At 39.6% G+C, this 55,527-nt stretch overlaps 4 protein-coding genes across 4 annotated transcripts; all 4 read left to right on the top strand.

Moving 5' to 3' along the window:
- The first annotated feature begins 3,538 nt into the window (after nt 1-3,538).
- Nucleotides 3,539-17,284, top strand: LOC141807288 (leukocyte elastase inhibitor-like). Its single transcript, XM_074693182.1, has 8 exons — nt 3,539-3,712; nt 8,032-8,175; nt 9,307-9,424; nt 12,267-12,409; nt 12,788-12,865; nt 16,575-16,664; nt 16,797-16,974; nt 17,061-17,284. Exons 1-8 carry the CDS (start codon nt 3,539-3,541, stop codon nt 17,282-17,284), a joined length of 1,149 nt encoding a protein of 382 aa, XP_074549283.1.
- Nucleotides 17,285-28,914: 11,630 nt separating this feature from the next.
- On the top strand, nt 28,915-35,292 carry LOC141807286 (leukocyte elastase inhibitor-like). The gene is made up of 8 exons (XM_074693178.1): nt 28,915-29,107; nt 30,657-30,803; nt 32,044-32,161; nt 32,750-32,892; nt 33,524-33,601; nt 34,440-34,529; nt 34,622-34,802; nt 34,885-35,292. The coding sequence occupies exons 1-8, from the start codon at nt 28,976-28,978 to the stop codon at nt 35,109-35,111; spliced, it is 1,116 nt and encodes a 371-aa protein (XP_074549279.1). The 5' UTR covers nt 28,915-28,975; the 3' UTR covers nt 35,112-35,292.
- A 1,290-nt stretch (nt 35,293-36,582) lies between these two features.
- On the top strand, nt 36,583-44,849 carry LOC141807285 (leukocyte elastase inhibitor-like). The gene is made up of 9 exons (XM_074693177.1): nt 36,583-36,722; nt 38,259-38,440; nt 41,757-41,897; nt 42,133-42,250; nt 42,354-42,496; nt 42,785-42,862; nt 43,421-43,510; nt 43,605-43,785; nt 43,940-44,849. Exons 2-9 carry the CDS (start codon nt 38,264-38,266, stop codon nt 44,164-44,166), a joined length of 1,155 nt encoding a protein of 384 aa, XP_074549278.1. The 5' UTR covers nt 36,583-36,722; nt 38,259-38,263; the 3' UTR covers nt 44,167-44,849.
- Nucleotides 44,850-45,977: 1,128 nt separating this feature from the next.
- Nucleotides 45,978-49,986, top strand: pigm (phosphatidylinositol glycan anchor biosynthesis, class M). The gene is made up of 8 exons (XM_074693644.1): nt 45,978-46,412; nt 46,675-46,848; nt 46,946-47,066; nt 47,144-47,387; nt 47,955-48,058; nt 48,240-48,394; nt 48,739-48,840; nt 49,129-49,986. The coding sequence occupies exons 1-8, from the start codon at nt 46,242-46,244 to the stop codon at nt 49,297-49,299; spliced, it is 1,242 nt and encodes a 413-aa protein (XP_074549745.1). The 5' UTR covers nt 45,978-46,241; the 3' UTR covers nt 49,300-49,986.
- Nucleotides 49,987-55,527: the final 5,541 nt, after the last annotated feature.

Raw genomic sequence — 55,527 nt, 5'->3', positions numbered from 1 at the left:
GAAGGAATTCTAGCTCATATTTTGTCACTAAAATGTTCACACAGCAGTACATATCACCACTTTTTTGGGGACATTTTAGAGGAAGCTGAGCTTCCCTTGCAGTCTTAGAGCAATCGCCACTGGTAGAAGCGTTGGCACCAATGGATGATGGATGCATCTTGGGCTGTAGAGTCTGGAGCCTGTAATGAGTTCAGAGCTGAAAGGTGCGGTGCAGGTTGCAAAGACGTGCTGAGAGCATAATTTTTAACATAAAAGTGAAGATCAAAGAGCAGAGAGAAGATCGTTGTATTGCCAACTTTGTTTTTGCACCTGGACAGAAAACCGCCTCTCGTCTCATGTGGATCAAACTATCCCAGTGACCACTAACCAACTATTACATTGTACAACATGTAATAGTCAAAGTCACATTTTTTAGGATGCAAGCTTCGCATTAAGACTAAATATGACAAGTTTTTCTCTTTAAGGACCCAGTATAATTAAAATCCAGATATTGCAATGGAATATGTTTCCAAAACAGCAGTTTTCACACACACATTTTCAGTGATTTTCATTACACAGTTCATATTTACAAAGGTGAAGATGTTCATGAGAGTTTCAATGTAATAAAAATATTTCTGTAGTGTTCTTAATTGTGAATAGTCTTCTATCAGAGTTCAGGCTCAGATTCAGACACACAGGGAGGGGGAACAGATCCCCCCCCGACATCTCTCTAGCTTGTTCCCAGAGAGAAAGGTCAAGAGTCATGAGATGCAAGATGCAGGATGTCAGGGACCACAGACTCTCCCACAATGAAGGATGTCTGCAGAGTTTCACATGTCCACTAAGTGTCAACTAAACATCTTCAGATATACAATGGCATCTCAATGTTTTATTGTTGAGGAAGGGATGAAGCAAATTTCGGGGAAACCACTTAAGCAGAGACCTGATGTTTGGACAACTTGCTTTTAATTATCTCTCCTCCCTTAGGAGTGAAGTTAAGAAGAAGGCCGGGCCAGAGTGCCTGACCTTCATTACATAAGAGTGTACAGGAAATCTCAAAGCAGACCACTTATAGTTTGGCCAGAGCCAAACTATCCCCATAGCGATGAGGTGGCCATAACCGATGCATGGTGACATCACTGGAACTCCATAAAAAGATATGTGTTTGAGCTTAGGGGAGTCAGTCCGTCCGTCTACCAGGATGTGTGCTGTAATGTGAGCTGTGTCATCCAATAAACCTGTGAAGGCTGCCAAGTTGATTGTGTCATCTCATCATTCATAAATCTGTGTTTGCATCTGGGAAATCCTCAACAGAATTGGCATAACTCAAACACAGGTCAGAGCAAGAGCTGAGGACGCTGGTCTCTCCACGCATGTGAAATCTGTGCCGGCACAAAAGGTAGGAGAAATTTCATCCTCGTTTTTAAGAGTGATTTCAATGTGTGGTGAGACTAGCATGTGCTTGGGCTCTCTCTCAAAAGAACCTGTGTGCACAGAAACAGCTTCAGTCTGTCATTCATGTGCACATGAAGGCTGCTTAAAAAGGCGTGTCAGTAGGGCATCTAAATTGTGAGATTGCCAAATCAAGTCTTGGGGGGCAGCTGAAAGCTTGGCCAAGAATTTAGCGTAAGGTTGTAAAAAAAACGCTGGGCCTCAGTGGTATGACTGTCTGCATCCACCAGAGGCTAGCTTGTGAGAGAGGTTACAGAAAAGTAGTTTCGGAGAGGCACTGACCACTGTGTGTGTGAGGCCGGCAGCCTGGCCCGGGCTTTCAAATACACGTTGACTGAAATCAGAGATACTGCTCGAGAGGAGCTGAGTCAGTGTCTAAACGGTGTTGAACCCAGTAGAACATGCTAATGTTAAATGTCATGATCAGGGGCCGACCTTTACAGCTAGAAAGGCACCCACCTTACCAGTTACGGACTTTTCTAATATAATTTTAATATAATATAATATAATGTAATTTTCTAATATAAATTACTCATGGAGAAATTCACTATTTCAGGAGCAGTGAGATGCTGTTGGACTGTACCGTAATTACAGGAACAATGAAGCAGCACTGGCTGTTTAAGTCCTAGGAAATTTATTTCAGTCCAGAGGAGGGGCTTTTTATTGCACATTACAAACCTAGACAAAAAGCCAGCCACGAGGGGGTGGCGGCAAACATTAAGAATGTGAAATACTATTTGGAAAAGGATAATAGGATACTGGAGAGATCAAATTTATAAGGAAGGAGTTGTCAGATCTGCAACTCCTCTCCCAATTGTCACCGACCAAAACATGTCTGATCAACGTGTTAAAGGGCAACTCCGTTTTTTTTTTTGGACACCTGGACCTTATTTATAGGTGTGTGCATGCTCATATACTCACTCAGACAAAACTGGTGCAGCTCGGAGTCCTTCAGAAGTTATTTAGATCCATCTTGATCTTACGTATCCAGTAACGATGGATTGAAGAACAGGTCAATGTCGTCACTTCTTAGCTCTCACCTGAGAACCAGCACATCATCCTCACCTCCTTCTCCACACCAGTTTGGTGTCCATGATCAATACATAAGCCATAAAAAGTAATGATGCACTCCAAATACTAAGATGGCGAAAAAGAGATGAAAAATAACAAGAAACAGACAAAAAAGAGAGAGCTACTGCAACATTGAGCCACAACCAACAGGGCGGCGCCATATATTAAAAAAAACACCCCCCTGAACTGCAGACTTTAGCACTTCCTCATGGGCTTCATTTATCAGAGCAGGACACTGCCCTTTGTTCTGTACTGATTAATTTTACAGTGTTAAAATCTCCAAGTCCGTCTGTCACTGATTCAGGATCGATCTCTGTCCACAGGAACAATCTGACTGTAAGTACAGAACATGAATTAAGAGCTGAGTTTGAAACTAGATAAACATGAAGACTCCAAGAGGACACTGCTGGGTTTCAAAATCGAACACTGTTTCAATGTTTGTGAAAGATGGTTTGAAAATAGAACCGAGATGTATGATTCATTGCTCTATTTACAATATACTTTTTTGTGTATAACTTGATTACATTATAATGCAAGAATGTTTTCTTTCTTTAATCATTTACATCTTTGTTAAAAAACAACTTTAATCTGTTAAGCTTACCTCCTTGTTCAATTATACACACCTGTTCATAAACCCAGTGGTGTGTCGCATCCTGCCTCCTGCAGTTTCTCTCTGCCTTGGTTAGCATTAGTTCTTTCACTACAACAGCCAATTAACACAGCTCCTGTTTCAAAATATTTCACTCAATATTCGGTTTTAACATCAGGTAATCTCTAACCGTGAGGACGGCTTGATAGCCAGTATAACTGCTGAATGTGGATTGAAACAGACATTATCACAAACAGTTTAGCCATTGACACGCCTCAGCCCTTTTGGAAAGAATGAATCACTTCCACCTCCCATTAGGCTGGAAAAAAGAATGATTCTTTCTGAATATATCTTTTCCAAAGTTGTTATTCTTTTCAACAGAAATCTGTAACCTTTCAGAAAACAACAAATACTACAGGTAATATTTCTCTTTCTTCTACAGACACCATGGCTGCACCGTTTCTGGCCAAGGCCAACTCTGTCTTCAACCTGGCTCTGTTCAAGACACTGAGTGAAAAGAATAAGACGGACAATATCTTCTACTCTCCTTTCAGCATCTCCTCAGCTCTGGCCATGGTGTTACTGGGAGCCCGAGGAAACACAGCAGAGGAGATGTCCAGGGTACACTGGGTTCACACAGAAATTTAGTTCCTTGACCACCCTTTCCACTACTTAGACAATATTTTTTACTTCCAACACCACATACAGCAACTGAATTTTTGTGTGTGTGTGTGTGTGTGTGTGTGTGTGTGTGTGTGTGTGTGTGTGGGGGGGGGGGGGGGGGGGGGGGGGGGGGGGGGGCATTGAAGGTACAAGTGTGACACTGACTTGACTAAGACATCACACCCATCATAACCATTCAAATCCCTTTTTCAGAAGACTTGGGACACTTATTATTGTAGGAAATAAAAATAATTCAATGACTTTCAAACTTCAAAAGTGAATAGTGGATACTCACTGTGGTACTTGGTGTGACAATGTTCAAGGTCACATTTAGGCGGGGGGCTGTTGCACACCTCAGAAAAAACTTCCCAGTCATTTCCCATTGTGAGGTCAGTCAGAGAGGTGGCAAGTGGCTTGCTATTATCCACAAACTTGATCTGTTGCAACACCATATAATATTATATATATATATATATATATATATATATATATATATATATATATATATATATATATATATATATATATATATAATACAATGAAATACATTGAAGGTGTAGTTGGTGCTTCCTCCGGCCCAGAAAAGAGTTGGTGCTTGTTAAGCACCAGCTCAGAGCACTCAGAGTCATTGCTTTGTCTGTGGAAAACATAAACAACCAGTGCTAAGTCAAGCACCGGCCAAAAACTAGCGCTAGTACCAGTTTGGTCGAAAAGGACACCGACACAAACACACAGACCAGCAAGTGCAGCACCACCTCTCCCAACAAAAGAACAACAACAAAAACAACAACAGCAAAATTTGTACAGGATTTTGATTTTCTTTAGAATTTTCTGTGCTGACTTTTGCTTTGAATTTGTAACAATACTTAGCCCTTATGGATAAAATATGATGGTATTGTTAAACTTTACTCAGGCTGTGCATCAGTCTTCCTTAGTGAATGAACACACGCACACACACACACATACTAACAAACACACACACACACTAAAACACACATTGCTAACTAAAGAATCATACTGATAACAAACCACCTCTGCTCTCAGGTCCTAGGCTTCAGTGAAGGAGACCAACAAGATGAGTTGAGACCACGGATGCTAAGCAGATTGTCAGACCGTCTGCGCCAGGTGAAGACACAGACAGCAAAGACAAAATGAAAGGAATGATAAGCTGTAAGAAGCAGGAAACCTAACATTTCTTTTTCAAAAATTTACAGAATCCTGCAGGATATTTTGTAGTCTGAAATCTGGATGTATGAAGTGAAATGAGCAGCCTAAAGCCTCTTATCTTAAATTTCATGAGGTACATCATGTCTTCAGCCCATTTCCTCCAAGCAGTCCAGTTTAGACCAGTACAATATGGTACTGGTTGGTCAGTAAAGCCTGATCCTGTTTGCATTTCCACAGCCAACTGTGCCCTCTCACGGTTGGCGGCAAGTATGCTGGATGCTGATAGCCATGTCAGTTTTGCAGGTAGGTCTCCCGCCAAAGACCTGTTTTCTTGCAGCAGTCTGGTTTGGATCAGTGCAGTTTTGTACAGGTTGGAAAGCCTGATCCTGTTTGCATTTCCACAGCCGACTATGTCCCCCACAGTAGACAGCTTGTAAACTGGATGCCGATAGCCTCATTAGACACCTAATAGCCTGATGCCATAGCAACAGGTCACAGTGTACCCATTGTACCTAATAAATGCAGTGAGGAAGAAAAACACTAAGAGCAATGATGGAAGACTTCCAGCAATTCTTTTCTTTGGGATTGCCACATGGCTCTTTGTTACAAATCACAATTAAGCTTTGCTTCAGAGAAGACTGGAAGGAAAATACAGCTGCTGTCGCATGGTAGTGGACGATTTTTTTTAAACCAGGACTGCAGTGTCAAAGCTCCACCTTCTGGGGTCGGATGGGTTGACTTTGACACCACAATAGCAGGGTCTCAAAAAGTGGGGCTGTAAGGTTTGCTTATTTGGGGATCTGTCCTAGGATTAGTCAGTGGAGATGACACAAATAGCGAGACGAACGTAACTGCACTGCTTGGTGAGCTTTTGTGTTGGTTCAATGTGCCTGAAGGCTTTTATTAAACTCCTTGGACCTTTTTGTGTTATTGTAAAGCATTTGAAGGCTTCTTTTTGTCCTGTTCTTTGTCTACGTATTGTTTAAGTTGCAGATGATTCACGATTTAAAACTACCACAAACAAGAGGTACCAACCTTTGGAGCTATATAACATTAACCTTACGTTGACTGTTACTCAGCAACCTGCTCACTGGCCCTCATTTATCAATCTTGCGTGGGAATTGGTGCAGATCTGGGTGTAAAAATGAGCTTACAGTAAAATTCACGTGTGATTTATGAAAAGTGCGTACCAGGGCCGATCACGACATACACCTGATCAGGTGTTGATAAATGTGACAGCTAAAAACAATCAGCTGGCTGAACCCACGGAATTTACAACATGGAGGGACGCATTACGGGAAAAAGGGAACTCCTCTGTGCTGGACATTCACAACGCCATAGCAACAGGGGCAGAGAGAAATGACGTTGTTTGGCAGCCAGAAAAATGGGGTTAGAGCAAGTCAGAAAAAACTTGTCTGCAAGGAAATCACTGCAGTGATTCAGCAGCGTGGATTTGACAAAATAAAATACAGCAGAGTTTAAAACATTTGAGTTACACAGCCTTTGGTTATACCTTAATTATTTCATCTGTGATATTTGACAATAAGAAGCCACAATATTATCAAATGTTTCATTCAGGTCTGTAAACGTGGAAAGTTGGCTTTTAAAAAAATGTTTGAGCTCTGAATGAAGCTGCAGACTCCAGCCTGAACCTGTCACAGACTGAGGAGAGAGTAGAGCTGAAGTGTGTCAATCGTGCACAATCACACACGGGTAGACCTGAGTTTTATAATTATTTGTACCACGAGAAGAGCAGGTTGTTTGTGAGCCCATGTCTTTTGTTACGAAATAGTCACTTTTTCACACACAGTTCACGTTAATATGATAATACTGTGAGGAGTGAAATAATTTTCTTCACAGTAAATCCTGTGATCAATACAGCGTCCTTAAAAAATCCAGGCCAAAGCCCTGTTAACACGACGTTTCATCTGAAAACCCTAAAACACAGTGAAAAAAAATCTGTATTTACACGGAAATGCAGAGGGACTGAAAACAATGTAGTAAGCATGCCAGGCCTGTAGTTGGCACTATAACTTTCTTGTCCAGATGCCGCTGGGAGATCTCCACCGAAGTGGAGTTGAGCCGATCATCTGGTGTATTAGTGAATGCTAAGTGCAGAAGTGGAGCAAAAGATGCACATTTTGTTGAAAGAAAGTCAGCAGATTCAGCAGATTGAGCAGCACAAGCACAACATGGTAGTCCGCAGCGATCGTTACAAGGGTGCTGTTGTCCTGTTGTATGCACGCTCGCAAAGCGGAGTGTGACGTCAGCATTTCCACTGAAAATGCGGGCTTACTGTTTGCACGGCAGCGGTGTCTCCAGCGTTTGAGAAAAATCCCACTCTGGAAGCTGTTTTCAAAAATTTCGTCTGAAACGGCGTTTTGATGTAAACGCGAGGCTGAAAAGCAACAAAACTTTTGCGTTTCACCCTAAAACCATTGTTGTATATACGGCCCCTAAAACTTTGATCAAGGCCTTTGAATGTCCTCTGAAGAGACTTTATCATGGACATGGGACTGAATTAAAAACTGTTAATGGCATTTCTATTTTTTTTTTAAGTAAACCAATACAGAAAGCACATTTTCCATACGGAGAAATCAGCTGACAGCTCGCGCTGCTCTTTCATAGCGAAGTATTTTATAGATTGGCGGAAGAAGTTTGAAATGCTAGAAACATTCCTGGTGTCATATCTAACTCAATGATCTAATTGTTAATCCAAGAACATTAGTTTTTCTGTCTGAAAATGTTTTGCGCTCATATGATCTTATAATTCTCCTCTACAGACAGATTTACCTCAATACACCGCACTGCCCACAGAGACCTGACGTGGGATTTGGCATTGACGTGGCTTTTTTCAGATTGATAAATGCCGACCTGTGCGTGGAAAGGAGTGCACACCCTTTTTTTGGGTGTAGGCACGTTTGACAAATGAGGGCCAGTGTCTTTTAACCAGCACGTTAGCATTAGCAGTACCTAAAATAATAAAGGAATCACTATAGTACTTTTTTCTGAAGTTCTGTCAGGTTTATTTATCATTTTGGAGTCTCTTCTCATCATTTAAAGTAGTAGTGGTAACAGTATAATGTATGTCCTCCCTAATCTCATTGCAGTGGCTGCCGTCACTTTCCCCTACTGCTGATGATGTTCACGCCAAGTTTGGCGAGCTGCTGAGCAACCTTAACAAGGAAGATGCCCCATATGCCCTTAGTGTAGCCAACAGGCTGTACGGGGAGCAGAGCATCCAGTTTCTTCAGGTGTGTTCAGGTTACCTGGGTTATCATTGAGGGAGAAGGAACGGGAGCCCTGTGAGTTAATCTGGGGACAAATAAAACATGTCTGTGAGCTTTATCAGTTTAGCCTGAGACAGACCCTGTTTCTTTGACCACAAATAAATGTCATATTTTGGAAACACAGTACACAGCAATGAATTAAAGGCATTTAGAAAAAATATTACAATGAAAGGAAGATGTGATATCCTCTAAGGAACAATGTGATTCATTAAAAGCTTTAAACATGCCTAAAAAGAATATGTGTAGCATGAAGCTTTTTAAAAACCAAGAAAAAAAAATTAATACACATAGACACACATGCACCCTGCACCCACTTCTCTCTTTCTCTCACACACACACCGTTTGTTTAACATGGAGTCAGAGCAGTTTCAAAATTTACAAATAAAAATTTGTGTGTGTCAATTCATGCACAAATGCGTAAATGATCCACAAATGTCTTAACAAATTTGAAGATGTCTAAAATATTAGTCAATGCGAGCACAAATCCCCAAATGCACTCGAAAGGATTCATGCTGCAACAGTGATCACTTTAAAACATGTCCTCAAAATCTAAGGGACTGTGATTGGCTGAAAAAAAGGGAGAGATGATTGGCTACAGACTTTCCCTGATGAAAAAAATGCATTTGTGGATCTAAGCACATCAGGGGAGTCCCAAAAATCCACACGCAAATGTAGAGAGGTTTACAAAAAAACAACATTTTTTATTTTTTATTTTTTTGTTACATTAGTGAATCCTTCTGTGTGCATTTGTGGATTGTGCAAAACAGTTTTGTGTAGAACATTGGGAAATTGCCTTGCACAGTCCTTAGCTGCTGTGTTGTTAATATGTAAGGTAATTTTGTTTTATATGTCTGCAACTTTATAAACAAGGAAGCAAGTTTCATAGGGGACTGACCGCTACGATTGCGGAAACTCAAGGGGGCAGGTGAAATTACTGTGAATGGTCAAGATTGCAAATATGTTGAGGCAATTGGACAAAACTGCAGGGTCTCCCTGAATTCACGGGGATTGGTTGAATTTGCCTTAATTGTTGCAATTGTGTATTCGCATCATCCTGGAGGGACTGGTATTCAAGCAAACTTTGTTGGATTTCAGGAGTTTCTCGCAGACCTTGAAAAGTACTACAGGGCTGAGCTGGAGTCTGTGGACTTCAAGAACAATGCAGAGGAAGCCCGGGTCAAGATCAACACCTGGATGGAAAAGGCGACACAAGGTACACTTTGAAAATAATTAATTGACTGAATGTGGTTTCATGGTGGTGACTATTTCCATCCAAACAACAAGTACAATTTTCATATCTCCACTGTGTTATTTAAACATCCTGACATTCAACCTGACTGCTTGAATTAGTTTAGGTTTTAACCAAGGGCGTAGGTTTGGTCTCAACATTGGTAGGGACAATATAACAGCATAACCTGCATGTACACTTTTTGCTGGGGACGGGACATTAATAAGACCAAACAGATTGGGTGAACGGGGGTCAGGGCTACATTTCTCACAAATATGAACCTAATTAATTGATAGGCTAAATGATCAATGCAAAATAAATCTGTATTGACTTATACTAACTTTCATGTGTATTGGTTCACCTGATACACCTTTCAATTCAAACCTTTATTTTCAAAAACTACTAAAGAAACATTTTTGAAAACTTCCAGAATAAATGTCTGGATTTTATTAGCAAATTTAAATTGCAATTTTTGAACATAACTTAAAATTATATTAACATACACAATACAAACTTGTTAATAATCTCTTAACTGAATGCAAAAAAAAACAAAAAAAAAAAAAACATTTGTCTTAAGACCACTCAACGTTGTCTGTCTTATAAATAAATTAAATATAAATGAAAAAACGTCTTAGTCAGAGAATAACAAAAATAAATAAAAATGGAGCCTTCCTTCAGGTAAAACACTACTGCTTTTGTCCACAAGCACATCCAAACTCATAGACAGCACCGCTCCTAAAACTGCATTAATCGTCCAAAAACTCGTGTTTTTACCAATATTCCATCATAGTCCGCTCCGGGTTAGATATCGATGATCTGCTGAAGTCTGTATCACTCCAGACAGCGCTGTGTGGCTGTAATGACCTCTGAACTGACGAAGACTTTGTTTAAGCTTGCCTCTCAAAGAAAGGAGTCAGCTCTACAGAGAGTACTGCGCGTGCGCAGTATGCTAACTCTGATGCAGGTCGGACTTTCAGTAGCAAATTTAGTGGTGCGTGTTCCCCACCTCCACAACATGGACGTCTTTTCACATTGCTTACAGTGGCTGCTGCTGGCCGAAAAAAACTTCTAATATCCCTCCTCTGCAAAGGAGGCGGCATGTTGTCAAGTCGACACGTCTTTCTGTCGGGACTGAGTGAGTGTGCGTGTGCGTGTGTGTGTGCGTGTGTGTGTGCACGTGTGTTTGTGTGTGTGTGTGTGTGTGTGTGTGTGTGTGTGTGTGTGTGTGTGTGTGTGTGTGTGTGTGTCGGGGGCGGAGTCATTAGCCAATCTAAGGTGCGTTTGAGGAAAAAAAAATGGACCGGCTCATTCAGCGAGTGAAAAGGGGTAAATTTAAGTCTGAACATTATGAAAATGATTCACTCAATAACGGTAGGGTCAATTCTATCCTTACAACATATGGGAAGACAATCTAAATTCCCTATATAACTGAACTCATTATATTATGCAAAAAGTTGCTTAAAATTTGGTGGGGACAATTTGTGCCTCCTGAAAAGTTGGTAGTGTTATGTCCCTACCGTCCCTATGCAAACCTACGCCCTTGGTTTTAACTGTTATACCAATGTCACTGTCATTGCTCCAACTAGTCTTGTATTTATTGATAAAATTACCAAATTAAAATAATAATACGCATAAAAAAGTTGACACCCATCCATTAATGATCTTTTACTTCTCTTCTCTTTTGTGGACATTGGGGGCTGGAGTCTATTCCAGTTTTATTGAGCACAAACCAGGGTACACCCTGGACAGATCTCCAGGTCACCAGCCGATCACAGGGCCAACATGTAGAGACAGACAACCATTCAAACACATCTTTACCATCTGTTTCACATCTGTGGAGGCTTCATTAATGCTGAACAGAATCTGATGATTTTGAAATAAGACAAATTTTCCTTTCAGAGCCTTTCACTGTAGTCTAATGCCACGGCCGCACCAGATGCAAATTCGTGAGTTTTAACGCGTGTTGCGCCCCGTGAATGGACACTGGACTATTTTGACAAGCTGAGGGGCTGACGCATGTGACTGTGCTGGCAGAGTAGATAGCCCACTCGTTTAAAGTCAGAAAGCCCAAAAGAGCATCTGAAAAACAGTGAGCTGTGGTTTCAAAAGCATGGCAGGAGAGTTTGTGAAAGCCTTGGAGATCACAATCAAGGCCTGCTGCCTCTCCCAGGTAATCCACCTCCACTGGCCCTGCCTGGCTGTTCCCTGTGACCTCATCCTCAACCCACCGACCCATGCTCCTAGGGGTCTCCCTGGCTGCCCCACTCCTTCCTCCTCTCTATCAGGCTCTTCTCTCCTTTACGACACAACTTCCCTGAGGAAAACAAAGTCAGGCTCAGTGATAGCCCGTGCAGGCAAATCCAGCTGGAAAGGAATATTTACAGAACTCACCTTCAAAACCTGTCTCCTTAGAGACTTTTACCCAAGCCTGCTCCTTTTTTTCCAGTCTCTGTGGAGTACACACGCTGTATCGTATTACTCTGGATGATGACACACCACAGAGACTATTCTGTCTTCCATCTTCCAGCGAGGATGGAGTCGGAGTGGGTGGCGGTTCCCCCCAAAGTCATGAAATCAATTACCTTGTTGGGATAATGTCATCGCTGATTGGCTGCCGCGGCACAGCCTCACGCAAATTTGCGTCAAAAGTTCAATATTTTCGACTGGAGGGTAGAGGTGTCTGACATCCCAAACGCACTGACCCCCCAAACGCGTCCAACGCGCCATCTGGGAATCGGCGTCTAAACTTGTCTTTGCATTGACTTTGTATGTAATCTCGACGCAAATTACGGTGTGGCTATACCATAATGCTATCACTGCTTACCAGGTACAATTAAGGACCTGCTGGCCCTGGGTGACCTGGACAATGAGGCCAAGCTTGTGCTGGTCAACGCCATCTACTTCAATGCAAAGTGGGAAAGACCATTTGCTAGTTCTAAATCTTTTGATGGCTCGTTCAGAATAAATGCGGTAAGAATGCACACCAACAGCAACTGAAAGACAAAGACTAATGAACAGAAGCAGAAGCATCAAGGTTGAATGAGTTTAGTTTGTTAAATCGTTTCCATGAGGTCTAAGAAATTCAGAATGAGCAATACAACTGTTTACCTTAAGCTGAGAGGAAGTGTGGTTCAAAGCCACGCTTTCATCATGTTTGAAATTTTACAGCTCACAGCCTCAGGTAGATCTGGTAAGAATGAAAAAGTTGGCAGCAGGCAGACTTTGGGATGCATGAACACAAGTTTTAGTTTGGTTTTGCAAATTCAGATTGGTAAAATAGTCTATCAACATTGTGCTGGAAACATCTCAACTTACTGGTTTGTGCTTTCTTTGTTTGCTCCCTTATAGGACACAGATAAACCAGTAAGGATGATGCGCCAGGAGAGTGAATTCTTTTACCGCCACATTCCTAAAGACAACCTCAAGGTAACACCCATTTAAAAAAAATTAAATAAAAAAAAAATCACTATCTTTCTATTAGTTTAAAGAACACTTCTAAGAAAAAGTGCAGGAACCCTTAACTGTGGTGCAAATTTAAACACAGGAGCCATTTGACCATTTATTGAATGTTCTGGAAGGAAGAGTTGATTACTGTAAATGAATAACAATTGGATTATTTGTTTATTTAAAATAAATGAAATTTACTTGTTTGAATTGAACAATAATCCAGTTGTCTATTTGAAATGAAAAGTATATATTTATTTCAATGACATTTAATGAAATTTATATAACAAAGAAAATGTTATTAAAATGCATCCCATTTATGTAATTCTTTTCCATTGACCACAAACAAAACCTAAATGACGCATATAAATAATAGGGCCACCTTGTTGATTCAACAGATTCATTTATGTTAAAGTGTCTATACGATACGGTAAATGTGAAAAGCTTCTCCATACACGGAAATTGTTAAAATTCCAAAAGCAAGCACAAGAATACTGCACAGCAAGTTGCCCTGGTGTTAAACTTCCAGTGTCAGGCCAGTTCAGAGTGAAGTGTTAAAATCTTGGCTGATATTAGACTGAAATGATACTGAGAGCATTTATTTTCTCCCCCACTTAAACAATTCCATGAGACGAAACGTCAAGGAACAGACCCTGTCATCATAGACAGCCAGTCCATGCAACACAGATACAGACAATCTGGGCCATGCTGAGGACACTGGTCTATCCTGAGAGCACAGACAGCCAGTCCTTGATGTGTAGCGCATAGACAGCCAACCTGTATCATGGGAAACAAGAGTAAACAAGCAGTTCGATGCATTGAACATACACAGCCTGTGCTCCCATGTACAGCAGGGTCTCATATCCACTGAGTTACCCCCTCATCAGACATTGCCTTAAATGTTTTAATTGTTTATTATGATGACAGACAGGGTTGCAAAAAGTCTGTCATAATGAACAATAATCTGTCAGTTTAAAAAAGCCATGATGAGACCGGTTAGTTATAGATTATATATTTTAGCATCACAAAAGTGACTCAAATGCAGCTTGTCACATTTATTATGCAGTGCACTTACCCTGCTGTCGAGCTTTGTAAAGTATGAAAAACAATCACTCTTACAGCAGGCGGAACATGCTTTTTTAATATAAAAAAGCAAAATTCCCAGTCAATTTTTTTTGCCACAGTTTTTTTTATTCTGATTTTGCCTGAGTTTAAACTTTTCTCCTGGGCTACATGGATTTAAAGTGGATGCTTCTTTAGGCGTAATCAAGGTCATGAGGCGAGAGAGCTGCAAATGAGATCAGCATCAGGTTATGTGTCTTTGACTCAGACAGCTGTCTTCTTGCGCCCATTTGGATCTTATGGAGGCTGAAGCCCCATTATGTTGCTATACTATTGAAATGACCACTGCTGCTTATGTGGGTGTTTTTAAAGTCTGGAAACATTTCACCTAGCGGAGTAATGAAAAGTCGGCGCGACTCTTCCCATCAGAGGCTGCTTCAAGTTTTTGACATTTACTGTATCATATACAGTTAAAGACAAAGTTATTAGCCCCCTATAAAAATGTCTGTTTTAAAAGTACTTTCCAAGTGCTTTTAACAAGACTAACTAATTTGTAACACAGCTTTTTCAGACATCCAAGGTTTATTTTGGGTACTTATATTATTCTATTTTGCATACAGAAATGAAAGTATTCTACAAAACACAAAAAATTCCAGGGTCAAAATTATTAGCCCCCCACATTCAAATTGTCTATTGTGTATCCTTTTTGCTGGGTAACTGCCTGCAGTCGTTTGTTGTAGTTTTCAACAAAGCTCTGACAAATCTTCTGAGGAATCCTGGCCCATTCTTCTTTGGATAATCTCTCAAGTTCCTCCAGGTTTGATGGTCTTCTGGTATGGACATTTTTCTCAAGGTCACCTCATATATTGATGAAGCAACGACTTAGACCTAGTTTTACTGCTGACTGCTTAGGGTTTTCTTTCAAGATCTCCACATATTTTTTTTCATTCATGATTCCTTCCACCTTGACAAGATTTACAGTTCCAGATGCACTGAGGGATCCATCCATCCATCTTCTGCCGCTTATCCGGGGTCGGGTCGCGGGGCCAGCAGTCTAAGCAGGGGAGCCCAGACTTCCCTCTCCCTAGCCACTTCGTCCAGCTCTTCCGGGAGGATCCCGAGACGTTCCCAGGCCAGCCGAGAGATGTAGTCTCCCCAGCTTGTCCTGGGTCTGTCCCGGGGTCTCCTCCCGGTGGGACGTGCCCTGAACACCTCACCAGGGAGGCGTCTGGGAGGCATCCTCAGCAGATGTCCATGCCACCTCATCTGGCTCCTCTCATCGTGGAGGAGCAGCGGCTCTACTCCGAGCTCCTCCCGGATAGCCGAGCTTCTCACCCTATCTCTAAGGGAGAGCATGGCTGACCTACGGAGAAAGCTCTTTCAGCCGCTTGTGCCCGCGAAACTTAAAATTTCATGGGGGGCTAATAATTTTGTCCTTAACTGCAGAGGCTTTAACATTAATAAATTTGTTAAATCAACAAGGTGGCCTGATTATTCTTATGCATCATGTAGGTTTTGTTTGTGGTCAGTGGAAAATAATTACATAAATCTAATGCATTTTGTTCATTGCACAAGTTTGTACAACAAATAAATATATGGTATTTTTTAACATAGATAAACAAACAAGTATATTTATTTTTTATACATAAATCTAACACATTTCAAATGAAATGGGAATTTGTTATTTAATTAAATTACATAAATCTCTAAAGTTGGGTTAAAAATTTCGGTGAGTGTACGAGCTGTCCTGCAGACAGTCAACAGGGGGGGCTCTAAATGTTTACTGTTCATCCTTTGAAATGGCCAGTACATTTACATGTACACAGCAGTCTGACTAATGTCATAGCTCGATCCTAAAGTCACAGTTGGGGATTAAGTCTTGTCTCCTCGAAAGAGAAGTGGACTTCTGGCCCAGAATGTCTCACTCCTGTACAGTAGGTGGCACTGTGTCCATTTATGATAAGCAAAGCTGTGTTCTTATTAAACTACTTAAATGGATCACCGTTCCATAGTTTTCTCCCGTTCATGAATTTAAGAATATTCAGTTCCTTGAGCTATATTAAAAGGGAGATTGTGTCCTTCTTGTGAGAGCAACTGCATTATCTCTGTGTCGATCAAGCTTTGCCCAGACGATACTCAGTCTGACGAAGCTCATAGTCTGTTTCTTAAGGAGCATGTAAACATACTGACTCTGTCAAGGCAAAAGCTGCAGTCTGTCAAGTCCTTGAAGCTGGCTGTGGAAAAACAGGGAAAATGCACACTTAGCTAAAAAAAAAAAAAAAGGACTTTCACAGCATAAAGAGAAAACTAATTACATCCTGGTTCAAAAAGCAGCTTGGGTCTGAACCAGTAACTTCACTATGGACACACACTGTATGTGGGGTGTTTTTTTTCTTTCTCAACAGTTCAGAAGATATTAAGATCACAAGTTTAACCAACCAGAAACACAGTTCATGAAACTGACTGGTCAGGCACCTTACAGCTGTTTGTGAGGAGGCTTCAATACTCTGCATCAAGAACAGACAGTGACAGCACAGAGACTACATCCATATTACACTGTCTATGGTCTGTGTTTAGGATAAAGAAATCAGATTATATCTTTGTTTGGAGTAAAAATGTTTTTGGACAGGTTCTTGAAATGGCCTACAAAAACAGAGACCTCAGCATGATCATCCTCCTGCCTGAATACTTTGAAGACCGTACCACAGGCCTGGAAAAGGTACAGGACCACACACACACACACACACACACACACACACACACACACACACACACACACACACACACCCCAGAGTAAACATATTTCTCATTAACTGACTGTGAACAACAACTGTTGTTTAATCCACGTCAGCTGGAGAGTAGACTGACCCATCAGAACTTTGTTGAATGGACTCGACCCGACAAGATGAAGCATGGTATGGTGGATGTGACGATTCCTAAATTCAAGCTGGCACAAATGTATGACTTGAATAACGTCCTGCAGGAGATGGGCATGTCAGATGCTTTCACTTCCAAGAGTGACTTGTCTGGTAAGAAATAAAGTTATAAATCATATTTTACTTTTTTGAATGAACTGTAATATTTATCATGTTGACTGCTCCCTCCTCTGGTGCAGGTATGTCTCCAGTCAAGGACCTGGTTTTGTCTAAAGTGGTCCACAAGGCGTTTGTGGAGGTGAACGAAAAAGGGACAGTGGCTGCTGCTATGAGTACTGACATTGTGTGGTACGGTCTTTCAGAACCCTTCCACTTCATCGCTGACCACCCGTTCCTCTTCTTCATCAGACACAACCCCAGCAGCTCTGTCCTCTTCGCTGGTCGATTCTGCTCCCCGGAATAAACTCTGCACTCCTGCAGAAGTGATCTTAGGCGACAGACATAAAGAGTGCACCCTGTGAGAGTCACTTTATTTGTTTGGTCTCCTTGTGTTCACTCTGCTCTTTTTATGGCCCGAGCCAAAAACAGCAAAGGCCCTCTTGAAGGATTTTTTTATTTTTATGTTAGTTTGCTCTTTCTTTGGTTCTTTTTTATCATTATATTTAATTTTCTGTCTTTTTGCACATTTTGTGTGTTAATTTCTTTCTCCGACCATTCTCTGTAAACCCCAGAGATGGTTGTGTTTAAAAATCTCAGTAGATCAGGGATTTCTAAAAGACCACACAATCTGGCACCAACAACTGTGCCAAGTTCAAAGTGACTTAGATCACCTCTATTCTCCATTCTGATGCTCAGTTCAAAGTTCACCAGGTCGTCCTGCTCTGGGTCCTGTCTCCAGACAGCCAGATTGGCATTGGGAACTTAATCCTCCAAATGCTCCTGTGTTGTGGTCCGGTTCAGTCTGAACTCATGTTTTCAATCAGACTAAGGCCATGTCCACTCGTAGCCTGGTATCTGGGAAACTGCACATGTTTTTATACAATTAGACTTGTTCTCCACACGTAACTGCAGCTTTACGCCACTAAAAACAAAGTTTTGTGAAACTCTGGACAACGTGAAGATATTGGAAAACTCTGGTTTCATGGTTTTGTGTAAATGCTCGAAAATTGAGTTTTCGGTTCTCAAACATCACAGCTGAAAGACGGGGGCTCATTGTGATTGGCTGACACTGGTTTTACATCTGAAAAACACTGACAAATATGGGTTTAACATGGCTCAAGCCACACTGATCAGCAGATTGGTCCACCGCGTGTTGATGAAAGTATTTTTTTTTCTACGGTGAGCTGCATGTCAGCAAGTAAACATTAATTCAGCATCAATAGAGCTTACAGAGCCTCAGCTGTTGGAGAGACATATCTGCACATAATTCAGCTTATCTGCAGTGTAATATTTGAATGATTGTAAACTTGTGAGCCTTGTGTGTCAGCTGACTATTACCCCTTTTCCACCAGTGCTCAGTCGGTGCTGGTGCTAGTTCTAGTGCTTAGTTTGTTCAAATCACGTTCTTTTTAAGGACCAGGTTTGGTTTTCCATCAGTAAGGAGCCAAATTGGTGCAAAGTTGGTGTCGCGTCATTGAGTCACTGTAAAACGTCAGTACGTCACTTTATACGTAGCCACTGCAGCATAAAGTTGGCACTGGGAGCGCTTACAACTAGGTAGAGATTAGTTTTACATTATTTGTTTTCAATTGTGTGCTACACAGAGTGTGCTCGCCTTTCTCTATTTTCTTCTGTGTGTGTGTAAGAATGCATCTGTTTGTGTGTCGATAAACTGAGCGGATCTCTGCCATGTGCAACACAGAGCAGGGGAGAAATGTGAACGCACCACACAAGGAACAAGTGACACCTTGTCATGTAAATAAGAGCATCAGGCTGTTTAGTCTGCTAAATAAAATGATAAGGTATAGACCTGATCTATAAGAGACAATGCACTGTCTCAGTTTCTCCTCCAGTTAAAGTTATGAATGAGTAACGCCAACAAAACAACAGACTACTCATAAAGCAGCTTTTCTTTTTAAGAATGAGAAATAACATGAGGCTGTTTAGTCTGTTAAAAAAACAATAAGGAATAGACCTGACCTGTGTGACAGGAAAGGCATTAGTGCTTTAATTTTGCCTCCTTCTCAAATAATGAATAAAGAAACTCCAACAAAACAATGGACTCACCCAGCAGCTTTCCTTTTTACAATGACTGTTTTTCACACTGATCATTGGTCACTGAACCAGCACCAATTAAGTGGGAAAGGGGTGAGGTTACTGCTTTCGAAAATAAAAGGAAGAAATGTTTTGTTTGTGTTGTGATTGATTAAAGCTTTCTTTCCATTGGTAGTTAGTCCTGATTTTATGTAGTACTGTTTGTAATCATTGACACTTTTAAACTGTTGTATAGGAGCATCCATCCAATCTGTAGATTAACACCTGTTTTATCACATAACAACCACAGAGCCATTTGACCTATGGCTCAGCCGCGCCCCCTCCACTCACTCGGACAAACAATGAAGATTCAGTGCCAGGTGCTATGGCATGCAAAACACTATGGTAGGAACATGGTAGGAGATATTTCACAGAATGCTATTGATGATTTTGGAGATAGAAAGATCGAACATCATTTAGAATTCATCAAAAGGGTCTAAACTACACATTGGATAGATTATTTAATCATTTTATTGTTTAGAGGGTCAATATAAACTAGGGCTGAACAATTTATTGAATTTAAACCAACATCGCAATGTGATAGAGTGCAATTTTCAAATCGCAAAGACTGCAATTAAAAAAAAGAAATTTAAAATGTATTTTCTGAAGTTTGGTTTTGTTACTGATGAGATATTAGTAAGATTTTAACACAATTAATATTAATATTTATGTTCACAGACTGTTCCTCTTTTATTTTATAAAAAAGTACACTCCACATGTTGACATATTTCAGTAGTTGAGCCAGAGATTTGGTCTTATTTACATTTCTGCTCTTTATTTAGTGTGATATTCCTAGAAGAGAGGATTCTTATTTATTTTTCACATTATTGTTCATACCAGGCCTCTTGTTCTGCAGTGCTTTGTTCCTTTCCCTGATTTCATTTAAGGTAATTAATGATAATTTTATTACATGTCTACAAGGCTAGAATTTTAATCAATTAGTCAATATTCTACTGTGATTTTAATAGTTAAAGATATGTTATTCATATCAATTCATGCAACAGTTCATCTCATTTCATTATAACATATAGGCCTGGCCTACAGGGAAAAAAAATGTTTGTAGGTTGACAGCATCCTTTGTTGTGTTGGTCAAACTATAGAATGGTTTATTGCTTGTGTTCAGTGAAAAATGTATAAGATAAACACTCCCCAAAAAATGTATATAAATAAATAAATAAATAAATAAATAAATAAATAAATAAATAAAATAAAATAAAAAATCGCATGCCTAATTGCAATTGCTTAATTGGTCCCAAAAAAAATGCAGTTAGATTATTTTCCAAAATCATTCAGCCCTAATATAAACCTTATGTTATAAGCCAAAATTTACAGATACGGATTTTATCAAACATGGGGAAAAAAAGTATCTTGTTGCCCTCACCATCTTCGACTATAAGGCAGAGGATCAGCACTGGTCATGAGAAAAATGTAACAGCCGTTTTCCATCTTTACCATGAATGTGTCTCTGTTAGTTTGGTGCTACGGTATTTACACTGAATTATTTACCAACACAAAATTTACCAATCTTTGTTGTTTTGGCCATTACAGATAAACTAATGAAGCTAAGCTCCAGAACCTAATGTTAGTTTAACCGGAGCCTGTTGGACAACCGCTCACAATGATGTACAGTCAGCAAAGAAACAAAACTAGAACAAAACAGGCCAATGAACTCTTAACACACAAAGAGACATGGTGTGCAAAGCAGCCAGGAGCAAACAGTAGGCTAACTGCAAGCTAACAGCAAGCTAACTTTAGCTAACGTTAGAAAATCCCAAAGAGTCCGTCAGACTGCAGTGGTGGTCTTTAGGGTTAAAGATAACTTTATATTCCTTTCCATCAAAGTGACAAATGTTACCTCAAATAAAGTTTCAGCTTACCTAAGAACAGATGGAGAAATCTTTGTTCATTTTATTTACGTTGAGTTGATGTTGTGGTCTATTGCACAACTTTATCCACAGGAGACACTTTTCTCTGTTGAGATGTGGCTTATAAGAGGGTAAAAATGTATATCCCGTCGCCCAGCCCCTTAGGATATTTTGAGTCAGAGTTGCACGTAACTCAAGAACATTTTTGAACTCAAAATCTCAAAAAAACTTCAGACAAAATAAAGACCGACCTTATGCAATGTATTTCAATGGAGAATGTCCAAGTGTCTTGGTAGGCCATATGCACTGTTATTGGCTCATTGCATTTGTGGGCGGGACTTAGCCATAGGTCATTATTATTATTACCCACTGTCCATCTGATACCTTCAAGAAATCTCCAGTTCAGACTTTACTATTAATTAGTAAACGAGATGTTGCAGCTAACTGACGCAAGATTAGGCCACTGGCCCAGATGACCTAAAAGCCGGTCTCCTTAACTAAAAAGTGTTTTCACACAGCTATTTCAACTCCATCTGCTCCAGGCTGTCTGTAATAGCTTTGGGTTTTGTAAGAAAGGAACTGAGTCAAAACTGTGCTGCAGTACCTCTTATTGTGAACAGCTGAGTGCATTTTGCACAAGTGATTCCTACAAAAAAAATAAAGAAAGAAAAAAATAGGAAGAAAGAAAGAAAGAAAGTAAGAACAAAACCTGTTCTCATGCTTTAGCTACTTTGATTACTATGAAACAGTGCAAGAACCAAGCTTTCAAGGATTTCAGGAGGTTATTTTTGTGTCCATTAAGTTGTCAGCTTGCAGCAGCGTCTTCAGATTCAGCTTTTTTTCTCTGCACACACAAACAAATCTTTCATTTGAAGCTGATGCACGCCCAACATCTTATAATTCTTCAGCAGTCATGCAGTTAGAGCTGCAAAACATTTTATGACACAAGTTTATTTATTTTTGTTGCTAAATACCTCGCTTGTCTCACTGGTCATTTTGCAGCTGAAGAATTATCTGCTTTTGATGTCAAATACCTTCTCAGATCCAAGTTTTCAGACAAAGGTGTCAAAGATGAGTTTAATATCTAGGAGGTGCCTGGTCCCAAACATCTGCAATGATGACTTAAACTGTCTTCTCTTATTTTAACTATGTCTGTGTCTGACCTTGTCGACCACACCCTTTGGCAGAAGACAGGACCTGTAATGTTGCTGGGTGTGACTCTCATTGATGGGTGTGATTTTTAGATAGTTTCTCAAGCTGTGGCAAGACGTGATCCTGGGAGTGTTACTGTGAAGAAACACGGGCCAAATCAGACTTTCACTGAATCACTCTGGATCCTTCCTCTGTCTTCAGGAGAAAACTGACAGTAAGTGCAGGATGTAACGCTTGTGAACTTTTGTTTTTAAAACCTGAAAACAGAGATCAGTCAGGTCTAAGAGGAAATGCTGTGATGTTTCATTGTGATAGTATTGTGTGTTTTCAGTGTGTCTAAAGAAGTTAAGATGAGTTTAGAGAGTATGTAGCTCAGAAGAACTGAATTTGAATGATTTTTGCAAGCTACTTGACAAATCAAGGTAGCATGATCTCAGACATGAAGCTTAAAAAACGTGATGCATTGTGTTTTCTATCATTGTTAATTTAACGAGAGCTTCTGGATACTGGGGAGAGTGAACTTCAGACACTCAAAAAATGGTTTGACGGCAACAAATTGTCACTTCACCTTGGGAAAACTAAATGCATGATTTTTGGAAACAGGGCAATAGATCATAACCACAATTTGAAATAAACAATGTCAAAATTGAAACTGTGAAGACAAAATTTTAGGTGTTATTATTGATAACAAATTCAATTGGGCATATCACATAAATCATGTCTCAGCTAAAATTTCCAGATCAATCTCAATCCTGTATAAAGCTCAAGATATTCTAAACCAGAACTCTTTGTATATGCTGAATTATTCACTCATTGCCCCTTATATGACATGCTGTGTAGAGGTTTGGGGAAATACTTATAAAACAAATACGCACACTATTTTTCTGTTTCAAAAAAAAGCCATATGAATCATAAGTAAAAAACCATACTGTGAACCAACGAGTCCCCATTTCTTGTAATTCAGTATACTAAAATTTACAGACCTGGTTGACTATATCACAATACAAACAATGTATAAAGCAAAAACTGGCCAATTGCCACAAAGTATTCAGAAGCTGTTCATAGTGAGATACAGTCAATAAAGTCTGAGGGGGACATTCATTTTTCAGAAACCAACGATACGAACAAATGCTGAATTGCATTGTCTGTCGATTAAAGAAGTTAATTTATGGAATTCCTCATCCAAAGAAATAAAAACTTGTAGTACATTAAAATACTGAAAAAACTTTACAAAAGTCATATCATTTAAAAATACACATTGGAATTTACTAATTAATAGGTTTGAAAATTTCCCACTGCCAATTCTACTAGCAATTATATGCACTGATATTGTTTTTCTACGGAATAACTTTGTGATTTTTTTTTGCTGTTTATCTAGTGAGATGAGAGGGGTAGGTTTCAATAAGCTTAAGCTTCAACCCACACCCTTTCAGGTTCTCTTGGGAATTCAGAAATTTCAAAACTATATTTGGAACTTGTAAATTGTTTTATGTTTTGCAAGAGGACCAAAATAAGTTTCTTTCATCATCATCATCATCATCAACGATCCAGCATCTAGATTCTGGGTGTGCACAGACTTTGCATTACAACAGATAAAAAAGGGTGAATAACATGAACAAAAATAGTGGTAACAATGCTTTAGTTTAACTGCAAGGGAACATTTAGACACCTGACAGGAAGAAAGATTGATAGTGCAGTGAAAATAAGGAGAGTGAGTGTTGTTGAGCTCTTTTTAGCACAGACAGGGAAAGAACAGTGTGATGGCGATCTGTGAAGTTTAACATATAAACCTCAGTATGATCACCCCACTGAGTAATCCCTGATAGGAGACTTCTAATCTGCAAACTTTTGTTTGATCCTGGTTTTGTGTGTGCAAGCTGAATGAGGAAGATTTACAGCCATTATTCACATACATCTCCAGGATGATGAAATATTTTATTCTCTTTACAATGGGGAAAAGTGGGATTTGTCTGCACACGTCTGGGAAGTGATGGCATTGTTAGAGTACGTTGCTTGGCTACAGAATCAAACAGTCTCATAAGGAGAACAGTTTGCGCAGCTTGATTTGGATTTGCAAACTAGTCCAATGAGCTGAAGTTAGATGCAGATATTCAACCACAAAATCTTGATTTGCTCTGTTTTCCTTCTCAGTTTTAGTGAGTTCTTGCTCGACATCATGCAATCATCATTTATATCCTTGAGGTTTTAAAGCACAAAGGCAGAAATATATGCAGTCTTAACTTAACTGATCCTTCCAAAACAGAAAAGTGTCTGATAATCCTTACTTTCATTTACAGACACCATGGATTCATCATCGACACCTCTTTGTGAAGCCACCCTCACCTTCACTCTGGCTCTGCTCAACAAGCTGAGCCTAGAAGACGTGACAAAGAATGTTTTCGTCTCTCCTTTCAGCGTCTTCTCAACTCTGACCCAGCTGTTACGGGGGGCCAGCGGGAGTACTCATGAGCAGATTTTCAAGGTACAGGACACATTTTAGCATGCTCAAACCCTCATAGGGAACTCAGAGCACTGAAGCCCCAGCCCCAGTGTTAACACACCCATCTGGAGCAGAGTCAAGCATTCAGGCGGCATTAAATCATTGGATTAGGTTCATCATAGTGTTGAAATTAGACCATTGTTTTCACTGCAGGGAAAGGCGTGGATCCAGGTTTCGTGTCCCGTCATGTGCACAGAGAGTGTTCTGGAGGCGCTGATGAGACAAGTTCTGGTCATGGTGTTTAATAGAGACAAAGTGTGACTGGATGAGTTCATTGCAGGCACAGCTTTTATCACTCACTCTGTGCTGTGAAAATAGAGCTCAGGTCTGTCTGACTCAGGTCACAGCAGGGAGAGGACTTTAAATTCCTCTGGGTTATCAACATGAGAGAAATGATCAGACAGATTATCAGACTAAACAATCAAAAAGTGGTCTGACAGGTGTGGCAGCTGTACAGCCCTTCATTACATCACTTTTTGTTGACACTAGTGAAAAGGAGGCAAGTTTGACTCCTCCACCCATGGGCGTCACCTCAATATAATAAGGGTTGGGGTCACGCCCCCTCATCTGTATTCAAAAAAAGTTGTTTGGACCCCCCACTTACATTTTCCGTCAAAAGCTTGAGTGCATGAGTGGCTCTAACCATAATCCAAAATTCTTATCACTGCTCAAATTTCAATGTTTTTCATAATGGAAAATACCCATGTGAATATAAATCGAATCCACAGTTTTTCCAGTTTGAATCGGCAGAAGGAAGTTCACTTGTACATCTTAACATACTGAAGGTCTCTTCCTGTTCACTTTTTTCTCTCTTGTTACTTGATTCCTCTCCCTGACAGCGCCCATTAAAAAAAGAGAACTCCAGGTCTGAATAAACAAAACTGCTCAGTCATGTTTAGGAAGGTTTTCTGTTAGCTTCTGTCTTTTCCTCTTGCTGGGAGGAGGTAGGGCAAGAGGATGGGATCCTGGATAGGAGTGAGGAGGCCCTTTAATAAAGTCAGCCTCTCTTCTAATGGCATCTGCTGACACTGCTGTTGCAGCTATTTACCCCCAAGTATCAATCAGGGCTAAAACGAGTGTTTAAACCCGATCCAAAAAAAAAGATAAGACTCTGTTTCCAATAGATGACAAGTCAGGACTGCAGGTCAGTTTAGCACTCAAACTCCTCCACTACGGAGCCATGCTGTTGTAACCTGAGCAGAATATGGTTTTTCATTGTCTTTATTGCTGAAGTATGTAAGGTCCTCCCAGAATAAGTCATTGTCTTGTTGGCAGCACATGTTGCTCCTAAACCTGTGCTCAGCATTGATGGAGCCTTCTCAGGTGTGTACTCCATGCCATTAACTCTTATGATCCCCAGACCACCTGGGATACTGGTTTTGGACTGTAAGCTGACAACAAGCCAAGTGCTCCTTCTCCTCTTTAGAGTGGAGGACACAGTGTCCATGATTTCCAAAATGAATGTCAGATCATCATCAGACCACAGGACAGTTTTCATCTCCACTCAGTCCATTTTAACTGGGCTCAGATCCAAAGAAGTTTATATTTATGTCTGGTTCCCTCTTTGCATGGTATAGTCTCAACTTACATTTGTGGAAGTGATGTAACAGACTGTGTTCACACACACACACACAAAAAAAAAGGGTTTATGAAGGAATCTTGAGTCCATGCAGTGATTTCCACTACAGAGTCGTGTCTGTTTTAGATGCAGTGCTGCCTGAAGGCCTGAAGATCATGCAGCTCCACACAGTGGGGTGAACCTCTTAAAAAATGCTTTCATGTTTCAAGTTGTGAGTCCAGCCTTTGGATAATGGGCTTAATACAATTGGGAGAAAAAAGCATTACTTAAATTTTTCTTATAACTTTTTTTCCCCCATCCTTCACCCATCCCTTTTTGAAATGTCTTGCAAAATCAAATTGAAAATGATCCTGAGTTGTTCCACAAACAGCATCTAATATTTCATCTTTGCACTGTTTCCAATGAAACAGAGGCTTTGTATGATGTGCAAACCATCTAAATTTGTTTTATTAACATTGTACATTGTACACAGAGTTCCAACATGTTTTCAGTTCTATATATTTAAAAGATAAATGGTAGGATCCTCCTGTCAACTCTGTAAACTGTGCAGTATGACTACAACTCACACCCTGTTCAGCCTAAAGAAAAAGAGTAGTGGTAGTTGTAGATACAATAACCAGGTTTGGATAAATGTTCCTTCATGCTAGAATCGATTGTGAACATGTTTAGTTAAGGGTGAAACATTTGCCTTTAAGCTGTATGTGAAAGTGATGGGTGTAGCTGAATGCATAGAACTGGAGCCAAACCAAACGCAGCTTGTTCTTGTAAATGATTCATACCCTCATGGTGAACAGTGGGCAGTAATCCTGCATGAGAGTCATCGGTTATAGGGCGAGGTGACTTTGTGTGTACATGCATGCCTGGGTGTGTGTTTGTGTCTGTTGCCAAGTCAACAAAGAGTGCGATGCTTTAGTTTTAAACTGGAAAGCAGGTTTAGGAGAGGGCGTCTGAAAATGCTATTGAAGACTTTATAAAACTTTTTACAAATGTGCTGATAGAGAAGGTTCTCTTTATCACAAGTCAAGTCAAACTTTATTTGTATAGCACATTTAAAACAACCACAGTTGACCAAAGTGCTGTACAATCTAGAATAGAATAGAATAGAATAGAATAGAATAGAATAGAATAGAATAGAATAGAATAGAAAATACTTTATTTATCCCCGAGGGAAAATTCAGGAGTCACAGCAGCGGTCAAGAAAACAAAAGTAAGAAAGTGTATAGAAAGTGCAAAAAGGTCTACAAGAAAATAGATGAAGACATCACGTCCACCACTCTCCAGCCCAGCCAGTCTCCACCTCCACAGGGTCCAGGACTGAGCCTCCCCAGCAGTCTGTTCAGAATAGAATAGAATAGAAAATAGAATAGAAAATACTTTATTTATCCCCGAGGGGAAATTCAGGAGTCACCGCAGCATTTAAGAAAACAAAAGTAAGAAAGAGTATAGAAAGTGCAAAAAAAGTCCATAAGAAATTAGATGACGACATCCCGTCCACCACTCGTCCACCACTCTCCAGCCCAGCCAGTCTCCACCTCCACAGGGTCCAGGACTGAGCCTCCCCAGCAGTCTGTTCAGTCTCTGTCTCCTGGATCCTGTCTGCCCACAGCAGGCGAAGCTCTTCCAATGTGGCGCCAATGTCAGCTCCGTCAGCCACGTCCGTGAACAGCAGGATGCCACTCTGCCCTCCAGCAGCCCCTCTGCCGCGGGCCAGCACGGCTAGAGCAGCATAGTGTTGTAGTTTACGGAGAGGTTCCTGGTATATCTGGATAGACTGATGCTTTTATGTTTGCGGCTTGAATGCACAAACTTTCCCACAGTCTTAAGACATGCTTAGCCGATTAATTGGTGACTCTAAATTGCCCTAAGATGTTTCTGAGAGTGTGTTTGATTGTCTTGATGTGTCAGTGCTGAGGGTTGACAGCTAAACCTGTTGAGGGTGTAACCTTCCCTGTTACTCAACAGGAGCTTAGATAACTGGATCTATATTCAGTTCTTAAAACTACCACCTAATCATCTAAAACATCCATGCTGTTGTCTGGTTCCCAAAGTAGCGGCCGTTAAAAACGCTAATGAATTAAAGCTTTTAAATATTGTTACACTACATAAAGACATAATTGAGTAACATCAGCCTATAGCCATGGTTGTCCTGAATCTATAGCGGTGCTGCACTTCACTTTATGGAGAAAAATGAGACCATAGTGAGTAAAAATATGACAGAAGCAAAAAATACTTTGGATTCTGAGGGTTAAAGGAGGCTGAATTCATGTTCTGTGGACGGGTAGTGAGTGCAAGTGGAGTTACGAAGTGGTAACCACCCCTGGCTCCTGAACTATCTGAACTTTTGATTTCACACAGGTGTTTTTAATTATCCTGTCAGACACACTGTTTGTTCAGGATGACTCATCATTTCAGTCACAGATTATTATTTTTACCAGCTGCACAGTAAAAAGAAATATTCATCTGAACTCCAAGACAAGCTTAGAGTGACGCAGGGTGACCTCTTCTGTCAATGTGAGAACTAAGTTGGAAGTTAAATTTTTTTTCTTTGTTCAAATGCATTTGAAGATGATTCAACTCTTGCTTTACATTTCAGAAGATAGGGATGAAATTGTGCAAATATGTGAATTTTTAGCATCAGTTAAGTATCAGTCCGTCCCTCAGAACAGACACACAATATAAAGTCGAAAAACTGAACTTAATGATCCTTATGGTGACACAAACTACTTTGACTCGCAGGTCCTGGGCTTGAAGGCGCCAGAATCACAGCCGGAGCAGCCAGAGCAGCCGGAGCAGCCGGAGGAGCCCATGCAAATGGAACAAGAGCTAACGCAGATGAGGACAGGGTTGCAGTCTGCGTATCGGTCACAGATGCAGACGAGAATGCAGCTGAGGATGCAGACGCGGCAGGCCACCAAAATACCACCGTACCTGCGCAAGGTGATACAAACAGAAAAAGGAATGATGAAAGATGAGTAGGGTGGTGCTGCTTGGTGAGAAAATGTGACACTTTGCTTTGTTTTCTTGCAAATTTCAAGAAGTCTGCTGCATATGTCAAAGCAGAATACGAGATTCTGATTACTTAAACAGTAAAACCATCTGATTTATGCAGCAGATGAAAACCTCTGAGTCCAACTCTATATGTTTTTTTATTTGTTTGGGTTTTTTGTGTTTCACATTGCTCAGGGGAGTATAACGTGTGAAAATGTCTCTGTGGGTTATTTATGTATCAAGGCTTTACCTTGGTCTGTTTTTCCACCTCATCTTCAGAAGGTGCCGGGTCCTACATCGAAAAATTTAACCCCCTGAAAACATCAAGGAAGATTCAGAGGAGTAAATGATGAAAACACAGACACCAAAATCATCTGCTACTATTGGCCTAGATCCTGAGTAATAGTGGCATGCAAGCATGCTAACATTAGCACATTAATGTTACCATTGTCAAAAAAGAAATAAAAAACAACTCTGTGAAAACATTTAATGCTTTTCTCAGAACTCACATCTTTAGTGTGACATTTTTAAAGAAAAACAAAAAGACCTTGAAAAACTTGGTGGATTCTTTCAAACTCTAACAAAGCCCAGAAAAAATTCTGTGAGTTCCTCCTGCAAAAAAAGTGTGCTGTATCCAGAGAAACTTTGCAAATCACTTCTGAGGTCCTTAAAAAATCCTGGAAGAACCTTAAAAAAATTTGGCAAAGTCTGAGAAAATTTCATTATTCTAAAAATCTTGCACAATACCTCAAGACTTGGGCATTTCTCAAGATCTCATAATAAAAATTTTTACGATCTCATAAAAAGATATTTTAATAAAAAATGTGGGTCAAAAATTTCCCTCTGAACTGCAAAATAATAATTTTAATTATAATTGAGATCCCACCAAAGCTCCTTAGAAAGCGCTCTTAAGTTTTGTGAAATCTGCAAACATTCCTTATGAACTCAAAAGTGCCCTTAAATTTTAAACATTATTAGGTTTGTGCAAAAGTTTATTAATGCGTTGCAAAGTACCGGTATCTCTGGATGACAACCACGTTTCTTGAAACTTTTCAAGAAGCTTAAATGTTTCACATTATTCTGCAAAAAGTTTTTCAAGATCATGTAAAAGTTTCAGAGGACCTCACAGGAGCTTCTCAATATGGTGATAGTTTCTTGAAATCTTGTACCGTATCTCTGGATTACAACCCCGTTTTCTGGGATCTGTTGGTATCTTTTTAAAACTCGTAAATATTAGATTAAAGTTTTTGAGTATCTCACAGTTTCTGAAGGTCTTTTGTTGATAGTGAAAACATTTTTGAAATAAACAAATTATTTTCTCCTCCTCTGCATGACTCTGAGCTTGGTCCATGCGTACCACAGTTTGTGATGATTTCGGTGTCTTTTCTCATCATTTAATGGGTAAGCTTATCAGAACACAGATAACGTACAGAGCTTTGTGTGTTGCTATGTCTCAGTCTGTTTCTGTAATATGCAGGTTTTCTGTGGCTCTTTACAGTGCCTAAAACCCCAATCTGAAGATGATGAAGAAAACATCCATGCAAAAGTTTCCCAGCTGATGAACGAGCTCAACAAGGAGGATGCTCCATATAAACTCAATGTTGCCAGCAGGCTGTACGGGGAGAAGACCTTCAAGTTCTTAAAGGTGTGTGATCAGGTTACCTTAAACTTTCTTCACACATTAACACCAAACAGTTTCTAAATTATCCTCAGAGGAGAAATGCCTCAGAATGTCTCTCAGTAGCAACCAAATGAGATGTTTTTTAGGTTTTAAGCTACCCATAAAACTTAAATATCAATCAAGCTCTGTCCTATTCAAAGAAAAAGGGATGGATGACCCTTAACACTGAGTTGAATTTGGCAGGTAAAAATGTGTTATCATTATAAATGTGAAATTCTTGAGCCCAAAAATAAGAAAAACATAAACTAAGAATTTCCAAAAAAAAAAGTCGAAATGTGTCAATAAATGAGCCCAGAAAAAAGATAAAATTTTGAAAAATGATAAAAGACACACTACTATTGATGATGTCCATCATCAATATTTTTTGTTTTTTAATTTATTTAATTTTTTTAAAACTTCTTTTCATGTATTATTTTTTTAGTTTTTAAATAGTGGTGCTATAACATTCACTTCTTTGTCTGTAGCTTATTTATTTTTTTTTTTTTTTTAAAAAAAACAACCTCAAAGACATTAGGGTTGTTTTTAGAATATTAGACTTGGTTGTTGACTTTAAATTCTTTAAAACTGGAAAAAAAACAAACAATACAGAAAAAAACACACTGTAATCTCTCTACATTCAAAGAAAGCCACTTGGCAGGTCTTTGAATTTACCTAAATAAAATGAGCTACCGTAACACATTAAAATCCCATTCCTTATATGATCATGATTTAATCAAGTAGATGTAACATGTGTAAGAAGAGCCTGGAACTTGAATGTTTGTTTTGAGTTGACTGAAAATGATGAAATAAAAAACAAAACAAAAGAGACACTAAAAAAAAAAAAAAAAAATTCTTTGGATCTACTTAACGGCTCAGAGACACTGGCCTCTATGCTGTTATGGCACAGACCAGCTGTCTGTGCTTCATGGCACAGACTGGCTGTCTGTGCAGGAGAACTCCGTGACATGTGGGGTTTATTGCACGAATGAATACATTATTTTGCCAATGTAAAATAATTTCACTTAGTCAGTACAATAATTTCACATTGTCTGTATTTTTAAATAATCAGTTGGGCTGTAAATATCTTAACATTCCTAAACCTATAAATGAGTTGGACAAACTCATGTAAATGTCAATGAGTTCATCCAAAGAGTTATTTTTTAAGTGTAATTGTGATCAAAGTGATATTTTAGTGTGGTACAAAATATGTTGTTTTTGTTTTTAGGATTTCCTAGGAGACATTGAGAAATATTATGGTGCTGAGCTGGGGTCTGTGGACTTTAAAACCAAAGCAGAGGAGGCTCGGGTCACTATTAATGGATGGGTGGAGGAGAAGACACAAGGTATAGTGTTTTTATTATTATTATTATTATTTTAAACTAATCCATCATCAGACTGTGAACACTAACACAACCTGCTGGGAAAATTAGTGAAGCAATTAATGGTCACATCACACAAGAGTCTAAGGTTTTAGTCCCCATACTTTGACAGTATGTATCAATTTTGCTGTCAGTACAAAATAAACAGCTATTACCACATAAATTTTAGATTAAAGAATGAAATTGAAACTTAAGTAGAAAATGTAAATTTGAATGTAAAATTATGTGTACCAAGATACTAAAACTTACGATTACTAATACCAAAAAACTGCTTTTAGAATTTACTCGGTATTAAACGAATAGACAAAACGTTTTTGTTTTTTGTTTTTTTTAATCCTGGGAGACTGATGCCCAGATATTTTAGATTTTGAAGGAATAGAATAGAATAGAATAGAATAGAATAGAATAGAATAGAATAGAATAGAATTAATTTATCCCCAAGGGGAAATTCAGGTTTCAGTTTTCATGTAAAGATGATGATGAAGTGAACCCAGGGTCATCCATGTGTATTAAAATGCTATTCTTCTCTCTCTGTTTTTATTTCTTTTCCAGGTAACATCAAGGACATACTGACTGAAGGTATGGTGGATGACTCTACCAGGCTTGTTTTGGTCAACGCCATCTTCTTTAAGGGACTGTGGAGATACAAGTTTAAGATGGAGTTCACGGAGGACGATCAGTTCAGGATAAATAAGGTAACAGCAGGTGAAAACAGGGGCAGCTCTCTGGATTGAAGGTGTTTTGTTGTGAATGTTGTTGAAGATGGGGAGCATGTATTTAAAAAAAATGATCTGGGTAAAATTCTGCCTGAATCTGATGTGTGTCATCACATCAGCTACAGGCCGACCATCGTCCCTCCTTATCATGAATTGGCTGTTTGAAGGGCTGCCCACAACCAGGCTCATGTTTATCTAAAAGTGTGCACAACCTTTTACTTTTGTTTTTGAGTTGAAAGACTAAGAATGAAACGCTTTGAGTGTGACCAAGGTCCAACTCACCCAGAGATGACATGCATATAATGCCTGAGATATTTTGTGCTCCTGTGGAGGAGCAAAAACACCTGATGTGACTGCTCTCTGATCCACTGTGACTTGCTCATTAGAATCTTATCAAGCTAGGGTCGCTGTCATGGATGCTCCCTGACTTATTTTACTCATCTCCGTGAGCATGTGACCAACAGGCCGGACTCAACTTTACTAACATCATTGTTGTTCTGCTCCTTGATAGAGAGGAAGTTATTCAGAAACACCTGTTACTGATTACAACTTCAGAAAAGTGAATTCCTGACTCACTGTGAACTTTTATCCTCCATTCACTCTCATACAGAATGACACTAAACCAGTGAAGATGATGAGACAGAGGACTAGACTCCCTCACCGCGACATACCTGAGAACAAGATCAAGGTAAACTCAGTTTCTGACTGTGTTCTTACACAGAGTCTATGTGAAGATAAATATGAGGTGTGTTACCTTTCTGGCTGACACCATCGTCTGTTTTTAAATAAACATCCTCATATTAAAATAGAGTTGAGAACATTTTTTCTCAAACACCAACCTGTTGTTAAGATGAAAAATGCATCTCCACCTCCAGCTGCAAAAACATGACGCCTAAATACCCCTTTTGGAGGATTCTGACATCCTGCACTACTGCCATTTTAGAAGGCAAAGCCTGTGTTGAAGGCATCAGCTGAAAGAGCTGTGAGATTATAAATTATTTCAACCAAAACACTCATTGAACTCCCCACTCCCCCAACTGTGTCTCCCTCTAGTGTCCACAGCAGAACTGACTCTTGTGTGGTTTTGGAGCAGACACTCACTGTTGGGAAATCTTCAGTGACTCTTTGGTGTTTGTGTTTGTTTTGTTTCCTCTCACTATTCCTCTTCTACTGGTGATCCAGTGCACACTGTACTGAAACTCAATACAGCTGATAGTCATGACATCAAATTTCCTCTTTAAAATTGAATAACTCAAAATAAAATGTATAGAAAAATAAACACTGTGGTATGACCTAGCTCAATGAGAACTAAATATAAAAAGAGACATTTGATGGACCTGTTATTGGATTAAGAGCTTGACCAAGTCCCAGCTATAAACATGGAAGAGGCAGGCTTTCTGACTTATACTGTAGGTAGCCAGTAGGGGGAGCTCTAAATATTTGTCTCACATTGTTCTATACAGCTGGACAAGAACATCTGATTTCTTTCATCATAGCAAAGAATCAAAATGTTCTTCTCTGTACAGGTTCTTGAGATGCCCTACAAAAATGAGGACCTCAGCATGATCATCCTTTTACCCAACGACATCGAGGATGACACCACAGGCCTGGAGAAGGTGAAGGACCACACACACACACACACACAAATGAACACATGAAAAAACAAACAGCCAGACAAAGAGACTGACTGTTGTTCTAATCATGTCAGCTGGAGAAAGACTTGACCCCTGAAAAATTTGTGGACTGGACTCAACCAGAAATGATGATTCTGGATGAGGTGGATGTGAAGCTACCTCGATTCAAGATGGAGGAGAAGTACGAACTGAATGTTGTCCTGAAGGAGATGGGCATGCCAGATGCTTTTGATACCTCACGGAGCGACTTCATCCGTGAGTAACAAATCTCTTTTCAGAGTAAAAACTCACAACTCATTTGGTGTGATGAATCACTCAACTTCTTTCTCTGTGACAGGTATGTCTCCAGTCAACAACCTGGTTCTGTCTGAGGCCGTCCACAAGGCATATGTGGCTGTGGATGAGGAAGGGACAGAGGCTGCTGCTGCAACTGCTGCTGTCGTGTCAGAACGCTCTTCATTGATCTTATATAACTTCTTTGCTGATCACCCCTTCCTCTTCTTTATTAGACACAACCACAGCAAGATCGTCCTCTTTTCTGGTCGATACTGCTCTCCGGAGTAAATTCTGCAGACGTGCTGTGAGGGGACAGTCATGGGAGGTCCCTGCATCCTCTTTGAGACATTGTTATAGTTTTCTGGTCATAAAGTCTTTTTGCAGTCACAGGGCTTATCTTTCAGTTTCCCTGTCTTTGTTTTTGTTTATCATTTTGATTACTATTTTAGGTTTTGTTAATTTGTGTCTGTTTATGTTTTTTTTTGTTTTTTTTGCCACGTCTGTCATCCTTTATGTCTCTTGTATAATGCATGCTCCACATGCTGTTACAGCACAAAGAGGTATGGCCAACGAGCTATTTATCAGATTATAGTAATGCAGCACGTTGACGATCCAGATGTTTCCGATATATGTGTTACTTGGACTTTTGGTCTTTTACTCCAAATAAAAAAAATTATGTCAGCTGTGTAGTTCACTGTAGTTTATTTCACTGATAACTTTTTAGAGGGACATCAGACTTGGTGATCAGAGTTTTTATGTCATGGTTTTTGTATCATTAAACAACTTACTGATATACTTAATGAAATATATTTTAAAGACTGCTGTCCTAGAGAAGAGTATAAAGAAATTCTTCTTGGCTGAGTCTCATTTTCATGTTCTGTAAGTGTCCAGATCTGTCTTCTTTATGTGTAAAGATCAATGCTCAGAGAAAATGAAAGAGCACACTGCCTCTTTCTTTGACAGCATTCAGGGATTAAGCACTTTATTTTCAAAACCTGTTGCAGCTTTTATGTTTCTTTGGACCACTTAAAAGGCATGAGCAATTCAGTTACTGATTGAGTGGCTCATGAGCCAAAAAAACTTCAGTGAGTAAGTCAGGAGTGCAAAGTTTAAAAACTGTTAACAGACTGCTGAGGTAGCATTTTCAGGCAGACATGTTTTCAAAAAATATTGATATAAAGATAAGGCTGTATTATAAGGGATAGTATACTACAACTAAATACATTGTCTTGTCACTGTGCATCCTGGGAAAATTTGTCTTGAAAAAATAAACGTAGAGTTAAAAAGAAGCTCTGCTCTCCATTCATTTGTTTCCAAAACAAACAAGCAGGCCTTGCTCACAGCCTGCTGCATCAGGGTAGGAATATACATTATCACAAACATCTTGACCCGGGTTCCAGCCCGTGCTCTATCACTCTCCTGTTAAGCTTTCTACTGCTCTGATGTCCTTTTTTTCAGTCAGTCCAGCTCTGGTGTCTGGCATTACTACAAAATTTAGCAGAGAAAAACTCAGCTCCTCCTATCAATAAACTTTGCCTAGTGTAGTTCTGTGATCACTACTTTGCCATTAATTAATTAATTAATTGGCCAGGTTGTCCGAGGATATCAATCTCAATTAATATTATGAATTGAGAACAGATTAATACATGAGACTATCGCTCTAAAAATAATCATACGGCATTTAATCCCATGAGATTGTGATTCTTCGGGTCAAAAGGCGATTGTGAGCTTTTAGTTTCAGTTCGGCTGCCGTACAAGAATTACGACGATGCGGAAGTCCCTCTGACAGGTTGTGAGGGCGTGTCGACATGTAAATAAAACTGATGAACCCTTCACTGAAGACTTCCTGAGACTGAAAAACTCCTGGACTGTTGAGAACTATACCACAACCGTCTGTCGGTAAGTTCGTGCTGTTTGACTCTCTCAGATTTTGACTGTGGTTTGTTTGCAGACGTTGTAAAAACAGTAGTTTCATAAATTCAGCTTTACACTACATTACTTTTTGATCACCTGCAAGTCCAGGAGAGCAGTAGGTCTGTTTGTCAGTCATGTAACCTCTAGTGCAATTAATCCAAAGAAGGATTCATCGATTGTGTGTTCGACCTCGGATATGACCCACCAGTCAGTATTTTTAAAGGAAGTCATTTTTGTCTGTAATGATTTTATTTTTTAAATCGAGTTTTGGCTGTAGGAAGTCAGTCTGAAAACGAGCACAGCCCCAGCCATGCCATGTAAAAAGAGTGTTAATAAATGTCATATTAGCTCAGGACTATTCACGAACATGCAAACATATTAGAGCATATGTATAGTCGTATAACGAAGCAGAAAAAGTATTCTCACAACTTTTTTGTTAGCGTTATGATCTTAGAGTGTCAAACCAGTGGTTTATTTGCACACCATCATCATTCTTCACTACCATAAGCTATATTTGTTTAAAAGCAATCTCAAAAGCTAAACAGTTCATGGCATTGTTATGACTGTCAGGCTTTGGAAAGTTTGGGTAGGTCCTTTTGTTGGGTAAATTTCTCTTTTACTGAACCATAAATAAGTTTGTGCCTTTAAGAAATGAGCAGAGTATACAATAAGTTGATCATTTTTACTCACATGACAAAACTTTGATTGTGAAATAAAGCTTTGTGCAAAGAAAGTTACACTCAAGGTAGAAAGCTAGGTTAAGTACTATATTTTATACAGTCTATGATTTTTACTCCTTCAAATAGGATAGTACTTTATGGTCTATTTAATATCAGATCAACTTAAGGCTGAGCCTTTCCATTTTGGAAATGATTAAAATATGGACTATAGATCAGCTACTTTTACTATGGAAGAAATTTCAACAGTAAAAAAATACGGTTAACTTTACAGAAAGACACTCATGGGGTGGCCTTAAAATCTCCTATGACTAGAGTTAAAGCAGTTAATTGCATGTTCATATCAGATTTTTAATGTATACAATTGTGAATTTGACGTTCTATTGTCACACCACATATTACATTTAACTTTTTTTTTTTATTTTGATAACCAAAACTTCTTGATTGCTGTATCATGGGGTTTAGAAAGAAGTTTTACAAATATGCTGCATGTTAAAATTAGATTTAGAATTTTTCCTTTATGTTAATACCAGGTTAGCTGAGCAAGTTTTTCCTGATCAAAAATCATCTCAATGTGTGATCATTCATTAATTTTAACACTGGCATAACTGTATTTTCATCAAAATTGACCAACTTTTTAGCAGAATTGGGCTTATGTACTGTCAAATACTCAAGGAAAATAGCCCTGTGAGGTAAAAAAAAAATCAGTGGCAGGTAAAAAATAAGAGTTTTCTTTTACTGCTGCTGAGTTAACCTTTCAAAAAATAAGGACAACATCATGAGAAGAAGAACTATAAGCCATGTTATGATGTATAATTAATGCTCTCTCCTCTTGTCTCTGCAGATACAATGGCCTCACCAACCCCTCTGTCCAAGGCTAACACCTCCTTCTCTCTGGCTCTGTTCAAACAGCTGAGTGATAATGACAAGAAGGCAAACGTCTTCTTCTCTCCTTTCAGTATCTCCTCAGCTCTGGCCATGGTGACACTTGGGGCCAGAGGAAACACAGCTACACAGATGTCAGAGGTACACACACACACAGACACATGCACTCAGACACATGCACTGTCTGTGCGAACATAACATCACCTGCCCCTCTGGTTCAGCCTAAAGATGCAGACTTCACACTGTTATGCAGAATCCTCTTAAATGAAGTGAATGTAGGTCCTCTTTACCATGGGCCGGACAAGAAGGACAGAGGCCAGGGTCAGGATGAATCACCAGACTTTCCTTTCAACGTCGCGTCAAAGATCTGTTCAAACTCTGACTCAGTTTTATGGGGGCAACTCTGTTGTGTTGCTTTGACAACATGATAAATAACAAAGGAGCAGTGTAAAGGCCGTAAAGTGCAGGTTAAGCTACAGTAACTGAGCACCTTATCAGTTCATGCTATGCAGCAACCGACAGGGAGTCACAGGGGAGTGAGCTCTTACAAATGAGTCACTGAAAGAACATTCAATCTCCTGTAGTTACACTCAGCTTGACAGATTTATTCATCACATACGATCATATTAAGTTTAACTGTCGTAAAAAAAAATTCACATGACTGCTAATGAGCCAGATAATGACAGTCACAGCTTTTGTACTAAGTGTCATCAAGTTTAGAAAAACTTTTTACAGACACAGTTTAAACATGTAAGGTATTATGCAAAAGTTTTGCACAGTGTTAACTGATTTTTAGCGTTGACAGCTCTGTCTTTAATTCTGTGTGTGCTTTTCTACTAGAAGTATTAGAGACTCTTAAAGGAACTAAATGGTTCCCAGACTAGTAAAGTATCCTGCACTACTATTGTACCTAAGAAAGACTGAGGTCATAAAATAAAAATGATGCCTGGGAAGGAGACAGACAGACATCACCATGTTTCATGCTACAGTTAGCCTGTTAGCATGGAGAAGATTGAGCCTGTGCTGGTTTTGATCAAGCTGTACTGTCAATAGATTTATTGAATCAACACTTGGAAGGGGCCAAGCTCTGAAAAAAAGTAATCAAAAAGCCTGAAATGTTCCACTTAAAGCAAAGGATGGATTTTCAAAGCCATGACAGGGGTTGACCTCAGCTTAAAGAGTAACCCTGTGAATTTGACACAGTCGTAGGTTTCCCTCTTAAATGTCCTTGGATTACAATAAAATACTTATGTGTGAAAAAATTTGGACATTTGAATCACAAAATAAACTAGGATGAGTTCCTGGGGACTCCTGTGTTTCAGCTGCTGTTGAAAACTGGAGATCCACTGTGAAGTTCAGCTGAAGGTCTCCAGTTTACAGGGTCTCTCTTTAAGCTGTAACACCTGGAGCTGACAGAGGCACATTCACACTACATATGTATCAAGTGAATCACAGCTGTGCGTCATTGTTGTTATTGAGGGTGGACAGTGAAAGTAAAACACTCAGGGTGCCTATCAGACACATATGTCTTTCAGGTCCTGCTCCCTAAAGTTCTGGAACCCTTGGAAAGTACTAACCCTAAAGGAGGGACTTTTCAGAGAAAGATGAACTACCCAGGAACTGAATTTTGTCTATGATTGTTGCTGTTTTAACACACAGAGTTACTTAAAAAGTCAATAGTTTCTGTTGTTGAAAAGCACCTAAAAATTTCAAATTTTTAGACAAGAACCAAAAGCAGGCCATTTTTCAGTTTGACTAGTACGCTCACGCCTCAGTTTCATATCTCTGAACTGTTTGGTCTCTACCATTTTTTAAAGATTTTTGTTTCCTAAACTAAGGCGGGACCTCAATTTCTCTCCGAACTCCCACATTTCTAAATCACTAGTCAGACAATGTTTCAGATTCAGGTAGTTGAAAATGAATGAAATCAATGAAAGCAGAGCAGCCTGTTTGCTCTGCAGTGGGTGTGGGCCGGAGGTAACATGTTGGAAAGAACTGTAGCGTTGTGACATTTTTCTTAATGGTTGCTAAAGAAGTGCCACACCCAAGTAAGAGAGGCTGAGTGTGTGTATGTGTTTCACCTTATTTCTGAAGAGTCATGGGATCTGAGAAAGTTGTGTAAATAATGGATGACACTCATGTTTCATTTACACCATAAAACCTTTGTTGGCCAAACTACTGCAGCACATTGGTCTTCTGTTCCACTTTGATCGCACTATGCAATAAATAAACACTGAGATTGTTTGAATAATAAAAAACCTGATATTGTTGGGATTTTAAAACTCAAGCAAATGTAGCTGAAGGAAAGACACAGTGGGAAACTTTTGGGTAATTTGGGGGCTAAAAATTGTGCTGACGTTGAATATCAGTGAAGAGATGCTAAAACAGGTGAACAATAACCACATTTCTGCAGCTGAGCTCTGCACTAACTGAAGTCTGTCTGAGTTTATTATTTAACCTTTGGCCATTGCAAAAAAAAAAAAGGCTAGAGGGAGATATAATATGTCTCATATGAAACTCTCAAAGCCAGATCTGTGACACACACCCCATCTTCCCAATCTAGGTATAAAACCTTTTCAAGGTTAGCACAGTACAAAACACACAGTGTCTGACTTTAAGGCAACCGTTGCTCCTTCAGGTCCTCTGCTTCACTGAGGCACAGACGCCTCAACCCCCAGTCGAGCAGCAGATGATGCAGATGCAGCAGAAGGCTCAACTAAGTCTGCCCCAGCACCTGCTGAAGGTGGAGTGCAGGAGACACTTACTGCCTCAGGGTGGTGTTACTAACTCATGGTGGTGAAGGGGAGCGTGGAGATGATGAAATGGGTTCCAGAGATCTCCATGTTTGTTTTCTGTCTGCTTTGGTGGCTTATTTCCAACACGGCATCGTCAGTAGTTGACTCAAGAGGAATGTATGGATGCCAAAAAAAAAGAAAACCTGGTCATGAGGCTTTTACAGAAGCTCCATCAAACATCTCCAGAATTTTTTTTAAAGCATAATACAGTGGAACTGACTTCCTGGGGTTTTAAAGCAGCAGCTGGAATCCTTGGCATTATGAAACCATCAAAAGTTAAATTTTATGACAAGAAAACCCACAAATGAAACTGTTTCCTCTGTTACTCTGATAAAGGTATTCTGTTAAAAGATACCACCAAATTCAGCTGGCGTCAAAGTGACTGATGGTTACTGTTTCACTGTCAGCCAAAAACATGACGTCCTGAGCTCTTATCAAATGATGGACTTCCTTTTTTTCCTAATATGCCTTTAAGCTAATAGCATGGTGAAGGGGTGATATGTGGCAATTTTTCTGGAAAGTTTTGAGAGCTATAAAGGTGCTTTTCTTCCTCATTTTTTTTCTGCTCTTTGCCATGTTGCTTTGTTGGTTATGGGGTATTTTTCAGTTAAAATAAAAACATTTTGACTTATAACCTTAACCCGTCTCCTCATTTTCTGCAGTGCCTGAAGACTCAGGAGTGTCAGGATGAAGTCCACTCCAGTTTTGGCCAGCTGCTGGGCGAGCTCAACAAGGCAGACGCTCCGTATGCTCTTAGTGTTGCCAACCGGTTGTACGGGGAGCAGTCCTACCAGTTTGTTGAGGTGTGTGTGCATCAGTGTGTCACAGTAGAGTGGGTGTGTGTTGTTGGCTCTCTGTTAATCTTGATAGAATACGGGCTCAAGGGTGATGGATAAGGGGTGGACAGCAGCACATAGAGCAGTGATTGTGTTGATACTGTCTGCCTGTAACTACAGTAAATACCACAGACTGAATCCATCACAGAGATTATTCTGCGTCAAACAGAATTAAAAGAGTTTGTGTCGACTGTGGCTGCAGGATTTCTTAGGCAGCACCAGGAAGTACTACGATGCAGAGCTGGAGGCTGTGGACTTCATCGCTAACTTTGAGGCTGCAAGAGCTAACATCAACAGCTGGGTGGAGAGCAAGACACAAGGTTAAACACATTCATACACTCTTTTCAGCACTTTGATAGACCAGCATTGGTCTTTAATCTGGTTTAGTGACACTGCTTCATGCATGTTTCTTCTGTTCTTCAGGTAAAATTAAGGACGTGCTGGCTCAGGGTGTGGTGGACAGCCTGACCCGCCTGGTGCTGGTCAACGCCATCTACTTTAAAGGAAGCTGGCTCAAAAAGTTTCAGGAGAGCTCCACACGAGACGCTCAGTTCAGACTCAACAAGGTAATGCTGATCACACTACAATGTGACGCTAAAGCCACTAGATGAACATTTTAGACACTGTGAACTCTGAATTTTTGAAGTTTGGAAACAAACTGAGACAAGAGAGTGGAGAATGATAAGGAGTTGCATAGTATTACGCTCTGAGCTATGTTGTTTTTTTCTACCCATTTTAGACTTTGACCGCACCCACCTGGGATACTATCATGTAGAGACCACACCTACATTCCTGTGCAAGGACAACCGTTTCTCTCTCTGATTTTTATTCATCCTGTTATGTTTTGTGTACAGAATGAAACCAAATCGGTGAAGATGATGCACCAGAAATCTAAGTTCCCCCTGACCTACATCCCCGAGGGGAACTGCCAGGTGATTGATCTTTATAGATAAGTAGTCTATTATTAAGTTATAATCAATTTATGAGATAATACTTTTGTGATCTATGATTTTTTTAAGAACTATATAACTATTTGTTTGTAAACTTAATTTTACCAGAAATATTCCCACTGAGGTAAAAAAAAATCTCTTTGGAGGCCTGACACTGCAGTATGAGAGGTTAAACTAAAAACAAAACAAACAGATGAAAACAAGAAACCATGACCTTAGTGAATAAAAAGCAGGTTGCAGTGATGTATGAATGGTGGAAAGGAAAGTCAGAAAGTAAGGAGAGAAGACAGTAATAGTAATTACAATAAAAGAACGGCTGAGAGATTAATTACAGAAACCAGGCATGTTCCGCTGATAAGATCAGTGTACATGTTTGAGTGTCTGTGCTTTGGAAGAGATATTTGCTGGTGTGATCTTGCTGAGTTTATGTGAGTGGCAAGAGGATTTTAAGTATTTGTATTGTATTTAAGTAATCATTTTTAAAGTAATGAACTGTATTAATGTATATTACTGTTGATATGTGAAACCCTTTGTTCATAGATCCTGGAGATGCCTTACATAGGAAAGGAGCTCAGCATGCTCATCTTTCTACCCAACAACATTGAGGACGACAGCACTGGACTGGAGAAGGTAGGACCCAAAGGCATCTGGACACACACACACGCAGAGTTAAAGCCAGGAGAGTGCAGATGAACTCATGACTGATTTGCATTTCCTCATCCAGCTGGAAAAGGAGCTGACTTACGACAACTTTGTGGAGTGGACCCGTCCTGACATGATGGATACTGTGGAGGTGATGGTGGGGCTGCCTCGGTTTAAGATGGAGGAGAAGTATGACCTGAAGAATGTCCTGATGAGTATGGGGATGGTGGACGCTTTTGACATGGGGAGGAGCGACTTCTCTGGTAGGAAATGTACTCCAGTCACCAATGAGATTTAAAGTGATTATGATATATGTAATAAAAATTTAACACAGCCAGGTGTCTCCAACATGTCACTCTGATCTCACAGGATCAGACTGTTGTTGTATTCATTTGAAGGATCATCTCTCCTTCACAGGTATGTCTCCAGCCAATGACCTGGTCCTGTCTAAGGTCGTCCACAAGGCGTTTGTGGAGGTAAATGAGGAGGGAACTGAGGCCGCTGCTGCCACTGCTGCCGTCATGATGCTGCGATGTGCCATGCGTCCAGCCACCTTCATTGCCGACCACCCCTTCCTCTTTTTCATTAGACACAACCCCTCCATGAGCATCCTGTTCTCTGGCCGATATTGCTCCCCTGAGTGAGCGACTCAAGTCTTTTCTTATCTGAGGAGGATCCAAAACAATTTTGCTACTGCTACAGTTTTTATTTCTGTTTAACAGGAAGGGTTCAGAGACATCCCCCTCCAAAGTTTACCGCACACAATCACCCTCAGCTTCCCTTCTGTCTGTGCAACACTGTGGTATTAGATTTTTTTTACCTGCTGTGCCTTCTTGAACATTACATTATTGCACTGTTTTTATTTTCTTTCAAGGATTTAGTTTACTCTACATCTGTGATGAATGTTTGGCCCTTTCTGCTGCTGCCTCAGTCCTCTCCTTTTAGTCATTATCAGCATGAAAACACTCTCGTTACACCATACTCTGAAATAACCGGTCTTTATTTTATAACATAGTAACTGAAGTCTTCACAGGCCTAAAAGAAGGAGGATATTTTACTCTGACTCTAATTTTACTTCATGTTAACATTTAAAGGTTTTGAATGTTTAAAGTGCTTCTACATGACACAAAGGGTCAGAGTTCTTTATTTTCAATAAACCAAAGAGAAGCAGTGATTAAATCACTCCCGGAGGGATAATAAAGCAAAATGCACTTACATATCACTGCACAATTATGTTTTAGATAAAAACACACACTAAAGATCAGGAAGTTGCAATAAGGTTGTCTCTGGTGTGAGTCCTTTGACACATTAAATAAAATGTGTATGGTTGGCATAGTGCGTCTGTGTTGTTTTTAAAAGGGATCTTTTCTCAGACTTGGTTTAATCTTTAATGAATGGTGAACTTAAACTTTTACTGTTGTGAAAGGCTTCAATCACTTCTCTATGAGGGACAATAAATAAGTGCTTTCAGTATCCATTTCCTGAAAGTTCCTCTGACTGTCAGAACTGAAGTTGTCTCTTGATGTAGCTGTCAGAGGGAAGTTAGAGATATCTGAACCTGCAGCAGGGCATCCCATTCTCTGTGTTTTACACCACTTGCTGTTAGTATGGTGGCCCTTCAGGTCAACTACAGATTTTATGATGGAAAGAAAAACTAAATACCAAAAACCCAAAGCATATCACAAATCTGCAAATTTAAAATAAATCCTTGAGAAAGAAAAAAGAAACATCAAACAACCCAAATTTCAGCAGACAGATGGCCTAGCGGGCAAGCTTTTGGCTTTTCACATGTCACTCCCCACATCTGATTAAGGGCATAAAAAGCCCAATAAAAATGACTTTGAAGAAAAAAAAAAAGACAAATCTCACAAGTAAAAAAACATCATGAACCTAAAATATTTTACAAATCTATTAAAATGTAAGAAAGTTTTACCATTAAAGTATAATAAATCCTTCCTCAAATTAGTTTTTGCTTTGTTTTAATTTTTTTTTTTTTCAATCTCGTGAAGTCATTTTTGTGTTTACATTTTTTACCTCCTGCACATTCATCAACTGAGTGGATTTGTATTCTGTGAAGTACACTCATCTATCTATCTATCTATCTATCTATCTATCTATCTATCTATCTATCTATCTATCTATCTATCTATCTATCTATCTATCTATCTATCTATCTATCTAATAAAACAACATGGAGATCCATGTTATATTCATTAGAACTAAATTCAAATGAAACCAGAAAAGAAAACGGGTGTTGTGGGGGAAAAAAAGAAACAAAAAAGGTGGTTGTTAGTGACAATCTACTTAAAGAGAAAAAATATGCTGTTTGTCAGTTGTATTTTGTACAATAAAAATAGATAAGCTGTCTAAACTTTGGCCCAGCAGGGGGCGGTAACTCTGCTGTTGGAACGTTGTACCACTCAGTGGACACTGATGACACCAGAGAAGAAGAAAAAGGAGGAAGTTTGGTAAACTCTTTCCGCTGTACTTCCTTGTTGACATGGTTGTAGTCCTGTGTTTTCAAATAAATTAAGTCGTTTTCTCTCAGATTATGACAGTAATATCACCGTGAATGTTTGTCGGATTAACTAAGGAGGTATGGCCGATAAAAACGGATAGTTTGGATCGTCCAGCTCCGTGGCAGCCGTTGGCGTTGATCTGATCTGATTGAAACTCTGTCCTGCCTGTTTATCTGGTTCTCCTGCATGGAACCTTCAACATGGAGAGACTCACAACTAAACTCATACAAAAACATGTCCTCTTCACAGCTTCGGTCACCATCAGGCTGGCTTTAGTCGCCTATGGGGACTTCCAGGATAAAACTATGGCTGTGAAATACACTGACATCGATTATCATGTGTTTACTGATGCTGCGAGATTCATCACTCAGGTAAATAACGAGTGACTTTTTTACTTCATGACTGTTTTATGAAGCAGGTAGAGCTACCATACACTGGTTATCTTTTTAAGGGACACTTTTGCAATATATGTACTATTAATAAAACTTCCATGAAGCTTCTCTTCATTTAGTTTTTACATGTCAGAGATAGTGTCATTACCAGCACACCTGAACCAAACCTCAGTGGAATGCAAATTACACAATGAGCTTTACAGAGTTAAAAGAATGTTAACAAAAAGAGCTTTCTGCACAGGGGGAGTCTCCATACAACAGATCAACCTATCGCTACACCCCGCTCCTTGCCTGGCTGCTCACCCCAAACATCTACCTCACCCAGGTGTTTGGAAAAATCCTCTTCATCGTGTGTGATGTACTGTCAGGTCTGCTCATCCACAAAGTGCTGCGCTTGAGAGGACTGAGCTCTGAGGTGAGATTTCAGGAGCATTAGAAGGAGCAGTGTTCAGAAGCCTTTGGGACCCCTCACGGTGAAGGTAATGGTGTGTTTTTGTGGGATTTTTCTACAGACGGCACTCTGTGTTTGTGCTCTCTGGCTCCTCAATCCACTGCCGATAGGAGTGTCAAGTCGAGGGAATGCCGAGTCCATCCTGGCAGCTCTAGTGCTTGGGACCTTACTCTGTATGGAAGGTATGTCCTAGCTCTGGGGAATTATTTAGAAATCTGATGTAGATACACAACTTTAATATTTTATTTTCTTCTCCCAGCCCAACAGCTGACCTGGGCAGCCATACTGTATGGTCTATCTGTCCACATGAAGATTTACCCCATCACATATGCCCTGCCTATCATCCTGAACCTCAGGAAGAGCACATCAGAGGAGGATGAAAAAGGGAGCGGGTGGAGGAGGCTCACCCAATTCATAATCAGCTTCTTCAACAGAGAGTTGTTCCTGTTTGCGAGTGTGTCTGGAGGAGTTTTCTGTTTGCTCACAGGACTCTTCTATAACATGTGAGGTGGACAGATATTCAACTCAAACTCTGACTTTGAACTGTGCATACTCTTTGCTTGGTGCTTAACTCTGTCGCAAGTAGTTATAGTTGAGAAGATTTGGATATTTGGAACTGATTATCTTTGCTAAAGAACATGTGAACAACAGTGATTCTGAATATTATTTTTTGTTTCTTGGATGAAAGTTTACATTTTTCAGGCATTAGTTCAAGAGTTATTTTTTATATTAAAAGGTATAATATCTGCTCCCAGGTTCTTAAATGAGACATTTACTGCAGCTCCATAATCACATTTGACAGTAAATGATGTATTAAGATAGCTCAAGAAGTCCTCTTGAGTTTACAGACAGTTTACAAAACCTTTTTCTACATTTTGAAACCGGAAAAAAATAGTACATTAAATATTTTCTGAGGTTACCAACATAGGAAATGTCAGTAAGGATAAAAACTTCGTAAAATTTAACAGAAAAACTCGGCAGCATTGTGTGTTTGGAGTGTGCTGACTCAGTCTAAACTTAGTCTAAAGTAAAAGAGAAGTGAAAAATTGTCTCCTCTCATGTGTGCTCAGGTATGGTTGGGAGTTCCTTCATGAGACATATCTTTATCACCTGACCAGGAGAGACACCAGACACAACTTCTCTCCTTATTTCTACATGCTCTACTTAACTGCAGGTATGTTTGCTCCCTCGTTTGGTCATTTATGTCCTCCTGAGACATCTACCTTCAGACAGAAGAAAGTATAAGTTTGAAAAGTGCTTGCTTACATCACAGGATGTAAATGCGAAACTTTGCTTTATGCTTCTTTTTTCATAAAATGATTGTGTAAAATCATGTCCTCTTTTTCTTCTTGCAGACAGCAGCTGGAGTCCTTTGCTCGGCCTGGCAGCTTTCCTACCTCAGGTGATCCTGCTGTTGGTCACATCCTGGGCCTTTTACTCTGACTTGTCCTTCTGCTGTTTCCTACAAACCGCCATTTTTGTTTCCTTCAACAAAGTCTGCACTTCACAGGTACATATGACTTCTGCACCTGAGGCCTTGTACACGTGTTTTTTCCCAAACAAATATCCACTCTCATTCATTTTTGACTAATACACTCAAAGCCGGGCAAATCCGCCTATTAGTGTGGCTCGAAGCATGCCAAACCCATACGTGACAGTGGTTTCAGACTTGAAACCAGTGCCAGCCAATCAGAATGAACCCTTTTTTCCCAAAACTTTGTTTTTAGTGACATGAAAATGTGATTTTGTGAAGATGTCAGGCCTAAACGTATAAAAATATATGCAGTTTCCCAGATACCGGGCTAGAGTTTGGTTATTCACTTGTAAAAGGGATGTTTGTTTATCCCTCTGCAGTACTTCCTTTGGTACCTGTGTCTGCTTCCTCTGGTCATCCCTCACCTTAGCCTGACAGTCAGACAGGGGTTGGGGCTGCTGCTCCTTTGGTTTGCTGCACAGGTAAAAAGAAAAAACATTTCTGATATTTTTCATAGCAATTATTCCTGATCTGAATTGCAAAATGCACGAGCTGTCAGCTGGTGTCTGCAATGTTCAACCGTTTCACCTCTTCATCTGTTGTGTGGTTCCCCCTTGTTTACCTGCACAGGGGTGTAACCAGGATGTTTCTACAAAACAATGTTGTTTTACTGAAGCGCTTTATACATTTTCTTAAGGAGCTGTGATTAATAGATAAATGAATGTATTAAATATATAAAAACACAGCTTGTATCTTCTGTCCTCTCTCAGGGTGTCTGGTTGTGCCCGGCTTACTTCCTGGAGTTTGAAGGCGTTAACACATTTCTGTGGATCTGGCTCGCTGGACTGTTCTTCTTGATCATCAACTCCTTTGTCCTAATCCAGATTATAACCCACTACAAGCCCACACAGAGAGCTGCACAGAAACTGAAAGCTGAGTGACTCTGACAGATCTTTGTAGATCTGATAAAGGGATGTTAGAAAATAAAGTATTCTTTTTTTATATATAAAACTTAGTCTTCTTGAAATCCTTGAAGCACAAAGCAGATTCAGACCCTGCTTATTTAAGAGACAGAGTTTGATTACTCACTGAGCTAACTACAGGACAATAACAGGATGCTCTGCACTGACTCACAGGGCTATGTCGTAACTGTTTTCTTTGCGGTGAAACTTCTTGAGTTTTCCCCTCAAACAAGAATTCTGTTTCCCTTCACAGGGAAAATATTTGCTGTACATGAGAAATAACACACTTCCTCTCTGAACAGTGATGATAATGAGCTCTTTAAGGAAAAAAGGCACACTCTTTTCAGTCTGTAGTTTGTTTTGTTATGTCTCTGGAAAGGGAGACAAAAATCAGATCCTTCGCTTTGATTTTTTAAACGACCAGACTTAAACGAATAAAAGAGTTTGTAAGATAGTCCACTCCGAGCATATGTCATACCTGCAGCAAGACTCTAATCCGAACACCTGAATACAAAACCTTGCTTTCTTGAGTCTTGTTTCAATGTTATTCTCACAGAAGGTGCAGTTCAACCTTTTAGCCTTCAGGTGGCAGCATTGATCTTAATATTACACACTTTTGCATATCTGTCCTGGTGTAACCCCTCCAGATGAGCAGGAACACAAAGTCACAAAATCAAACAAACACAGTAACAAGAGTTTCTAATCTTAATCTAGTCTCCTAATCTTTCACTGAAATGATCAGATAGTCTCTACAGTCACACTTCAGGCTGTGTGTTTGGCTCTTCTCCAAAAAAACAGACTGTGGGAGTGTGTGACAGTGACCTTGTGTGTGTTTGTGTGTACACGTGTTGGTGTCATAAGTTAGAATGCAGTGACATTGTTTTGGACCAATTTTGTGTGTGTGTGTGTGTGTGTGTGTGTGTGTGTGTGTGTGTGTGTGTGTGTGTGTGTGTGTGTGTGTGTGTGTGTGTGTGTGAGAGTGTGTGAGAGTGTGTGAGAGAGTGTGATATAGAGCGCGCACATGCAACTGACTTATTGTCTGTGTTGGCGCTTGCTTTTCTCTTTCATGAATCAACAGGCTGCACCGGAGGACGTTTCCTCTAAAGAAAAGTTTGGTTTTAGCGGCAGATTATTTAGGTATAAACAGAAAAATCAAACACTAAACAGCCTTAGCCGTCTCTTCTTCTTGTTGATCTGCTCTGCCTGTAATTACAGTATTTCTTCAGTTTTTGCAGTTCCATTTAGCAGACGCTTTTTTCCCAAGTGACGTACAAAACAAGCAAGAGTTTAGACTGCAGGGAAAAGCCTGTGTGCTTTAAGTGCTTTAAGTTGTTTTGGTTCAGGTGCTGCCATCAGAAGAAGTGCTTTTTAAAATCACAAAAAAGTATATTATCCTCTGACTTTTTACTTTGAATCCACACTGATAACTTTTCCGACACCTCCTGCTTAAAACCGAAAAAGTCAGAAGTATGTTTTAGTACCGTAGTGTTACTTTATAGTTATATTTTATGCTGACTTGTTAAAAAAGGGCTCAACGTCATCACTAATCAGATTAAACATTCAGGTGAATGCACAGTTAAGTGGATACCAGGTAAGAGACAAATGTGATAAATATTGATGGATTAGCCGACCAAAGGTAAATCAAAGTTAACTCCACTACAATCAGTGATAATCAGCTGATAATCAGCATGCTGTTGTTCCAACCTGAGGCAGCCCTCTGAGCTGACAAAAATCCACAAAATGAAAACAAAACAAAAAAAACAGTCTACAAATAATTCATGGAAACTTAAAACACACACACACACAAACACACACACACACACACACACACACACACACACACACAAATAATTCAATGAGTGCACAAAAATCAACTGAAAAATGTATTTTCAAAACATCTACATCACAACAGATAAACAAAAATTCCTGCAGGCCAGACTACAGACAGCACTCAGGTTAAAGATACAGGTCTATGTTGTCAAAAGTGTCAGTCAGGAGCTTCACCTGGACGCAGAGATACAGGGAAAAAAAAGTGAATGTTTTCTTTTGAATGCAATTAAAATGTAAGGAAAGGGGGCTGTGGAATTTGTTAAGATAAATTAAATTATGTTTTTTTTTTGTTTGTTTTTTTGTGTTTGGTTTGGTTTTAATTATGTTAATTAATAAATTATAAAGATCTGTGAGAAGCACACAACCAGAAGTTCTGGTTAATAATTAAAAAGTTTTCAAATCAGAGGTAAAAAAAAAAAAAAAAAACCTTTGAAAGGTTAAAAAGTCACAAAAATCACTGAAATACGACTTTTTAAGTAAAGTGATTAGATTAAAAGGGGGTAAACAGATAATAGAGTGAGAAATGTTAGAGTGATGGAAAGGAAATGTTTGGTAAACATGTTTATGCTTTGCTCATCAAAATTTAAAAAAAAATTATTGGCATTATTTAAAGTGCCACAAACTGCAATAAATTAAAATTAAAATTAAAATTGTAAAGCTTTATTTTTTTTTAAAGAAACTGAATAATTCAAAGTCTTGAGAAATTTCTTTTCCTTTAAGAGTAGAAATAAGACTTTATAGTTTTTTTTCCTATGCTGAAATGAAACAATAACAAGGAGTAACTTAAAAAAAACTCTACATTTGTGAAAAATTAATTTGTAACAATTTTCAGTATATTATCACACCAAAGTCCTGCATTTTTTATTTACATAGACACACCAAACTCAACCAAAAAAAAAAAAAAATTTAATTCTCTTTAAATAACTGTTCATGAAATCTGTCCGTAATTTTTAACCAACAAACAGTTATTTTTGAGATTCAAATCGCCACCATCAAATGTGCATTCATTGCAAATTTCACTTCACCCACTCCACTGAATGGGAAAATATTGTTAATCACTTTACAATAAACTGCTGGGAGAGGGAAAAAAATCATGTGTTTACATTTATCCTAACATCTTGTACGACTTCTCACATATAAGATGTTTTATTTGATAATACATAGGTATATGTAAATATCATTTTCTTTAGATTTATTAAAGTTGGAACTACATTCAAAGCTCTGAAATATATTTTTACACATGCATTTCTGTCCACCAAAAACAACATGTTTGTCTGCTCTGTGCTGCCGTAGAAAAAAGTCAATGTAAGATGGCACCGTCTGGAAGGAGACCTGCTCCTTTGTAGGAATAAAGTCTCATTTAACATTGATTTACAATAAAAAAGTAGAAAGCTTTGAACGCAGCTTTGTCGAGCTTTGATTTGATTTTGAAAATATCTTGTTAGTTTCTTAAGGAGAATCAGAGGGGTTTCTTTGTAATATATGAGTATGTCAGGATCATTACTTGTTTTTTATGAGAACGAAATCTAATGGGTCTATCTCTGGATGTGCGCTGCTTTTATGTGTGACATGGGTCAGTGTAAGGCAGCAGGGGCGCCGGTTAAATCAGAGCAGGCCCACTTTCGTGCAGGGGCTGCATGTAGTCCTCACGGTGCAGGTCAAAGGATCAACTTCAGGTCTGCAGTACTTGCTGCACGCTAGTCCACTTCCTCCTTACATTTTCTGTCTCTCTGTCACGCTGTCCTGTCAAATAAGGGCAAAAAATAAAAACAAGAAGAAATCCGGCTGCAGAAATCTGAACAGGGTGCACCTGTCCAATCTGCTGAGGCTTCCATACAGCTCCAACTGAAGACAACCTGCGCGTCAAGAAGGTTGAAGGTGGCGGTTAGATGGTTCTGCAGTTTATTTAATAAACAGGCCATGGGCAACCTTAACATCATTTTAACTTGGAGATGTGTTTTTTACAGAAGCAGACAAAGGCGAAGGGATGAGCGATAACATTTGTTTCCATTGTTTGTTCTCTGATTGAAACTGGATGTAAGGAATAGCGTGGGATGTGGGGGATGTTGGCGGTTGATTGCGTGACCATCTTCCATATGCTTAGTTGGGTGTGTGTGTAAGTGCATGATAAAGTGCATACATGTGTGTATGAGCATATATGTCTGTGACACCCCCTGAAGGATCCTCCTCAATCTCACCGGGGGGTAAAGGGAGGAGATGCCGACATTGTTGTGTCTATGTATGCATTGATGCATCTGTCTATATGTTTGTGTGTGTCTGTATGTGTGTGTGTGTGTGTGTGTGTGTGTGTGTGTGTGTGTGTGTGTGTGTGTCTGTGTGTGTGTGTGTGTAAGAGAGAGAGAGTGGGTGTGACCAATTAGGGCAAATGGTGTGCAGAGCAGCAATGAGTGGGTATGAGCGGTCACGCAACCTTGCATGGTATAGGATTATAAGTCTTGGTTTGCGCACACACACACACACACACACACACACACACACACACACACTCCCCCTCACAAATACAGCTGTCAACAAGCATCAAACACTTTGCTTAGGCTACGGTAGCCCTGAGCGATCACTCCTCTTTCATGATTGGCTGTGCTCTTTTCATTGTTATCACTCCTCATCCACGTTAACTTCTCTTCTCTCACCTCCACACTTCCCCTCTCTCTGTCTCCTTCTCTGTCTCTCTTTGTTTGTCTCTCAGCCAGTCCCCTCCCCGTCCAGAACAAGTGTCATACAGATGGCGTGATGGAAGGTTGCGTGCTTGTTGTCTGAATATTAAACATTTAAAGTCAGCTTCCCTCCTCCCTCCCCGGTATTGTCACATCATCAGTCATGAAACAAAGCCGAACGCTCCTCTGGGGAAACATGAGAGAGATACAACGCACTGTTTCACATGAGTTTGTTTTAACTCTCTTTAATCTAATTCATGCCATGATGTATGTAAGGCTGCAGAGCTGTGCCTGTCCTTTGTAAATCTGTGCAGTGATGTGTCATTAGCCGGTGACCATGGTACGAGTCAGGGTCAGTAACATACAGAGGATCTCAGCTCCTGAAGTTGTGAGGTGGAGCCTTTATGGATTCCAATCTGAAATACTGACTTGTCTTCATCTAGATCACCCATTGGAGCTTTAAGTGTTGGTAAGGGGTCAGCATGGACACCCTGAGTGGTCTGCAGCCTCAAACACTACAGACTGTGATCTTCATATGTTCTGGCACCTCTCTATCAGAACCAGCAAGAACTGTTCCAGCACTTTGTTTAATGAACTCTCACTCCATACACATCAGTGAGCCTCTGCTGTCCATGACTCTGTCTCCATCTCTCCAGTTTCCCTTTCCTTGGTGTCAAAAGTATTCACATTCATTACTTAAGTAGAAGTATAGATAATAGGGTTTAAAAAGACTTTTGTGGAAGTTAAAGTATCAACTCAAGCTTTTAACTTAAGTAAAAGTGTGAAAGCACTGGTTTCAAAACTACTACTTAAAGTATTAAAGTAAAAGTAACTTAAAGGGGGGGAAATGCCACTAGGGTCAAACGCTTAGGCTGTGCCACAGGTGCCTATTATTCATTAATTTCATCTCCTGTCTTGAGTCTCTACCACGGACATCTTCATACTATGCTACATATGTCTGTTATGTCCTTGCCAAAGTGTGGCATGATTTGTGTCATGTGCAGGTGTGATGGATCATGTACAAACCAATAGGATGCTGGAATGGTCTTACGTTTGTACATACCATCCATCCACAATCAAATTCACTCTTTCCGGAAGACACGACTTTAGGATAGGTTTTTACTTTGCTGGTGCATGTCTTTTTGAACGATGACAAGCTGGGAGAAACAGAAGTTGCGAGGCTATTTTTGAAGCATAATCGGTAGAAAGTACAGATATTTGCCTAAAAAAGTAAGGAGTAGAAATAAATGTCAGCTAAAAAACAAGTAGTCGAGTAAAGTTTAGATACCCCCAAATATTTACTTAAGTAAGTTAACAAAGTATTTTTACTTTGTTACTTGACACCTTTGCCTGTGACCCACAAAACAGCGATGCTAGAGACCAGCAGCGCCCTGCTATGGGATTACACTGACAGACCAATCCAAAAACAGACAAAAACAAACCTAAGATATGATACTCATATGACCTGTAGAAAAATGTTCTACCTCTATGCCTATATTGCTGTTCCCTCATCAAGTCATTTCACTACCTGACCCACACTAAGTTTAGGAGACTCTGTGACCCAGTCGTCCAGCGATCACCATTTAGTGCTTCTCAGAGTTGCTCATATCCTTACACTTGCCATTCTCCATAAACTTCAGGACTAAATGTTAATCGACTGCCTTAGAGATCCCACAAATATGATCAATGATCTTCACAGCAC

The sequence above is a fragment of the Halichoeres trimaculatus genome, unplaced genomic scaffold (assembly GCF_033239565.1).
Source record: "Halichoeres trimaculatus isolate MK-OKI-2021-1 unplaced genomic scaffold, fHalTri1.1 fHalTri1_scaffold_18, whole genome shotgun sequence".
NCBI lineage: Eukaryota > Metazoa > Chordata > Actinopteri > Labriformes > Labridae > Halichoeres > Halichoeres trimaculatus.
Note: the sequence above shows the minus strand (reverse complement) of the source record. Positions and strands in the feature narration are given on the sequence as shown.

Coding starts and splice junctions, on each gene's coding strand:
- LOC141807288 (XM_074693182.1), top strand. CDS start 3,539: ATGGCTGCACCGTTTCTGGCCAAGGCCAACTCTGTCTTCAACCTGGCT. Junction 8,176..9,306: donor AGAGCATCCAGTTTCTTCAG/GTGTGTTCAGGT, acceptor GTTGGATTTCAG/GAGTTTCTCGCAGACCTTGA. Junction 9,425..12,266: donor GATGGAAAAGGCGACACAAG/GTACACTTTGAA, acceptor ACTGCTTACCAG/GTACAATTAAGGACCTGCTG.
- LOC141807286 (XM_074693178.1), top strand. CDS start 28,976: ATGCAAATGGAACAAGAGCTAACGCAGATGAGGACAGGGTTGCAGTCT. Junction 30,804..32,043: donor AGACCTTCAAGTTCTTAAAG/GTGTGTGATCAG, acceptor TTTTGTTTTTAG/GATTTCCTAGGAGACATTGA. Junction 34,530..34,621: donor ACACCACAGGCCTGGAGAAG/GTGAAGGACCAC, acceptor TAATCATGTCAG/CTGGAGAAAGACTTGACCCC.
- LOC141807285 (XM_074693177.1), top strand. CDS start 38,264: ATGGCCTCACCAACCCCTCTGTCCAAGGCTAACACCTCCTTCTCTCTG. Junction 41,898..42,132: donor AGTCCTACCAGTTTGTTGAG/GTGTGTGTGCAT, acceptor CTGTGGCTGCAG/GATTTCTTAGGCAGCACCAG. Junction 43,786..43,939: donor GGGGAGGAGCGACTTCTCTG/GTAGGAAATGTA, acceptor TCTCCTTCACAG/GTATGTCTCCAGCCAATGAC.
- pigm (XM_074693644.1), top strand. CDS start 46,242: ATGGAGAGACTCACAACTAAACTCATACAAAAACATGTCCTCTTCACA. Junction 46,413..46,674: donor CTGCGAGATTCATCACTCAG/GTAAATAACGAG, acceptor CTTTCTGCACAG/GGGGAGTCTCCATACAACAG. Junction 46,849..46,945: donor TGAGAGGACTGAGCTCTGAG/GTGAGATTTCAG, acceptor ATTTTTCTACAG/ACGGCACTCTGTGTTTGTGC.